Below are 72,089 nucleotides of genomic sequence, written 5' to 3' on the forward strand. Positions count from 1 at the left end.
GCAGCTCAAGATTTCACGTGCCCTGGTTACAACGAATGGCCCAGGGAACCAGAGCCGGACCGTTTGGAATGTAGGTTAAACGTCTTAGGAAGGGGTTGAGGTAGACCAGATGACCATGGTAGTCTCTACTCTGACCCCAAGGATGTCCCGGTAACTAGGTCACTCAAGTAGAGCCCTATGATTCTGAGCTCTGAGGGTACTGGGCCCTGTCGAAAGGCCTCATGGCTCTGCAGGTGGTAAGGGGATGGAAGAATGGATCCTTCCATGCTTTGGGTAGATTTGGCCTCAAAGATGGAGCATGGAGAAGTGACTCTGGTGAATGGTACAGGCTGGGAGCACAGGTAAGAGGGTGAGTCACACAGAATCTATGAGGGGCAGCCGGGGAAATGGTATCCCAGAAGTCCACCTGCGCTTGCACTGAGAAGTCTCACACTCTCCACACTGAAGGCTTTTGAATCAGGAGAATAACACAATCATTGCCCTGCAGAGAGTTTATATTGGTTGGAGGGCAGAGGATAAATGGAAGGAGGCAAGATTGGGTTCCGGGGTCCCTAGGGCAGGTTGTCCCAGCAGGCCAGACAGGCCATGACGATGGCTGGACCGGGGAGGGGCAGGTGCTGCATTTCAGATATTCACAAGGGAAGCTCCGCAGGATCTGGGGATAGCCTGGGGGGGTGCAGTGATTGGAGGATCCTGGTGACAGGCAGTGATATCTAATAATCCTGGCACTTCATGTGACTAATTTTGAATTAGTGTGTGACTTTTGGTGAGTCACTTAACCTCTCTGAGTTTCCTCACCTGAAGATAATATTTTCTACCCTATGGGACCTTGATGAGAATGAAATGAAATGAAAAGGTATTCCAGAGTGCTTGCCATATATAAAGCTTCAGGAAGCGCTAGTTGAATTTTATTATCTTATTAACCCTATAGGGTAATGTCCAGTGAAATATGATGTGTCTTGAAATTGATTGCTTGAGGCATATTTGTTTGTTTGTTTGATTTTTTTTTTTTTTTTTTTTTGGCACCAGGGATTGAACTCAGGAGCACTTGACCACTGAGCAACTTCCCCAACCCTGTTTTGTATTTAATTTAGAGAAAGGGTCTCACTGAGTTGCTTGGTGCCTTGCCATTGCTGAAGCTGGCTTTGAACTAGCAGTCCTCCTGCCTCAGCCTCCCGAGCCGCTGGGATTACAGGTGTGCGCCACTGCGCCTGGTGAGGAATAACATATTTCTAACAAACAAGCCAAGGGGCTATTTCTCCAGGGCAGGAGCTGAGGTACACACTTACCCATTGCCCAAGGAAATAACCGACTGCAGGTAAACCAAAAAAGCTGATGTCAGCACTGGGTATTTTAGAAGGGGGACACTTAGAGGCTGGACAATCCCCATCAGGGATTCTGATGGATACATTGCAGGTGGATCAGACTGAAGAATGGGCCAATCAGGACCATGATTTCCCAAACATGAAGGCATGGTATGCTTGATAAGGATTCCAAACCCATCCTTCCAGAACCTCACCACAGCACTTGTGCAGTGAGACTTGGGGAGGGAGGGGGCTGGGGATTCAGAACCCATTAGTGTCATGACTAAGTGTCCACAGTACCAAGGACACAGCACGTGGGCACCCAGGCCCTGGGGCCTGAACTAAAGTGCATGGCCGATCTGGATCCAGGCATTGCCCCAGCCCACTCTAGTTGGTTCTAGTAAGTGTCCATCTTACCCTGCCTCCCTCTAGCTCCTCCCATCCTCGTGCTGACCAGATCTTTAACTAGGACTCGATCCTCCCCTCCATCCTCAGTCCACATGATTCGGGTCCAAGATAAACTCCAGGATGGGGATCAGGACCCAGGTCTGGTAGGTCCAGAACCAAATAGACCTGGACACAGCAATTGGCTCAGGAATGGTCACACCATCCAGGGAGGCCCCATCACAATGGCTCTCAGCAGTTGGTGGGAGTCCTTGGTGAGATACTGCTTCACACCACAGGGAGGAATAGTCAGAAAGCCCGGCTGCAACGGGGATGTCGGGGTGTGGAGAATCTGGGGCCCACGGGCACCACCATACTTTAAAGGGGCACAGCTACTTTGGAAAACAGTGTGGCGGTTCCTCAAAAGGTTAAACTGAGGGCTACTATATAAATCGGTAATTCCACTCCCAAGTATATACTCAAGAGAAATGAAATCAAAGGTCCACACAACACACACAAATGCTCAGAGCAGTAATAGATAAGTGATAGAAACAACCCAAATGTCCATCAACTGATAAATGCCTAAACAGGATGTGGTGTATTCATACAACAGAATATTATTCAGCCCTAAAAAGGAAAGGATTTCTGGTACATGCTACAGCATGAATAAATCTTAAACATCCTGCTAAATTAAAGAAGCCATTCATAAAAGACCACATCCTGCATGATTACATTTATGGGTCAAGCCAGAATAGGCAAATCTATAGAGACAGAAAATAGATAAGTGGTTGTTTAGGGCTGGGGACATGAGACGGATGAGGGATTGACTGCTAATGGACTTGGGGTTTCTTTTCTGAGGCCATGAAAATGTTTTCAAATTGTGCTGATGGTTTCCCTACTCTGTAAATATGCTCAAACCATTGACTTTTACACATATAGATTTATGGTGTGTGCGTTACATCTCAATAAAGCTATTATCAAAAAAAAAAAAAGTCTAGTGTGCAGACCATAGAAAAGACCCAAGCTCTGTGCTGTTGGAAGTAAACTATAAGGATGTGAAGCTGGAGCTGCGGTAGCCACTTTATCACCATGAAGTGGAAAGAAACTGGATTCTCCTGGGGGCTGTTTGTACTTGGGAGACAGTTCTTCCCGACACCAGAAACACCCCTTGTTTTCCCTTTCTCAAGTAGTCCACCGTGAGCTGGGCTCTCTCCCACTTGGAACAGAAAGTTCCTGATACAAACACAGAACACAGAAAAGCATCCAGGCGGACTCCCTTACCCTGTCCTTTTTAGTTCTCTGTTCCTTCAGTTTCTGGGTTTGATGCCCCTTCTCCTGCTATCATCCTGGCCCGGGTGGTTCACAGAGGGGCCCAGACACTGTCCAGCGGAACTCCTGTCCACGGGTAAACACACAATAGCAAAGAGAAGCCACAGGACACACGAGGAGACAGGGCTGTCCGGAGCAGAGGGACCACAGGTGCCTCCCGGCAGAACTGAGTTACTGCGAGAAGCCAGAGAAGCGTCCGTGAGATTGTTAATACAAGTTGTCAGAAGGGATCACCCAGGAGCTATGGCTGCTGTTTCCAGACGGCAATTTGAGTTTTTCTGTTGAACTCCCCTTGGTCTCCAACCTCATTACCCAAGAAACTACTGTCGGAGCGAGAAAATAGACCAAGGATGGACTAGAAACTTGAATCATTTTGTTAAAGATATGATGGAGGAGAGTGGGGGTGATGGGGGGTGCAGTCCCATGCAGGTGGAGATGGAGGGGAGGGGCCCCCCAGGGGTTGCATAACTGCTTCAAACTTGTTATTTGTTTAAGCCAATCAAAGAGTAGCCAGTCGGGGGTAAATGAAGGGACTTGGAAATGGCTCCTGGATCCCCCATAGAAACAGCCCCTGTCACACCTGGACTTCACAGGGCAAAGAACAGGTGTTGCCAAGGAGCCTAGAAATGGCCGCGGTTGCTCCAGAAGGGATGGGTATCTGGACTGGGGGCTGTTACTACAGTCACAACAGAAACCTGCCTTCTCCGTCCCGTGAGGGCCTGGCCTGGAGCTCGGCCCTGGAGTGAGCCAGGGTCACGGGGGTCACCCCCAGGAAGAAGAAGTAAAGCAGCACAGGGCCACAGCCCTGCAGGTGACCTCAGATGCCGCAGAGCTGCGTGCTGTGGTGCAATACGTTGTCCCAGCTGTCCAGTTCTGCCCCTCACCGCCAGCAGAACCTCCAAAGGAAAGGAAAAACCACGGAGCCGAAAAAGCAAGCACTCCCCCTCTGTTGAGTAAACTGTTTAAGTATGTTTCTAACAGAATCTTCCTCAAGTTCAAATGGTGGGTGACAGTTTTCCCCTGCAGGTGTGTGATTTCTAAACTGGGTGTTTCCCATGAGAAATGGACGGGACCCTGCTTACCCTCCCCGTCCAGGAGGAATTCCCAGTGGGAGATGCTTGTGGGGATTTGCTGAGGCCCAGCCCAGAGCCCACTTCACAGAGCACCTGGGAACTTAGAAATAAGCTCAGGGAACAATCCCAGATGTCCATGGGGTGGGGGGTGGGGGGGACCCAAAAATGACAGTCATGAGAAAAGAGAGAAAGAAAGGAAGTGAGCCACTGAGGATCACATATCTAAGTGAGAGATCGCGAATGGGGACGACAAAGCAACGGAAGTGGAACAATTAATTCAAGATGTGATGGAAAATTCCTCCTTTAAGATTTTTTTATTGTCATAATTATGCATAATTGTGGGCTTCATTACAATGTGTTGGCACATGCACATGACATAATTCACTCCATCTCCTGCCCTAGTACCTTCCCTGAGCTAAAGAAAGAACCTCAAGACGACTACATCCTGGAGCCCGTTCACCTGCTTTTATGAATAAAGTTTTATTGGAATGCAGCCACATCTGTTTATTGACCCAGTGTCTACACGGCTTCCTTTTTCATATTATAACAATGGAATTGGGTGGTTGAGGCAGAGACTCCACAAAGGTCTGCAAAGCCCTGGGGCCTCCTAGGAAAAGATCCGTTGGCCCCTCAAAGAATTCTTGGAGAGATAAATGGCAACATTTCCAAATCTCAAGGATAAATTTGTAAGATCCCATAAATGGTTAGTCTTTTTTCTTTGCAGATATAAAGAAACAAACAAACAAAAACCACCCAAGTTACTTACAAAATAAGGAAAGGATTCCATTGGGCCACACTTGTTAGCAAATTGTAGGATAAAATGTCTTAAAATCTAAAACTGTTATGAAAGAGTGAGACTTGGGAAATAGGAATTCAGGTTATAGTCAAAGTAGAGTCAAAGTGCCATTCTTATATGTGGGTAATTCTTATTATTTTTATTTTATTTTGGGGGGACTGGGGATTTAACCCAGAGGCACTTTACCACTGAGCCACATCCCTAGCCCTTTTTATTTTATTTAAAAAAAAATTTTTTATTTGTAGGTAGACACAATACCTTTATTTTATTTATGTGGTGCTGAGGATCCACCCAGGGCCTCACACATGCAACTCAAGTGCTCTACCGCTGAGCCCCAGCCCCAGCCTTTACTTTTTATTTTGAGACAGTGTCTTGCTAGGTGGCTGAGCTTGGCTTTGAGCTTGTGATCCTCCTGCTTCAGTCTTTGGAGTTATTGGGATTACAAACCCACCATTATGCCTGGTTCATGTGCGGGTCATATTCTGTGGAAGGTCTGAGAGCATATGCCATGGCTATGACTTTCTTGAAAAATACAAAAGACCAAATATTCCAGGTGGCTGAAAAAAAATGAAACAGAATAAATAATTCAGATATGAGAAAAGGGAGTCTCAAAGAAACATGGCTGATCAGAGAACTCAAAACGTTAAAGTCTGTCAATTTCCAAGTAATTGCAGTTAACATGATTATGAAACAAAGCAAGTGTCAAAAATAATTCTGGAAAGAGATGACACAATGTAAAAATATATTAATTATAATATTCTTATTTTAAAAACCAGCGGGGCCTGGAAAAGGCATTGATGATGATAGTACTGGTAATTATAGCTTCCATTTTTAGAAGTTACTATGTATTAAGCACAAAAATAATGCTGATAGAAATATTGTTTTTCATAAATCTTGGTACACATTTCTAATATTAATTCCTTGACGTGAATTCTTAGAATGTGAGATGTGCAGTCAGAGTATTTTACAAATCTCTCGACACAATGGAATCTGAACTCTCAACGGAAAGATATGGGGGCTCTTTTGGCTGCACTTCTGCCGGGATTGGTCAGTGTCATTTTGCTAGTGAGTAGTTTCAATAATGTATGAAAGATACAGAGGTTTGAACATTTCTGTGCAAGTTAGAGCAAATTGAAGATCATTTGCTACAATTATATTTTTAGTACTAGGAATTGAACCCAGGGGTGCTTAACTGGTAAGGCAAGATTGCAATAAATCACTGAGTCCATCTTAAAGCAGGAGACGGAAACTTTATTCACCAGCCGGAGGTCCAGACCCACCAGCCGAAGGACCAAGGGGCAGGCTGCAAGTCCACACCCTTCCATCCCTTCCTGGGGTCTGAGTACACCTTTTATAGTCCAAAACCATATTAAAGCGTAAGTGGCTGTTGCTATGATTCAAAACCATAAACAAACGTCATGAGATCTAAAATCATAAGCCGAAAAGAGAGTGGGCCAAAACGACTAGTTGTGTACAAGTTAAAGAATGGTTACTAACATCTAGACCATCCATCTCTGACAGGGTACATTGTCCAAGAAATACGGACGCCAAAGAGAGAACACTTGTACATTGTATAAGAATTGCCGTTTTGTGTTGCCAAACATGCTCTGCGAAGCAACTGATGATGGGTACAGAGGTGGGGCTTTCCCTGGGAGAAGCATTTCTTACATGATGTGGGGTCTCAGGGCAAAATGGGGTCTGTTTGGTCATTGCCCATATAGCCTGGCCCACAACAGTACCACTGTGCAACAACCCCAGCCCTTTTTCTTTTTTTTTTTTATTTTTTATTTTGAGTCAGGGTCTCACTAAGTTGCTGAGGCTAGTAGCCTTGAGCTTGTGATCCTCCTACCTCAGCCTCCTTCTAGGCATGCACCACCATGCCCACCTGGGGGATTATTATGTTCTTTATTTGGAGACAACATATATGTCAAACAATCGAGGGTCATTAAATAATTTACTTCATGTCCGTATGATGGGCTCCCTTGCATGCATGAAAAAAATCATATTGGAGGCATAAGAAACTTTTCTCAATATATAATAAGTGAAAATAGTTAACATGCTATAATTATGGTGGGTGTGATGGCATGTGCCTCTCGCCCAGCTACTTGGGCAGCTGAGGCAGTAATTCAAGACCATCCTCTGATTCTTCTTCTTCTTCTTCTTCTTCCTTCTTCCTTCTTCCTTCTTCCTTCTTCCTTCCTTCCTTCCTTTCCTTCCTTCCCTCCTCCTCCTCCTCCCCCTCCTCCTCCTCCTCCCCCTCCCCCCCCCTCCCCTCCCCCTCCCCCTCCCTCCCCTCCCCTCCCCCTCCCCCTCCCCCTCCTCCTCCTCCTCCTTCTTCTTCTTCTTCATTCCAGGGATTGAACTCAGAGGCACTCGACCACTGAGTCATATCCCCAGCCCTATTTTGTATCTTATTTAGAGACAGGATCTCACTGAGTTGCTTAGTGCCTTGATTTTGCTGAGGCTGACTTTGAACTCTTGATCCTCCTGCCTCAGCCTCCTGAGCCCCTGGGATTACAGGCCTGCGCCACTGTGCTCGGCAGATTTTTCTTCTTTCTTCTTTTCTGTATTTCCTAAGTTTTCGGCCTGAACGTTTTTAATACATAGGGTAAAAAACAGTTATCTTGTAAGTCATCAGGAAATTTTATCCGTCTCACTTGTGACTAGGACAGTAGCACTTACGGTAGATGCTTTTCAGTATTTGTTAAGTGAATGAATGAACAAGTGAGTGAGGACAAGATTGTATTTTCCCTGAACACAGTCACCTGTCCTGGGGTGTCTTCGGATCTGGTTTCTGCAGGCCTGGGACCCAGCACCATCTCGCTATTTTATTCTGCTGCTAGATGTGATGTGATCTTGACCCCGGGCCACCTCCTTACCTGGATCTCTGCAGCTCCAAACGCTCAGAACGTCCAGCAGATGGCGGGAGCCTCCCCAGGTCACCTTCTCCTCTGCTATTTAGAGACAGGGTCTCCCTCACTGGGTCCCACCCTCCTGCCCTTGACTTGGCCAATTCTTCTTCCTTTTGGAATAGAAAACCCCAGTGGAGAAACCTCTTGACCAAGGGCATGACTCTTTGGGAAACAGACCAGAGAGTCAGCAAGGTCCACACCACCCAGCACCACCCTGAGCCCTGCGTCTGGGGGGATTGGTTTCCTCGCAGGGAACTTTAATTTGCGAAAATCCCCAATCGGTCTGTAGGCTGAATGGGCTCTCAGGAGCAGAGCTCACATCCACCCTACAGACACGGGGAGATGCCACCCAGGTTCCAATGCGGTTCCTCAGCAACCACGCCTCCCCAGTACTTAAAATAGTGCCATGTCACACCTGCTCTGTGGGAATCTGAGGGTCGCACCGTTTCCTCTGGCTGAAGGAGGCCGGAGCAGGTCAGCAAAATCCATTTCACCCCATCAAAAATAACGGAGATTACATAAGCACAACCTCTCCCCAGAGCAAATACGCATTGGCGAGGCAGTGAAACATACATAATTATAGATGTAAAACTCTAAAAATAGGCTCTGTGCCCCACACAGGCAGCTGAGAGCGTGGCACTTGAGTGCGACGCTGCCACGTATGGCAGCATTAATAGGGGCCGTGGCGCCATCCCAGGTGGCCAGATGAGGAGACGCAGAGCCGATCCAGACTCCGAGATTTAAAAGGCTCCTGTGCAGAGGAGGCGGCTGCTCACTGGAGCCCGTCAAAGCCTGTTCCAAGTGACTGTGGTCTCCTCTCAGGGGACAGGAAATAAGTCTCCCCACAGAACCTGGGAGGAATGAGTCCTAGCGTCCCCAGCACAAGTAGGGCCAGGAGAGGGGACAGGAATTGATTGAAAATTTCAAACCAGCTGGAAGAAAGGTTTGGCATGTTCCCAACCCAAAGAAATGGCCCATTTGAGATGCTGGTGACCCTTGTCCCTGATCATGACGGGTGGCACTGGAATATCGCATTGCACCCATGCATAGGCTTGATTGTTATGTGTCCATTACGGACAGGAAAATTTTGAAGAAGTCATCAGACAGCAATGACGTCACACTGCCACCTTGCCCCGGATTATTAAATTATCTTATGATCCAAGCACGTGCTTTAAGTGTCCAAGGCCTCATGGCTCTAGGGTCATTGGTCGCAGCCAGTCTGCACCGGGGACGGCATCTGGAAACCTGCGCTGCGCTGACCTTGGCAACAGGACTCGGGATTTCCCGTGACTCTCTAAGTGGGCTGGGAGGTCCTCTGCTTGGCTCAGGTGTGTGGTCAGCTGCTGGAAGGTCCCAAGAGGCTCACTGTCACATCCAGAGGATACACTGGGGCTCCTGGCCATCCCCTGAGCCCGACACCAGTGGCCTCTTTTCTTCCTGGAGGCTGGACCAGCCTCCTTATCTCTGGACGCAGGTCTAAGAAGACCAAAGCAGAAGAGGCATCGCCCTGCTCAGCCTGGTCTCTGGAGGTGAGCGACTTAGATTCCGCGCATTCTCTTGGTCCCTTGCCGGTCACAAGGTCAGCCCATATTCAGAGAGGGAGACACAGGTGTTATCTTTTGATAGGAGCAGCCAACTTTTGTTGCTGTCTTTGTTTTAAGACAAAGGGGCTGTGATGGATATCTGCTTACACCATCTCATTTAATTTTCAGAAGAACCTTGAAGGAAAAGGATCGTTTTGGATACTGAATACTGAAACTGAGACCAGGTACTGAAACTGAGACTCAGAGAGGTTCAACAACTCTCCCAAAGATACACAGCTAGAGAGTTGCTCTGAACTCAGGACTGACGTCAAGGCCCATTTTCTACCCTCCCTAGCAGTGTGTGTGTGTGTGTGTGTGTGTGTGTGTGTAGTTTTGATTAGTTATACATGACAGTAGAATGCACTTTGATACATCATGTATAATGGAGTTTAATCTCTCATTCTTCTGGTATACTTGATGTAGAATCCCAGTTGTATGTTTATATATGCACATAGGGTAATAATGTCTGATTCATTCTACTATCCTTCCTACCCTCGTACCCCCCTCCCCTCCCTTCACTCTCCTCTACCTAATCCAAAGTAACTCTGTTCTTCCCTAGCCACCCCCACCATTGTGAATTAGCATCCACACATCAGAGAAAACCTTCAGCTTTTGTTCTTTGGGGATTGTCTTCTTTTGCTTAGCATGATATTCTCCAGGTCTATCCATTTACTACAAATGCCATAATTTCATCTTTTTAAAGGCTGAGTAATATTCCATCATATTTTTTATTTTCTAATTTTTTAATATTTTTTTACTTGTTGATGTACCTTTATTTTTTTTCTATTTATATGTGGTGCTGAGAATCAAACTCAGTGCCTAACCCATGCCAGGAAAGTGCTCTGCCACTGAGCCACAACCCCAGCCCTCATATATTTCTATTTACTAATTTGATCACTCCCTTTGACTTCCCATCATAGATGGGAATGAGAGAAAATCATTTAGAAAATGATTTTCTTTTAGAAAATCTCTCAGCTGCTGTCGTGTTGATCATTATTTTACCATCTGATCGGATTCCAACCAGCCTATCAGATCTGTTTGGAGCAGTTCTAGAGACCCACATATTCAGGATGGGGAGAGCCTGACCTGAGGGTCAGGCAGGCCCTCTGTCAAAGGCCACATGGAAGAGGAAATTGGGCTCCTGCCCGTGTTTCCTCTGTACTGGACACCGTGCTGACTGTGTAACATCGAAATCAGCTGTCCTTGTGGGACACCACGAGGCCGCCTGGCTCCTTATCTCTGTTTTACAGACGGGGAAACTGAGGCAGGTCAGGGCATGGCCCAGTCAGGATCTCAACCCCGTGCATTTGGTGCAGAGCTGACGCTCTGGCTGCCTGGTGGCTTAGCCTCCCCAGGCAAAGAGGAGCCTCAAGCAAAGACGAGGCGGAGCCTGTGGCCAGGTCACCTCACTGTCATTCCCATCCTGTGGCTGGAGACTCGCCTCCCAGACCAGGCTCCCAGGCCCCTCAGGCCTCGACTGTGGGCCACCTTTACATGGTGCGGGAGCCTGGAGCGTGGGACAGGTCCGTGGCAGAGGAGGACCTAGACTGAGCCTGAGAAGGAATAGGAAGACAAACCCCAGGACCTCCCTGGCCCTGAGCAACCGGGCCATGTGCATGTGGCAGCGTCCTAGGGGGCAAGCAAGGGAGAGTCTTTTGAGAATCAGAACCCGTCTCCCTGAAGCTGGCTGAAGAGCACTTCCTTCCTGGGTGGACACGGGATCTGAAACGCAGTCCTAACTCGGCCATTTGGAGATCCGAGATTTCATGGCAGAGGACAGGGGAGGTGGCTGCGTCCCCCAAGCTCCCCACAGGCCCTTTCTTCTGCACCCAGACCACACGCTGCCGACACCTGCTCTGACACACAGCATCCAACCAGTCACAGGTCCTGAGGATCTGGAAACCCAATCTACAAATTAGAGGGAGATTCGCTTCTGGCTCCTGTAAGTAACGGGTTGCCCGGATGCCCATCTGCACTGGTCTCCAGAAACATCCACTGCCCATCTGCAGCAGACGGAGAGGTGCGGTGATGGAGGAGGAACCTCCCAGGAACAACCGACTGGTGCATTGGGTCGGATCCCAGCAAACCTTCTAGAACTCACCTGCAGGCAAAGCTTGGTGGGGACCTTGGGTATTTTGGTGACACACGATGAGTTCCATAGCACTTTGACACCACTCTTTTTTTCCCTCCTTTTTGGTACTAAGGATAAAACCCAGGGATGCTCTTGCGAGGTTGCCAGGTCTGGCCTTGAACTTGCAATCCTCCTGCCTGAGCCTCCCTGGTCACTGGGATTACAGGCGTGCGCCCCCACACCAGGCTGCCCCCACCCATTTCTGCACACAGCACAACTTATTCCACTTATTTATTTTTTTGAATCTGTTATTCATTAGGTCAGGCACCATGTTAAGTATGTGTGTTTTGTTAAATTTACTTTGTTTTTATGGTGGTCCAGATGTTTGTAGCCTAAAATCTCCCATTTCGACCATTTTTAAGTGCTCAGTTCAGGGCCACTCAGTCTACCCACACTGTTCTGGGCCATCACCGCCGTGCCTCTCCAGAACTGGTTCCATCTTGCAAAACCGAAACTCTGCAATGATCTGACAGTGCCTTTCCCTGCTCCCCAGCTCCTGGCCAGCTGTGGTTCCACTGCCTGTCTCTGTGGACTTGACCATTCTGGGACCTCGTGTAAGTGGTGGAATCGTGCGTTTGTGACAGCGTATTCAATTTAGCACAGCTTATTCATCTCCATTTAGCAGAGTCAAGGTCCCTCCCTTACACATGTAGCGTGGTTAGAATTTCCTTTCTTTTAATAGGGAAATACTATTTCATCATGTAGATATTCCACATTTTATTGATCCATCTATCTGTTGGTGGGCATGAGGGTTGTTTCCATCTTTTGTGACCAAAGCTCCTGCTGTGGTTTGGATGTGGTGTGTTCCCTCCAAAACACCCGTGGAACTTGGTTGTTGAAGTCGCGGTGTTGGGAGGTGAGCCCTGAGACTCATGACCTTCTCGCGAGGCTGGGTTATTCTTGAGGGATGGATCCGTTCTCCAGGGGACAAATGGTGACCAAGCACAGTTTCCCCTTTGTCTCCTGCTTTCTTCTGCTCATTCCCACTTGATCTGTTCCTTTCCACCGTAAGATGAAGCTGGCTGAGGTCTTCACTGGGAGCAGAACAGGTGCTGTTACCTTCCCAGCCTCTAGAATTATGAGACACGTTAACCTCTTTTCTCCATAACTTACCCGGTTTGGGGCGTTCTGCTATAGCAACAGAAAACAGATTAAGATGGCCACTGTGAACCCTGATGTACAGGATTATGTTTTTTGTCACTTACACTTTGAAACAAGTCTGCAAGTTCAGTCCTATTGCTGTCCCGTTTTAAGATGATGAAGCCTGAGATGGAGGAAAGATGGCACACTTGTCCAAGGTCACACTCAGTGAATGACAGAGCCAGGGTTTGAACTGACATTTTCCAACTTCGTAGTCCCCTCTGTCACCATCACCTCCCAAAGTCCCCCTGTGTATTAATATCTGGGATTCCAGAGGTGAATAATGACCTATGGAGTGTATGGAAGCATTTCAATAAATACACATAAAGCAATTTTATATTTTGTGGAAATCAATATAAATTTATGATCCAGTGAAAGACACAGGATTTTGAATATAAATAACTAATTCTTACAGCAAAGTGGTGGGTGGGTGTGGGTGGTGAAGTCACTGCAGTCTCAGGACAGACTTGAAGATGCAACCTGACAGGTGGGAGGCCCCGTAGCAGAGCCTGCCCAGGTCCCGATCGGGTCTTGTGCTTTCCCCTGAGGCAAACGCCTGCAGAAGAAGAAGGAAGGGAAACATATTGGGGTTCCAGACTGTGCTTCTATGAGGACAGAGGCCACGGATTGCTCCCCTCTGTGAACCGATCACATACCCAGGGCAAGAGTCTTAGGAACACCGCGCTGTTCAATCTCACGAGAGTTTTTTTTTTTGGCACCATCTTATAGAAGAAGAAACTGAGGTTCAGAGTGGTGAGTTGGCTGTCCTAGAGGCGGAAAGCCGGAGAGTTGCAGAGCGGGAATGCAAAACCTGGGTTGCCTCTTCCTCCCAGACCCAGAACACCCGCCTTTCTGTGGCTGCGGAGGACTGAGGAGGAGGCCCAGGTTTTCCAGCTTAGTGTGGGTCCTCGTCCCTATGCCCGCCCAGCTGTCCCTGCCAATTCCTTGTCTGCCTGTCCTGCCCCACCTCACCTGTGACCTTCCCCTCCTCTCACACAATTGTACTCGCTCTTGATGCATTTATGTAATCTTGGTTTCCCGAGGGATCCATCCATCCATCCATCCATTGATAAACTCAGCAATATCTATTGGGACCCTAACAGGTTCCAGCAATGTTCCTGATATATGCTGGGCCTCCCAAAGTGGATAACAAGGACACTGACCTTAGCCTAAGATTTCTAGCGGGGACAGACATAAACAGAATTGTAACATACTTTTCAAGTGGTAATAAATGGACTAAAGGAAAATAAAACCAGGTCAAGACTAGGAAAGGCAGGAGACAGGGTGGTCCTGGAGGGCTGCCTGGAGGAGGTGTGGGTAAAAACAGAGAAAGTCAGGGAAGGGGGGGCGGTGGGGGAGGGGTGAGGAAGCATGGCATATAAAAGCCCCTGGGGGCCGTGGGAGGGGTTTGGAGGATCTGAAGGTTGGCAGGAAGGAAGGGCAAGGGGTGGGGGAGAGCCAATAGCTTGCAGAGGTGCACAGGACACTGCCTGATGACCCTTGGTGGCCAGGACTCTAGATGTCACGATGGAGAAGGTGGGAAGCCACTGGAGGGTCTGAGTGCGGATTTGGAGTTGGGGGCAATGCCGGAGCCAGGGAGCCACCAGGGCCTGGGCCTTCTCAGCCTCGAGCCCCCCAAGGACCCCCTCCCTCACACCTGGGACCTTCCCTGTTTGCAATGTCTCTTCTTGGTCAGCTCCGAAGACGGGGCCAAAATCTAGAAAACGGAAGGGAACACCAGGTGCGCCTTGTCACTAGGACGTGGCCTCCAGGACTTGACATGTGGCTTCCTCCATGGTGCGTCCTCTTTAAAACCGCCACCCTCCCAGGCTGCGTCTCCAGCTGGTGAGCAGTGAGGAGCCTCCCAGGGGACAGAGGGACAAAGGCTGCACGGGGGATTGTTGAGAGCCACAGCCGAAGGGGCCCCAGCAAACTTTCAGACTGCCAGCTGATGATTGGCTCACAGCGGCCCCAGCAACTTCTAGCTGATTGGCTCCTCTGCGGTGATGCTCACTGGGCTGTTTCCCTGCCCTTTCAGACCACGGAGCTGCTCATTGGGGGACTTTTTTGGCTCCACCCACACGACCCAGCCAATCAGCCTCAAGAGCAGGAGGAGTGGGGGAGGTAGAGGCTTGTGGGAAGCTGGTGGTGGCAGTTGAGGCTCTGAGGGTTTTTCCTGAGGAGCTGTTTTGTTTGGCGTGTGTGATTCTAAAAATAAAGTTCGTTTCTTTTGACAAGTGGCTCCTGAGTTGTGCCCAGCCAGACTGCGGCAGGGGATGGTGGGAAAGGGGACAGGAGCTGATGCCTAGGAGCTGGCGAAACATCTGGACGTGCATTGCTCCAAGTCCATGGCTGCCTGGTCCTGCTGGACAGGCCTGGACGGGCCTCCACTTCCCTTGCTTCCAGCGCAGACCTGGGCTACCCTAGCCAAACCCTGCCGTGACATCTTCCCATGTGACTGCCCAGTGTGACATCCTTCCCAGAAGGAACCTGGCAGTTGGTGGGAGTCATCCCAACAGTCCTGGATGAGGAAACGTCCCGGACGTGGTGAAGTCGGTGGAAGGGGATGAAGACAGGGAGGCTGGGCCCCTGCACTTAACTGTGACCTTTGACAAGTGACTTAGCCTCTCTGAGCCTCACTTTCTTTCTTTTTTTTCCCTGGTACTGGGGATTGAACTCAGGGGCACTTGACCACTGAGCCCCATCCCCAGCCCTGTTTTGTGTTTATTCAGAGACAGGGTCTCACTGAGTGGCTTAGTGCCTGGCTTTTGCTGAAGCTGGCTTTGAACTCGCCACCCTCCTGCCTCAGCCTCCTGAGAGCCTCAGTTTCTTAGTCTACAAACAGGGCATGATGATTCCCTCCTGTTGGGCTCTGGGTTGTCCCGAGGTTTAACTCATGAGAACCAACCTTGAAAAGCTTTGGCGGGAATCTGGAAAATACTGTGAGTGCTGTTCTTGCCCTCAGGCCCAGGGCGGGGAAGGGGAGGAACCGAGATCCATAGCAGCTCCTGGCTCTAAATCCTCCGTCCCTTCTGCCACCTGGGTTTAGGACCACACTCTTATCAGGAAGGCGGGTCCTCTATGGTTTTTCTTACTCTCATTGGCAGCCCAGGAGCCAGGGCCTCCCAGAATCCCAGCTGGTGGGCTGACCTGGCAGCTTCTCAGAGAACAGGGTGACAACAGCCCTCCCTTGCCCTAGTCTGGCCTGGCGTGGGCCATGATGGGCAGGGAGGCAGGAGGGAGAGAGGACCGAGGTTCCTCCCCAGCAGACGGGATGGTCCTCAGGCCACACCCACTTTCTTCACGCTCTTTACGGGCGAGGCCTGATGGCTCTCCCATGGAGAGGTGGGACCTCTGTCCCTTCCCTTTGTACTGCAGAGGGTCTTTGTGATTGTCTCAATCAAGAGATGTGCAATGGTGACCCTCAGTGACTTCCTAGGTGACAGAAGGTGACACATCTGCTACCTGCTTCCTCTTGTGACACTCTTGGAACCCCCTTGCCATGCAGTGAGGAAGCCCAGGTCACATGGGTTCTGCCCAAGAGCCAGCTTCAGTCACCAGATTGAGAACCAGAGGCCTTCCGGGGACTCCAGCCCTGTCCAGCTGTAGCTGCACAGAGGACCTCTGGCAAGGCCAGCCAGCGGAGCCCACTCACCCCAGAGCAGGGAACGACAGTGCACCATCCTTGTACTGGATTGGAGATGGGTTCCTGTGTCCATAGCTGGAACTCTGAGGACAGGGCCAGGCTTGCTGCTGGCCGTGATTCTCCTCTCTGCACCCTCAGGGGCCCTGCACATGGGACAGTGGCCTGGCTTGCTCACTGTGCCATCTGCTGAGCCAAGCACGACGGGGTCTGCCACAGAGGCATAGCTGGTTTGATTCCAAAGCAAGACCCACTAATCACTTGAGTTGAGTTTTGAAGAATTAGAGGAAAGAACGGCCAGGTGCAGAGGTGCGCACCTGTGATCCCAGCAACTGGGGAGGCTGAGGCAGGAGGATCACAAGTCCAAGGCCATCCTGGGCCACTTAGGGAGACCTTGTTTTGAAATAAAAATCAAAAGGTCTGGGGATGTAGATCAGTCATCAAGCACCCTGGTGGGGTGTGGGGTGGGAGGGATGATATGTATGAGATGGGATGCGGCCCCAGCCAGAGTCTCTTTCTGCCAAGATGGGCTGTGGCTGACGGTGCTGACCCTGCTCTATGAATAGGACTCCCCTGTCTGCACTCCCAGAACCTCTCCAACAGGAATGAGCCAGGAGGGGCCTGAGGATCCAGAGAAGGGATCCTAAGTGGTGCCTGGAGAGGGGGTCCTTTGGTGGTTTCATTCATTTGTTCTTCTATTAATTAACTTATCGAATATTTATTGAACACCTGCTACGTGCCAGGCTGTCTTCTAGGCACAGTCAACCTGACAGACCAATCTCCTTCCCATTGTAGACCCCTTGTGTGAGTCCATTGTGCATTGCTGTTACAGAATAGCTGAGGCTGGGTAATTAAAAAAAAAAGTCTATTTTCCCCACGTTTCTGCAGGTTGGGGAGTCCAAGAGCGTGGAGCTGGCATCATATCGTGGTAGAGAACATGACATGGGGACATTCAGTGAATGTGCAAACTCATGTTCTCTTTTCCTCTTATAAAGCCACTAATGCCATCAGAAGGGCCCCACCCTCGTGACTTCCCAAAGGTCCCACTTCCAGATACCATCCACATGAAGTTGTGGATTAAGTTTCCAACCCGAAGACACGGTAAAACCACGGTGTCGCCTCACAGACAGACAGACGACAAACTAAGGAAGCCCCCCTACGCCCAGCCAGGCCTGGACGGTCTCCTTGGCGTAAGGCTCTTGTAGGGATGGGCGGCCCCATTTTGCCCTCCCGGGGCCCTGGGGCCCTGATGCTCTGCCTCGAGGCCTCGACTTCCTGACCAGCACAGCCTGGTGCACAGAGGGGTGTGTAACGACGCTGGACTGCAATGAGGGGACCTCGGCGGGGGTCCTTGCCCAGTCCCTGGCTTTGGCCCTTGGCTCCTGGTTTGCCCAGCTCTCCAATAGGGCTCAGCTCGCTTCCCTCCCTAGAATGCTGCGAGGTCGGACAGAGCAAGGTTGCAAGATTTCACGAGTCCCACCTTACTCTGCTGATGCAGGAAATTCGAGTTTTCATGATGAACTCCAGCCAGAAAGACCGAAGCCTTCCGGTCCAGCTTTCTAGACCTGACGGCAAACCAGAGAAGATGGATCGGGACCTATCCACCCGGGAAGCAGCCGCTGACCCCAACGTGGCTGTTACGGGTTAGATGTGAGGTGTCCCCTTGCAAAAGCTCATCTTCAGAGGTGAAATGATTCAATTATGAAAGGTGTAACCCCATCAGTGGGCTAATCCAGTTACTGTAGGCAGGTAGGTAGGGCTGCAGAAGGTCAGTCACTGGGGCCGGGCCTTCGGGGGGTTGTACTTTGTACCTGGTGAGCACTAAAACAGGGGCAAAACCAAAAACCTCACCTCGAGCCTTGTCCACAGATGTGCCCGGGGGTGCAGGGCACCCCCACCCATGAGCTCTGCCTTCTTTCCCGGTCTCACCCACCTCTGCTCCCCCAAACCCTGTCTGGGGAGGAAGCTCAAGAATCCGCCACTTGGCATCCACCCGGGAGGAAATTGGGGCCAGATTGACATGTCATTTCATCAGGGCCTCATTTTCCATTTTAGTCATTAAATAGAATTTTGCTTTAAAACGATTAATAAGTTTGAATCCATACAGCAAGTTATAGATTAACAGTCTCGGGCCCCATAGGCAAGAACAAAAGAAACTTCATGATTGCATTTCATTCATCAAACCTCTAATAAGAATGTCATTACCTATGTGCCTTTGCCTCCAATCCTGAACAATAGGCCACTTCCCAGGACTCTGTGTGACCTAACAACAATCCCCCAGATGAATATGTCCACCTGCAAGGAAAAATGTTAGCCTGAATTTACAATGGCCCACTGAACCATGCAGAAGGAAACCTCCAGGGTCCCTGTGGGTTTGCAGTGACCTGGGCTGGGCAATCCTTAGCAGGAGAGGGCAAGAGAGACACTCTGGTTTGCGTCAGGGCTCAAGAGAAATATCCAGATGATGCTCTTGAAAGTTGCATGCCTGCAGTTTCTCCAGAATCTACGCTCTGAGATGCTCGGACCCATGGGCTAGGAAAATCTTTCCCTTGGAGGGGAAAGTCGTGCGCAGCGTGCCAGCTGTGGGAGTGATTTACACTCGGGCCTCGCAGGGATTATAGGCCACCCTCACAGATGCAGGGCTGACCCATCCCTGCTCCCCTGTGTCCTGCACTCCTCCCGCCCATCAGAGGCTGGTTCTGCCTTTGGTGGCATTTTTATGCAGACATTGGGCTCTTTCACTCAGGCGTGGTGCTTTCCAATAATCTCCCCACAAATGCACCTTATATGTCTCCAAGGCTCACTCAGCTGCTTCCTCTGGGCTCGGCACATTTTTCCATCTTGCTCAGCACTTCCACCAGCCGGGTTCAGGCCAGCCAGCGGCCGCCTGACCTCCCATGAGCCCGCCCTCTGGGTGCCGTCCTTGGAAAGCCCCCCAGTTCTCCCAGTCTGTCAAGGTGCGCTCATCAGACCTGGGAGCCCCGAGTGCAGAGAGGAGCAGTGAGAAGGTAAAGGGGACCCAGGTGGCAAGGTGGGGACAGGAAATGCAGGGTTGGCACTCGCCCAGGTAGGACCTTTACTAGAATTAGGAAAAGGTATCCCCTGTGGGCAGAAATGGCCCATGGATGTGTGACTTTATGAGCAAAGGAAGGGGCTCCCCTGCCCTGGATGGACCCATCTCCACACAGCGCTGGGCACTGGGTCAGGGGAGCAGGGATGGGTCAGCCCACTCACTGGGCATCGCCTGCACCAGCCACTGCTCTCTCTGCATGGAGGTCGCAGAGGTGCTCCTGGGAAAACGGCATTTGGGGAGAGACTTGAAGAGAGGTCCTACTGCATGAATCCTGACCCCCCACCAAGCCCAGATGCTCCTGTGATGAAGCCGTGGACCTAGGACCTCCGACTGGACTGTATTTGGAGACACGGCCAGTGAAGAAGTGATCAGGGAAAAATGAGGCCTGGTGTCCTCCAAAGCGGAGGAGATTTGGACGCACAGAGAGGCTGTGCTCAGAGGAAAAACCAGGTGAGGACACAGAGAGAGGGTGGCCAGGCCATCGTGAGCCAAGGAGAGAGGCCCGGGAGGTCAGCCCCACCGACACGTGGATCCTGGACGTGTGAGAGGGTGTGATTCTGTTACTAAATCAGTCCGTGATGTTTTGGAAGAAACCATCCGAAATTCCTCACTAAAGGAACTGCAGGCAGAGGGCCCTGCGGAAGGCAAGCAGTTGGTGTGTTTAATGACCAGAAAGGTAGCCGGGCTGGGCTGGTGGGGCTGGGTCCTTGCCAACATGGGGGGCTGGCAGCGGGGAGCTGGCAGCATCTTGACGGCCCTGGGGGTGCTGTGAGCCCTGGCTGCAGCTCAAGAAGGTTGAGATCCTGGGGGTGAGGAGTCCAAGGCCATCTTCCCGTGCAGGGCCGGGGCAGGGGTACATGGCACAGTGGGGTGACTGGGACTCTGAGCCCTGGCCTGGCAGTGCCACTTGCCTGGGGAGGGAGATGGACACATAGATGTTGCTATGGCTTAGATGAGCAGCACCCAAAGGCCCATGTGCTAAAGGCTTTGTCCCCAGGGTGGCACTATTGGGAGGCGCTGCACACCTTTAAGAGGTAGAGCCTAATGGGAGGTCTTTAGATCACTGGGGATGTGCCCCAAAGGGGACTGTGAGATCTCGGTCGGACATCTCTCTCTCTATTTCCTGGCTCGAAATGTGAGCACTTGCTTTGAGGCACACTCCTGCCACAATTTGACACCCTTGTCAGATGTCCAAACCAATAGGGCTACCCCGTCTTGAACCTCCAGAACCATGAGCCAGAATATACCTCTTTATTTCATAAGCGGCCCATGTCAGGTGTTTTGTCATAGTGTCACAGAACTGACTAATGCAAGTGCCCAGACCTCACAGATCTCATTTTATAGCCTGGAAAGTGGGGCCCAGATTGGGGACCGCGAGCTCACCTGGGTATCTTTCCCCAGCAGTTTTATTTTCCCTTGTAACAGATTTAAATAAATCCCAGGAGGGAGAAACCAAGGACTTGCTCATTTTCTTCAGGCTGTTTGTTTCATCCATCTTTCAGAAGCAGTTGGACCACACTGCCCTTTTTCATTTAAACGTGACTTTTCCTAAACAGCTCCTCAGCAGAAATGAGGACCCACTTCTTCCTTGTGTATGGAAAGTAGGGAAAGGAACCAGGAGTTCAGATAAAAAGTCTCTCAGCATCAGACCAGAGGGTCACCTCCCTCCCTGAGCCCTCTGGGCAGGGGTGGCTTCTGCCTGTGAACCCCCCTGGCAATGCATCTCCAGAGTTGGAAGCTGAGAGGAGGTGTAGCTTCCCGGGCCTTCGGGCCTCTGCCCTCACCTCCTCCCAGCCTCCCTCAGCCTCACCTCTTCAGCCCTGAGAGGAGCCCCGTAAACTTGATCTGCCTGGTGGAGGTTTGACCTTCCAGACCCCGTGGGGGCGAAGGGCTGAAAATACCAGGGCAAAGATTTAGGGTCCTCAGGCCTGGGCTTGGGTGGGCTGGGTGGCCCCCCCCATGGCTGATCTTCACCTATCACCCGACTCCTCCTGAGGAGCATCCTGACGTAGCCTTCTTTGGGGTCGTTTTGAGAACTGGGTGCCGTAGGAGTGTAACCCCCAATAGGGCAACAGAAACTCTTCCCATTTTGCTAAAGAAGGGAGACTGAGGGGGGTGGGGATTATGATGGGGACAAAGGGCTCTAGGGGCACCCATAAATGACTCTGTGGGGTCTAGAGAAGTCCTGAGGCTGGAGATCTCTTCTGGGGAGGGACATTGCCTTTGAAGGACATTGCCCCTCGCTGCTCCCTCTGGGTCTCCCGACGCACCTCCATGGGGCCCAAGACGGCCGCCCTCCCTGACCAATGCCTCCCCTTCCCAGCCAGTTCTTCTCCTCAGGCCCCAGAGCCCACTGCCCAGTTTCTGCCGGGCTCTCAGCATCCCCTGATTCAAGTTCCTAGGAGAGAGACGCCCCTGGCTGGCTCAGCCCCTCAGTCAGGTGCCCAGCCTGGGAGGGCTGAGGGGCTGAGGGAGGCTGGGGCCTGGGTCAGGCACCCTCAGGGTGAGTTCTGAAGAGGAGGAGATGGCAGACAAGGCCACACAAAGGCTACTTTACATTGTTTGTTTACTTTAGTCTTTAAAAAGAACCTTTCTTGATCCTATCTTATGGACCAGGAGTTGGTCTTTCTCCCTCACTCGCACACTCCAAATTTATTTATTTTTTAAAATTTTGGTACCAGGAATTGAATCCCAGGGCGCTTAAACCAAGAGTCGCCTCCTCCGCCCTTTGTTCATTTTTTAAATTTAGAAACAGGATCTTGCTAATTGGCTTCGGGCCTCGCTTTCTTGCCGAGGCTGGCTTTGAACTCCTGATCCTCCTGCCTTAGCCTCCTGAGCTGCTGGGATTACAGGCCTGCGCCAACGTGCCTGGCATCACACTCTAAACTTCTCGAGGGGGGACTACATCTTAGGCATTGTTACCACTCAACCCCAGGGACTGTCTTCTTCAAAGTCTTTGTGACCTGGGCCCTGTGTCAGGCCTTCTTGTGTGTCTGTGGTGGCCTCTGAGGAGTGCTCAGGTGTGAGTGGCCCAGCCGCGACCTGTCTTGCTCTACCAGACTCTTCTCCTGGCTTCACGCCTCCTGAGACAGGAGCCAGGCCTCTCCCTTCTCCTTAAGGCTCAGAGTTGCTGCCGAAGCCTTCGGGCCACCTCCCCTCTGCCTCTATGCATGCCCTCCCTACCTGGGGACCTGCTGTCTGTGGCCACTTGCTGCAAACCCAGCTGTCCAGTCGTTAGAACAACCAGGTGTCCAGGTTGGCCACCACACATCTGGTCTTCTCACTGGGATTAAAACAATTCTTTCCTTATTACACACATAGACCACAATATCTCTGGTTGTATATAAAGTATGTTGACACCAATTCATGTCTTCATACATGTACTTTGGATAATGATGTCCATCACATTCCACCATCCTTGCTAAACCTCTGCCCCCTCCCTTCCCCTCCCACCCCTCTGCCTTATCTAGAGTTCATCTCTTCCTCCCATGCTCCCCCTCCCTACCCCACTATGAATCTTATATGAGAGAAAACCTTCGGCATTTGTTTTTTTAGGACTGGCTGACTTCACTTAGCATCATCTTCTCCAACGCCATCCATTTACCTGCAGATGCCATGATTTTATTCTCTTTTAATGCTGAGTAATATTCCATTGTGTATATATGCCACATTTTTTTATCCATTCATCTATTGAAGGCATCTAGGTTGGCTCCACAGTTTAGCTATTATGAATTGTGCTGCTATAAACATTGATGTGGCTGTTCCCTGTAATATGTTGTTTTTAAGTCCTTTGGGTGTTGACCGAGGAGAGGGATAGCTGGGTCAAATGGTGGTTCCATTCCCAGTTTTCCAAGGAATCTCCATACTGTTTCCCATACTGGCTGCACCGATTTGCAGTCCCACTAGCAATGTATGAATGTACCTTTTCCCCCACATCCTCGCCAACACTTATTGTTGTCTTCATAACAGCTGCCATTCTGACTGGAGTGACATGATATCTTAGAGTAGTTTTGATTTGCATTTCTCTAATTGATAGAGATGATGAGCATTTTTTCATATATTTGTGGATTGATTGTACACCATCTTCTGAGAAGTGTCTGTTCCGGTCCTTGGCCCATTTGTGGACTGGGCTATTTGTTCTTCTGGTGTTAAGGTTTCTGAGTTCTTTATATGCCCTAGAGATTAGTGCTCTGTCTGCTTGTCGTCATTGAACCCCACTTCCCCTGCCGGGGCAGCTCTGTAATGTGTTGGTGAACTACATTTCCCAGAATTCCTATAGGCTCTGGGGTAGAGTGGGTCATCAGAGAGGTGCTGGTGGGAGATTCAGAGGGCAGAGGGGAGGCAGCACTGTGTGTGGCTCTCGGGGTCCTCGTGGACCTGGTCTGCAACTCCACCCTCCCTGCTCCCCTTCCAGCCTCTTGGGCTCCCGTGAGGGTCCCTGGTTCCTGCAGAGACCTCCACATCACAGAGACGGGGGCAGCAAGAACTGACCGTACTCCAGTCCACCCTCCTGGGCTCTCGCTGGCACTGTGCCTAGCAACTCGTTGTCCCTCTCCACACTTGACAACTGCCTCCCTTCCCAACTTCCTGCTGGTGGACTTCATGTCCACACATCAGACAGGAGGAGAGGAGGGTCACAGAGGCTGCTGGACCAGCTGCCCAGGTTCAGGTCACATCCCTACAGCACACCAGATGTCCGGGAGGGTCCTGCCTCTCGGGGGAACCCTGACTGATAACACTGGCCAACATCTAGCTGCTCCCGCACTTGACCCCGGGGGGCTGCACTCTTGTACACCATGAAGCGTCCCTGTGTTCTCCCCACTGAAGAGACGTGCTTTAAATTCAGAGGAGTTTTAACTTCAGCCAAAGGCCTTCGTTGAAAGCCATTGATAAGTTCACTGCTTGAAATGATCAGTTCCATATCTCTATGGCAACGTGGAAGGGGTGGAGAGGGTTGTCCTGCTACAGGTTGACGTTGCCAGGGAACCTCTCCAGCCTGAAGACCTATTTAGAAAATTGACAATCAGGGTCTCCTTTCCTATAGCTGGCCAAGAGGACGTCGCCAGCCAGGGTGGTGTGGAACATGGGACGACGTTACCTGGGCTGTGACAGTGCCTCACAGCCCTGGGAGAGAAAGCAGGCATGGAGTAGCCTCCACGATACAAGTGGAGGAGCTTGAGGGTCAGGGACAGTTGATGATGTGGACAAGCCTCCGTAACCTGGAAGTCAGAGCTTGTGAACTTGGGGACCTGATAGCCTCATGTAGTCCCTTAGTTTTGCCTTATAGAGCATTCATAATTGTTTTTTTTTTTTCTTTTTTTTGTGGTTGGGGGTGGGGTGGGGGTAGGATTTGATTCTTTCTTATTAGATTTCAGTGTTTAAAAATCAGAAAAGTTGACCCCTCCCACCCGCTCCAAGAGAAAAGTCCAGATTTGCTGTTTGGTATTAAACACTGGAAGTGAGGAGAGGCCGCCTGTCCCCGCTGGGATTGAATCGCCCTCTTTCTGCTGTGACTGCTCCTACTGGCTCTGGTTGGCATCTGGGCCTGAGATCCTTTGCAATCCGTGGACCTGAGACTCAAAGTCCCATCCATCTGATTCCAGTTCTGCCTCTCTTTCTGGGGATGGTGACGCAGTCCTGTTCTCAGTCACTGGACACACATTTACCCAGCACCTGTCTCGTGCAGCTTGTGAGCAAAACAGGGACCCGTGCGTGTGCTCCCTGCATATTATGGCGTGGGAACACGCCCGTGGATTTGATGGGAGCGCCCCCGGGACAATAGGCGTGACCTAGCGCTGACGGCAGGCAGACTCGCCAGGCTACGGATTTCTGGAAAATGGTCTGCATTTTCCATTCACTTGTCTCTATAAAAGGACAATCCATTCCTCTTCTGGGGAAAATAACTGCTTCCACTGGAGTTTTGGTGGTCTGGATGCCTCTTTGGCATCAATGAAGCATCTAAATAAGCCCCACGGGCCTCTGCAGTGAGGAGCAGGGAGAAACTGAGGGCCAGAGGGGGGCAGAAGACTGGGAGCCGGGACCAACCGTTTGGTTCTCCCAGGACTGAAGTGGGACTTCCAGTGCTAAAATCCAAGAACATCAGAGGGAAACCCAGGTGAGTTGGTCACCCTCCCTGGAAGGCTTTTCTTGACAGATACTTTAAGGCAAGTTCAAGGTCAGTGGTTGGAGAGGGAAATGAGAAAAGTTCTGCCGTGGATCTAAAAGATTTTGGGGGGGAGGGGGTGGGGATACTGGCGATTGAACTCAGGGGCACTCAACCACTGAGCCCCATCCCAGCCCTATTTTGTATTTTATTTAGAGACAGGGTCTCACTGAGTTGCTTAGTGCCTCACTTTTGCTGAGGCTGGCTTTGAATTCCAGATCCTCCTGCCTTAGCCTCCCGAACTGCTGGGATTATAGGCATTTGCCACCTCACCCAGCTTCAAAAGATTTTTCTAAAAAACAAATTTAAATTTGTTTTAATTAGTGATACATGACAGTAGAGTGCATTGATACATCATACATAGATGGGATATCATTTCTCATTTTTTGAGTGTACATGTTGCAGAATCATATTGGTCATGTAGTCACATATATACATACAGTAATAATGTCTGTTTCATTCTACTGTCTTTCCTATCCCACATCCCCACCCCTCCCCTCCCATCACTTCCCTCTGCCTAATCTAAGGTAATGCTATTATTTCCTAGTGCCCCCCAACCTTATTGTGAATTTGCATCCACATATTAGAGAAAACATTCAGCCTTTGTTTTTGTGGGATTGGCTTATTTCTCTTAACATGATAGTCTCCAACTCCAACTACTTACTGGCAAATTCCATAATTTTACTCTTCTTTAAAGCTGAGTAATATTCCATTGAATATATATATATATATATATATATATATATATATATATATATATATACCACAATTTCTTTATCCATTCATCTATTGAGGGACACCTAGTTGGTTCCATGGTCTAACTATTGTAAATTGAGCTGCTATAATCATTGATGTGGCTGTATCATTATAGTATGATCATTTTAAGTCCTTTGGGTATAAACCAAGGAGTGGGATAGTGTGGTCAAATGATGGTTCCATTCCCAGTTTTCTGAGGAATCTCCATACTGCTTTCCATATTGGCTGCATCAATTTGCAGTCCCACCAGCAATGTATGATATGCCTTTTCCCCCACATCCTCACCAACTTTTATCGTTGCCTGTATTCTTGATGATTGCCATTCTGCCAGGAGTGAGATGAAATCTTAGAGTAGTTTTGATTTGCATTTCTCTAATTGCTAGAGATGTTGAACACTTTTTCATATACCTGTTGATCAGTTGTATTTCTTCTTCTGTGAAGTGTCTGTTCAGTTCCTTGGCCCATTTATTGATGGAGTTATTTGTTTTTGTTTTTTTTTTTTTGGTGTTAAGCTTTTTAATAGGGCAAAGGAACCAATTTTGAGCTATCCCTCATCTTACAGAACCATGAGCTGTCATAAAAAAGCCCAGTTGGTGGTCATCGAGTCCCCCACCTATTGTTAACTGCCTGGGTGGTGTGAGGTAAGCCTGTGTAAAGGGAACACTTTGGACTCAGGGACCATGTGCCCCTCCCCTGGTGATAACATCTGGGGCAAACTGGGCAGTGAAAAACTTACTTCAGGCCCAGTTTGCTTTGTTCAGTAACCACATAATCACTTGGCGACTTGGTTCAGCACTTCATACCGCAGTATTAATAGCAGTCCGTGTCCACCCCACCGGGTGCTCTGCAGGTGTCTTAAATGCATTAGCTCACTGAATGCTCACAATTCCTCATTTACAGATAAGGCAACTGAGGCTCAGAGGGGAAACCAACCTGTCTAGTCACTCAGGTGGTGAGCGATGAAGCCGGATGTGAACCCGGCAGCCAGCTGTGGTGTCCGTGCTCTTGGCTGCTGCTCCATGACTCCACCGCAGGGACATGAGTCTTGCTTCAGTGTTGGGACTGGGTAGCTCAGAGGTGGAGACACTGAGGTGGAGTGTGTTGAAGCCCCACGTAGCACTGAAGGGCCAAGCTCTGGTCAAAGACCTGGGTTCATGTGTGGCCTGCTACTTTCTACCTGGGGACCTTGGGGACATCACTGAAGTTATTAATCAAGCATTAATCTGCTCTTTGCAAAGTGAGGGTGATGATCGTAGCTGCACGTGGGGCCACTCTCACTGTAGGAACTCAGCAATGGATCCCTGCAAGACTCAAGGGTCCCCGGAGGTACACTCTGCAGGAATGCATCCAGGGGTCCCCCGAAGGGCTCATTCTGGAATGTTCATGCTCCAAAGAGGGCCAGTACTAACACCAGGCTGGAAAGCCCTGAAATGCCAATCTGCAGAAGACAGATCAAGAGCTCGTGGTCACATGGTCATGGGAAGGAAAGTGCCACAGCCAGGTACAGCCACCTGGTGAAGCTCACATGCTTCGTGGGGAGTGCATCCTCAATGAGGAGCACAGGTATCAGGCCAGAACTTCTCTGTGGTGAAAATGGAGAGTGGCCCCCTGCAGGGGGGAGCAGTAACTGGAGCGGGCAGGGTGGCTTCGCCATGGCTTCCTGAACAACCTGTTTCTTGCCCTGACGCTGGTTAGGTGGGTGTGCTCATTTTGTGAGAATTCATCAAGCTGCATCATGATGACTGTGTGCTCACTTGGATGTATGTTATGATCCAAATAGATTTGCTTAAATAAATGCCTGATCATGATGTCATTAACAGGTGACTAATAGTAAGTTCTGGAGAGAGAGGCTTGCTTTAGAGACAGGGCAGTCTTTGAAGCCAGCTTGTCCAGGACCCTGTCCTTCATTCATCTCTTCCTGTCTGTGTGATCGTGGGCATGTTGCTTAAACTCTCTGTGTTTCAGCCTTATCATCGATAAGAATACCATGTATCAGCCAGGCATGGCAGTGCACACCTATAATCCTGGCAACTTGGGAGGCTGAGGTAGGAGGATTGTAAATTGAAGGCCAGCTCCAGCAACTTAGCAAGATTGTGTCTCACAGTAAAATACAAAAAGGGCTGGGGATGTGGCTCAGTGACAAGTGCCCCTGGGCTCATTCCTCTGTACAAAACAAGCGAAAGTCTCTCATCAGTGTTCTCGGAGGACAACATTTTAAAAATGCATGCAAATCTGCACAGTATCAGAAGACAGTGTGCACTTAGTAAGATCCTGTCCTCTTCCTCTTTTCCTCACTTTTCAGAGTTCTGGATACAGGGCTGAGTACGCAGTAGGCACACAATAGTTGTTTGATAAATGACTAAGGGAGCCTTCTCAAAAGTTGAGTGGCTGCTCTCCATGTGGCTGAGTCTCCTCAATGAACACGTGAACAAACTGGCAAACAAGTAAAGCCCCTTACTTCTTCCAGGTGCGACCAGTGCTGCCTGCTGAGCACAGAAGCAGGTTCCCGGGGGCCGGGGGCCACTCCTGTGCACAGCCTGGGGTTTGCCCTAGGAATAGGGATCATCTACCAGCTTGGAGGTTCAGCTGCTCTGGTGACTAAGAGAGGGGACAGCACCTGTGGCCTGTGCCCATGCTACCTGCCCTCCTGGTCAGCAGAAGAGGGAGTGGCCCTGCCTTCCCCCGGGGTCCCCGATGTCCCTTGGTGACTGAGGCCTGGCATGCCCTTCGGCCAGGCCTTCCATCTTTACTCTGTGAGTAGAGGCCAAGCCTGCCTGGTGGGGGTGGCTGGAGGAAAGCTCCCACAGGGGGTCACAGGAGCAGTTCGGGGACACGGGGAGCCCTGGTGAGAGGGTGAACTGTCCAGGTCTGGTCCACAGGCCCTAAGGGGCACTGGCAGGCTTCCCCCGTTGCCTCCACGCCTGGCCATCTTGCATCTTCCTGACAAGGGTCAGGATGGCGAGGAGGCCTGAGGAAGCGGGTCCCGGCAGCCTCCTGGGCCTGCCCAGGGCTCTCCCACGCTGAGGCACTGGCTGGGCGGGGAGAGGAGCACCTGCCCAGTCGCTGCCTTCTGTCCTGCCACCCCTGGGCACACAGAAACTGCCTTCTGTTCCCACCCAGTTCCACGGCTTTGGCCGCCTATTGTGTATCCAGTGCCTGTCCCTGGGTCAGGTTCTGGGGATGCCCTGACCTTGTCTGGGAGCGGACAGCTCATTGGTGAATTTCATCCATAAATTGGCTTAGCTGCATGAACAGAATCTAAGGGACAACAGTTTGAACAGATTTATTTTTCCCTGACTCAGTGTCCAAGAGGTGCCTCCTGGCTGTGTTCCGTGAGCCCTGGGGAAGGGGTCCAAGTGGGCCCCCAGTGTTGTTGCCCGCATGCTCGAGGCTGACAAGAAGGGAGTGTCAGACAGGAGGTGTCCTTAAAGACTGGGCCTGGGAGTCGCCAATCCCTTCTGCTTGTACCCCATCTTACTTGGTCACATGGTCCCATGGAGCTGCCAGGAAGCTAGTCTCTAGCTCAATGGCCCTCTGCCCAGGTGAGACTTAGGAGTTTTATTACTCAAAGGGAGAAGGAAAGGATGGATTTGGGGAGCACTTTCTGCCACATGGAGAGATGATGATAAATGGTCATATGTCAGGTGGGCAGGGAAGGCCTTCAAGATAAGGTTGAGCAGAAAGTCGAAGGAATGAACAAAGCCAGTCACGTGCTGTGGAGGACAGAGGATCCCAAGCAGATGGAGGAGCGAGGTGAGCCCCAGGCGGGTGGGGAAGGAGCCTGGCACACTCCAGGGGCAGCAGAGCTGGCCTGGGGTGTGCGCCTGTAGTACCAGGGGAGTTCAGGGCCAGCCCGGTTAGCAAGATGCCAGGTCTAAAAAACACAAGCAATTAAAAATAAATTTAAGAAAGGAATATCAGCTGGAGTACAGTCATTGAGGGTCCAGTATACCACAGGAGGGTGCTGGGTTTTATTCTGAGGGTGAAGTGGAGGAAGGACAGGGGAAGGGACCAGGATAGAATTAGAAGCCACGTAGCAGCCTACACATTTGCCTTGGCCTAGGGCAGAGGTGGAGGGAGAGTGACGAGATACGCTTTTATCATGAAGAGGAATAATAGTAAATAGAGTAGAGTCAAATTTTTTGATGACCTGATACACCTTGTTGAAAACCGAATCAATTCAAACTCCCAAGATTCGACGTGGGGAGGTTCGGGACAGAGAAACGCAGGTCAGAGCTATGCTTCAGAAGAGATGCTTGTAGCCTCTGGGGCGGGGGCAGTCATTTTACCAAGGATGGACAAGGAAGGGTTCGGGGGATGTCCTGATAAGAAGGGAAAAGGTAGCCCATGCCTGTAATCCTAGTGGCTCAGGAGGCTGAGACAGGAGGATCGGGAGTTCAAAGCCAGCCTCAGCAACTTAGCAAGGCCCTGGCAACTCAGTGGGACCCTGTCTCTAAATCAAATACAAAATAGGGCTGGGGATGGGGCTCAGTGGTCGAGTGCCCCCTGAGTTCAATCCTCGTACCCAAAAAGAAATAAAAAACGAAGGCAAAGGGGAGGTGCCCACAGCTCTCAGAGCCGATGGACAGGGCAGGCCTGTTCCCAGGAAGGTGCCCAGAGTGCAAAGCCTCAGGCCAAGGGGGCTCAAGTGAGGCGAGATCTTAAAGACTCACAGCGCTCCCAGGGGGCCCCCGCGTCGCCAGATGCAGCAGCGGGAAGCCATTCTGAGAGCTTGACCAATCCATCCTCGCTGAGAATGTTTCCCAATATAATTTACAAAATTTCAGTGGGAAATGCATTAGCAGTTGAGCAGTGAGGAACTTCTACGGGGTAAATAGGAAAACCAAATTAAAACCTCAGCTTCCGACACGATCGAACGGTGCGCAGCCCCTGCAGTCCTCTCTAACCTTTTCAAGTCCAAAGAGCCCTTTTGTTTTACCCACTTTACGGTTTCGCCTCTTGTTTGATTTGGTTTCAGAAAGTTCCTATGGAATCCATTCAGACGGCGGCCTGTGCGCTGGCACGCGGGACCATCGGTTAGCCTCTCCACCCTAAAGCCATCGCAGGCGTTTTAAATCCCAACGTTAACAGCCCATCAAGAGCAGGACAGGGATGGAGAGTGTCAGAGGAAGAGGGAGAGAAAGAGAATAACACAGTGTACTTCTGCTCTCCGCGCTGCCTTTCAAAAACAGCGATTACACAGGCTGGAGGTGTAGCCCAGTGGTGAGCGCTAGCCTAGCATGCAGGAGGCCTGGGTTCCATCCCTGGCAACACACACACACACACACACACACACACACTGTCCCATCCTGTGTCAAATCACCTATGCACTGGACAGTTTTGCAAATATCTACCAGGCCATTCACCTCTGCCTCTTGGCCTTCACCTCCACCTCTTACCCTGAGACCCCTTCTCCTCTTGAGACAATGCCTGCTTATGCTCTGGTCTTCTTTCCAAATGGCTCTCTTTTCTTTTTGGAAAACCTCCATGTTTTTCTTCCAACTTCCTTTCCTAGAGCAAGTTCTACTGGACGTCATAGTGTTTAGTATGTTCCTTTGAGAATTTTTTTTTGGGGGGGCAGGATACCAAAGATTGAACTCAGGGACACTCAACACCTGAGCCACATCCCCAACCCTATTTTTTTATTTAGAGACAGGGTCTCACTGAGCTGCTTAGTGCCTTGCTGTTACTGAGGCTGGCTTTGAACTTGAGATCTTACTGCCTCAGCCTCCTGAGCTGCTAGGATTACAGGCATGCGCCACCGCACCTGGTTCCTCTGAGAATTTTAACACAAGTGAATCTCTAAATAAAGAAGCAGCTGAATCTTTGACCCTCTCTGAAGAATCAGAGGCCTCTGTTCCCAGGCACAGTGACCACACAGCCAAGAAGAAGGTCTCTGTCCATCCCCCAGTGGAAGGGCCAATACTAACTGCCCCCAACCATCCTAGAGCCCACCCTTTCACAGGAAGAATCATGCTGACCATCATTTGTAGCACCTATTGTATGTCCACCACGTGCCAGGATAGGGGATAAGGACCTGCCTTCCTTGCCAGAACATTCTAGCAGGCAGGCTCCTGTAAACACTTGGTAATGGAACAAGAAAGTCAGAGGATCGGTCTCCCAAAACCATCACAGAGATTTCCCCTGAAGCTGCTGTTTCCTTCCCAACCAGGGTGTGGTCTAGCCTTTCCCTGCCCATCCCCAGAGCCTCCTCCAACTCCCAGACACAGTTAAGGCAGGAAAGGCAGGTGCAGCACCCACCGGCCAGCCCAAAGCGGGCTGCAGGCTTCCTGCAGGGTGCGATAGGGGCTGAGGGAAAGAAGCCAACCTTCAATCTTCAGCTGTAGAGAGGAGACACTGATGGAACTTTAGCTGCACAGCGGCTGACTCTCGGTGCTTAACGCTAGGCTGAGCGATTGTGCACAGAGGAGCCGGGGAATTAACTGCAGCCAGAGTGAAGTATGGGAGGTGACTTTCACCCACGTCCGACCAGATCACAAAAGCCAGATGCCCCCACAAAACCTGGTTTACGAAACAAGAAAGAAATGCTCCCAGAGCTGAGAATTCCTACAGTCACCCACAGATAATTTCCAGAGAGACGAGATTAGCAATTAAAGCAAGAACTTCACTGTGTGTCATTTTATAGGCATGATTTATAACCACGTAAATCTATAAATATATATGTAAAGTTGTCTGTTTATGGAGGAATGTCTTGCTCCTCTTGATACAACCTTCTATCTATCACTTTTGTCTCTTTTATGGGAAAAACTAAAACCAAAGCAATAAATGAATGGAAAGAAACAGTGAGTTTTAAATCTGATCTTCTCTTTGATTGCATCAGCATCTAAACTTCTGTATGTCCAAAAGAGAGACAGTGTGTGTCCTAAACAAAGTCAGAAGTCAAGCAGCAATGTGGGAAACGGCAGCACATAATAGACAAAGGACTAATTTTTTATTATTTACAAAGAGCTCTTACAAATCAATAAGGAAAACACAAACAGCCCAGCAAATCAGGGGGCAAAGTACAAGGACAGACAGACGGCAGAGGGAAGAAGCACATTTGGCCAGGGTCAGGGAAAAAAGCCTAATTCACAATTAAGAAATGAAAATTAAATGTTGACCATCTTTTTTTTTCCCAACAGATGAACACAGTTTTAAAAAAATTCATCTGAGTTCGGAACCTCTCCAGAACTAGCCCCAAAATGCACTTCAATGCAAGCACTTGATTTGGGAGGAATCCTAGACATTCCAGAAGGATAGTGGGAGGGAGGAAGAGGGAAGGGAAGACGTGAAGTCAGTCACCTGCGTCCCCAGGTCGTCACTGAGCAAGTGGGAGGGAGAGGAGAGGCTGTGTCATCTGAGGGTATTTATACCCCACCTTCCACCAGACGCTGGTCAAAGGCTGCTGGGGGGAGGGTGGTCGATTCCCCAGCCTTTCTGGACCTAACAGAGCCTGTGTGTCCAGAAAAAGCCAAAAGTCCAAGACAAAGAAGTGCAGGTGCTACTGGTGCTGAGCTGGCAGTCGGACAGGACAGCGGGCAAAGAAATGATCAGAGTGAAAGGATGTAGGGTCAGGGCACCCCCAGCGGCTGCCAGAGAGGGTCAGGTTTATTTAGCTCTCACTGTGTGCAAGATGCTGGTTAAACATTGACGTGTATTATCATCTCATTTAATGCCTATGACAAGGTGATGTCCTGTGGATGGTACTTTTATTCTCACTTCCAAGGGAGCAGAGACACCAAGAGGTTGGTTAAAAAATGTCCCCAGAGTCCTGCAGCATTCATTTCCAACTGACTAACCCCCAAGCCGCCCCATCTCTGGAGCTTCCCAGCGATGGATGCATCTGTCTGTCTGTCTGTCTGTCTGAGAACTGTGGTGCATGATGCTGAGGTAGCTCCTCACAGATTCCTTACCCACCTTGCTTCTCAGTCATTTTGTTCTCCTTACTCTCTGACCACACTGGCCTCCCCGGGGTGGGGGGGGGGGGGCTGAACTGTGCCTGTCCCTGGGTATTGCTCCACCTGGCCTCGATCTTCCCAGGCACCATCCCTGCCTGTATGACTTCAGGTCTTTATTTATCTGTTGATGTTTGTTTTCTGACCTCTTCCAACCGGATGTAAATTCCATAAGATTTGGAGCCTCATCCCTTTTGTTCTCTACGGCACTCATAGTGCTTAGAATGCTTCTTGGAATGTAACAAATGATCAATAAACATTAATGAATGAGTTAGAACAAGAGGAATGGTTTTCCCAACCTTGAAACATCTGTACATCCTCTCTGCCTTCAGGACTGGTCGGAAGAGCTTCGGGGGAATGAGTGGCGGCCCCCGGGCCTCTGACTCAGCTTCCCTTTGCCTGAAGCCAGCCCTGGGCCGTGCGTGACGTCACCGCAGGAATGGATTTCCTCCAGCCTTGCTCTGTGGGGTTGGGAAGATGGTATCACATAAGTGCATGCTTTGGGGGTTCCTTCCTAGCATTCCTTGGGGAATCTATATATTTTTCCAACTCCTGAAAAAAAAATCAGTCAAGCTGAAGAAAAGAATTCTAATTCTCCTAGGAGAATTAAAGCTGGGTATCAATACGGCAGCCAGTGGTTATTTGAAGGAATCTGCTGTCAAGCAAGAGTAAGAGCAGGGAACAGTGACATGTAGAGTCCAAGGTTGGGGATGTTTCCAGGAACCAGGATCAGAGCACAGAGGAGAAAATTGGCCGTAATCCACTTGGTCAGTTTTGCTAGCAGTTGCGTGCTCTAATGGTGAGTAGTTCTTGCAGATAAAATAAATTATGAATATATTTATATGCATAGTATCCTTTTTGCAAGTTCCATGAGTAGCATTCCAAGAAGTAATAAGGTTGGAAGCAAAATTAGTCCTGTGGCTTATTTTCTTGACTCTGTGTGCTGCTTTCAACCTTGCTGGGAGGTCTCAATGTTACATTATACCCGATCCCACACGTCTGTAATCCCAGTGGCTAGGAGGCTGAGGCAGGAGGTTCTCAAGTTCAATGCCAGCCTCAGCAATTTAGCGAGACCCTAAGCAACTCAGCAAGACCCGGTCTCTAAATAAAATATATATATTAAAAAAGAAAAGGCTGGGAATGTGGTCAGTGGCTAAATACCTTTGGGTTCAATTTCTGATACACACACACACACACACACACATACACACACAATGTTGCTGGCAATTTCTAGTATTTGAATATTTGCTAGAGACAAACATTTTCATAAAATCTTTGTAGAGCTTTCTATTAAATTCTATTAAATGTATTATTTTTTTATTTATCCAACAGTGTTTTTAGAAAGAATTCCTAAAGAAAGTAAGTATGAGGACTAGTAGAATTATTTTAAGAAGAGCTTCATGATTTGGGGAATTGCAGTTTTTCTCATTCCCAACATTAATATCCGTTGAGGGTTTGGGAAACCTCGGGCTGGAGATGAGGGTCTATTAGAAGAGTTTTGTGGTTCAATGTGTGGATGGTGAATCTTCTGAGACAGCTCACAAGCCCCAGAAATAGCACACAAACCAGTGACCACAAATGTCCTCTATTATTTACCAGCAAGTGAGCAAGTAGTCACCAGAGGCTGGTAAGGGGGACTTTTGCTTATGGAGGCCGGCCTCAAAGGTGACAATGACGATGTTGAGGACATGGGGGGTGGGGAGGTTTCTCCAGGTGCATAGGAACATGGCTTCTCTGGGTTGTCTTTCCCACTTGTAGAGTAAATAATTTTTAAACACTATTTTCAGAGAAATCTGACCCTAGGAAAAACCCCAAGGGACAGCAATATTACTCTGTCCCTACTGTGGTCCTGGACACTATACGTACTGATGTGTCCCAGTTCAGCTGGATCCTTACTTCCATATCACAGATGGCAAAACGATGTGGCTCCAAAGGGCTTTAAGTAACCTGTCCAGGGCCAGAGATGAGCAGGCTGGTTCCTGCCTGGATTCTGGGTGAGCAGCAGGTACCCAGCTCTGTCTGGTCAGCCCTCTTCTCCTTTGTCCCCAAGTTGGTCTCAGGGTACCTTCCTGATCCCCCAAAACAGGACACAAAATACTGTGTCCTGCCCTCAGTGACCTCCAAGATCGTTTTCAGTTTAGGTCTAACTGAAAAACACTTTAACACCCATGTCCATTCTTTACAGGTTTGTTGAAACCTGTAAATCTAAGGAGCATTTATAGCAGTTTGGGTGAGTACAACAGCCCTCCAAGACAGAAAAGGCAGGGATTCTTCGCCTGGTGTTTACGATCAGGAGCAGAGATCAGCCTGAGGTCATACTTCAATTATATGGTGGAGGCAACTCTAGAAATCAGGTCCCCTGAGCACTGGTTTGTTTATTTATTTATTTTTTTCCTAAGGCACACAGAATCACTTTGTCAAGTGCGAAAGCTGTGCAAATATTCCGTATTCTCTTTTGCATCTACCTCCCCGTCTTGCACAAAGTAGGTGTTCAATGAAGATCTGTGGAATTGAATAGGTGATTGTGTCTGCCTTAGGATTATAGAAGTCAAGTCAGGAAAGAACAATGGGAAATCTCATGAATTATGACCCTGTTTACCTTCCTATTGTGGATCTTAATCATTTCTTTCAAACATGTCCCCTGCTATCTTTAGACTAACACACACAACAAAAGAGAGTAGGCATTTGCAGCTCTTTCTTCAGCTGACCATGAGGATTAGTGGCCCAGAAGCTCAAGGCATGATACAGCAACCAGACTGGGCTTCCAAGTTTCGGGTAGAGCAGCCGAGGAAGCCCTGCTCTAAGGTACCCAGGACACTGCCCTGCAGTACCACACGATGCCTCCCTGGAGCACCTGGGGCTGCTCCAGCCGCTCCTTCAAAATCTCCAGTTGCTTTGACCCAGAAATTCTGATTCTAACAAGACCCACGATCTGGTTACCAAGCTCTTTATTGCAACAGTATTTAAAAAAAAAAAAAATTAGGAACAGCCTTAAAGTCTGCAACAGGGAATTGGCTCGGTCTATTGTGTTAAATCTAGTCCACAGACTATTTCTTAGCTACTGGAATGTTCTGTGTGTAATAAATACGGTAAGGTCATGAGAGAATGCTCACAATGTATTTCTGAGAGCAGAAAAAGCAAAAAAGCAGGTAGTAGGGGCTGGAAGGGTAACTCAGTGGTAGATTGTGTGTTTAGCATGTGCAAGGCCCTGGGTTCAATTCCCACCAGCACCACCAAAAAAAAAAAGGTAAAATGATAATAAAAGCTGCAAGGGGTCAGACATATTTCACTTATCTGTATTATATAACATACATCTAATGAGGTTGGAAATATGTCTATTAAATTTTAATAGTGGTTATTTCTGAATCAATGGGATTGCAGATGGGTTCATTGTTTATCATTTTGTTTATCTCTGGTTTTATAAATAAGCCCATTTTACTTGCATAATGGAAAAACAATAAAGTTGTGCTAAACTGATGTTAGGAAAGAATACTGAATAGCTCTAAAGGATGTTTATGTTATAGTTTTAATAATGGTGCTCGATATTTATTGAGCACAGTTAAGTGCGGGCACCCAGCGAAGGCCCTGGCCCACTTGCCTGGTTCACTTCTCTAGACAGTCACAGGAGAAAGGAAACATTATCTGACCTTCCCGTAGGTAGGAAGTCCAAGGTTCTGAGGAGTTGAGGTTGGAACTACCAGATGCCCTATTTCCTCTCTCTCCTTAGGTGCAAAAGCCGGGGTGATTCACTTGCATGGGTGCATGGGTAAACACGTGTGCACCCGTACCCACACCAAAACATTCCCATAGTTGTTTTCTTCCATGCGTGGTGGGATCATGAAGCATGTTTTTTTTTTTTTTTCCTGTTACGTATCTATCTGTCATAATTCTCTAAAATGAGGCCATAGACTGGCTTTTACTTAAAAAAAAAAAAAAGCAAAAATATTTTAACAATGGAAAAGAAAGTCTGCCAGAGAATCTGGACTCTACAAGTACTTATTGGAAGCAGGAAGTTTTTCCCCAGAAATTTCTAGAAATTTTCCTCTCGAGGAGGAAAATTCAGAAGAGCTAGCATTGGACATCCTGAAAGATGTTCCCTACCACCACTGGAATCTGTCCTGCTTCCTGGAAGTGTTGGGTCAGGAGGAAAATGACCCCAGAGAGCCCCAGCTGCCCTCTGCAAGTGGGGGACCTGAGTCAGAGCCCAGCACAGCCTCTGGCACAGAGTAAGTACTGTAGAGCCTGGAGCTGTTTATATGATTGTGATTGTGATTGATTATCATCACCATGACATGATGATACATCCACGATGATTTTATTGTTCCTATTCTGATTTTCTGCACCTCCTCTCTTTCCACTTTGTGGCTCTGTAGTGGGGCTTGACCTGAGATCATCGATGCCTTAACCCCAAAGAACCTGCAGTAGTATTAGCACAGCCATGACCAGATGATCTTACAGCGTGATGAGGACCTGGATCCAGAGGGACAGGTTCCAGCGGGTAGCGGAGATCCAGCAGCCTCATCCTTGTCTCCAAGGATGAGGAGTCTTTTCAACCCTTCTCCTGAAGGCTCTAGATTTCTTGTGTCCATAAACTTGTTTCCAACACATTCAGACCGATATGTGTGCAAGTCCTTGAAGTTGCTCCCAATAATCCGTCCTCTTTATTATGTCCCTAACTTCACCAGGTACAGTGCTTTCATAGTCTGAGGATCAAAAAGGGCTATTTGGGCTGGGTGCCGTGGTGCATGCCTGTAATCCCAGAGGCTGAGACAGGAGGATCATGAGTTCAAAGCCAGCCTCAGCAAAAGTAAGGCTGTAAGCAACTCAGTGAGACCCTGACTCTAAATAAAACACAAAATAGGGCTAGGGATGTGGCTCAGTGGCCAAGTGGCCCTGAGTTCAATCCCTGGTACCAAAAATAAATAAATTAATTAATTAATTTAAAAGGCTGTTTGCTTTTTCTGAACAAACGGCTGTACAACTGAGCCAAGGCATTAGAAGTCCAAGAAGGTATTTAGGGAAGGTGTGCTGATACCACATGGACAGAAGATTATGAATTTAATGGCCTGGGAAAACAGCAGAAAATGGGCTATTCTTAGTCATTGCCGCAAACTTAAAACCAAATGCATAAATGCACTGTTACCCATCAAAATGACTAATGGGGATTTGAGAGCCAGAAGATGCTCCCTTCTCGACTTAGTGGTCTCACTGCTTGCACACGGCCCTCCGACGGCTGCATTTACGGCCCCACCCCTCCCAAGTTGCCCTTATTCCAAATAAATCAGCCCCAATCTCACTGACCCAAATCCCATTTCTTACTAAATATTTCAATCTCTGTCTCTCTCTTGAGCCTGAAATGCAAGTGCAGTTAAAAAAAAAAATTATGAGCCCTTTAGGGTACTTTTCACCAATTAAAAGTGGCATATTAAATTTTCTGAAAACCTTTGTAATCTGCAGTATAAAATCACATTTTATGGTAGCAGATAATTTAGAATCCATAAGCTAATTAAATGAAGTGAATGACAACTGTATTCTCTAGATAAATGATATATCAGTCACAGATAATGTACAAATTTAAGGGACTGGAACCTTTGGAAAAAAGACGAGGGAGAAACAATGAGAAATTTGAGTCACAAATGTTGGTCCTTTCACATAAATCTGACTAATTATATTAACTGCATAATGGAATTAATTGCTGGAAGTTTTTTTTTTTTGCCTCTAATCTCCATATAACTATAGGAATGACTTCTTTCTGATAGTAAGAGAGCCTCCACTTTGTAATACTGAGGTGTGCTGTAGACACCCCTGGATATAGAGACGGGGTACATCCCTGCCCCACAGGGAGAGGAGGAAAGTTTTCCAATCAAGATTCCCAAACTACGTCTAGTAAAGGGGTCAGTTTCTTGGCTCCGAAGTCTTAGGATCATATAATGATCCTCTGAATCTTATCGATCCTCTCCCTTGGTGTTCAGAAGGATCCAGAGGCTGTGTGTGTAGGCCTCTGCAAGAAAGAGGGTGTGATCCACCTGAAATGGTAGGAAGAATGAGGCACAGTGCCAGATCCCAACAAGTTCAAGCCTCTCAATTAAAAGAGGATGCTCAGACCCAGAGAAGGGGAGGAGAGTGCCCCAAGTCAGAAGGTCATTAGTGTTCAGACCAAGAATACAAGAACCTGATCCCAGAGGCTCAGGAGGCTAAGGCAGAAGGATCGTGAGTTCAAAGCCAGCCTCCGCCACTTAGCAAGGCTCTAAGCAACTTAGCAAGACCCTGTCTCTAAATAAAATTCAAAAAAAGGCTGGGGATGTGGCTCAGTGGCTAAGCACCTCTGGGTTCAATCTCTAGTATAAAAACAAGAACTGAGTCTTTCCCATAATACCACCCTCTGAGTTCCCTAGCAGGTCCAAAGGCAATTCTGACCATCCTAAAAGAGACAAAGAGAACAACATAGTTCATATTTGTATGACACTAGCAGAGAAAGGTGTATCCCATACTTGGACAATTCTATTAGAAGGGGTTCCCAACCCTCTCTAGGCCAAAGCTGGCCCTCTTGGGGCCAGAACTGAAGGTCCATTGACATGAAGTAATCAGAGTGATGGTAAGGGTGTTGACTGAACACCTGGACACACAGAAGGAAAATCCAATTGTGTTTGGAGAGCTAACGTCTCGAGCTGGCTCCCTCATTATGTTAGAAAAAGATCTGAAGGTCAGAGTGAACAGAAAGCTAAAAGGAAAATTTTCATAGATGGGCTAAGTGGGAAGCAAGGCTTCACTTGGTTGCTGAGTCCTTGGTTTTCCAACTCAAAAGGAGAACCCTTGGGAGAAGAGATGGAGTCTTACTCTTTTTATATGTCAGGCCCCAATGTAATACCAAGCACAGAATAGGTGGCGTTTAGACAGGTGTAGTATTGAGTGGATATTCTGCTTAGGCTCAGGCAGCCAATCCCTTTGGGGAATCTGTGCGGCAAACGAGTCAGTGAGAGCTATCCAAATCATGCCACAAACTCAAGGCAGACTACCTTTATAAAAGGGGTGATATGTGGTTTGCTAAACTAAAATGTCAAGGTTAAGTAAAATCTCAGGCATGGTTGGATCCAGGAGATCAAAACTTGGTTCTTGGATCTGTGATTTCTCCTCCACGTTTTGATTCTTCTTTCCTCTTATTGGCTCCATTTTCTGGCAGATCCCCAATGTGGGCCACAACCTGGCCACCATGGGTTCACATCCTCCCAACCTCAAGTCTGTCAAGGAGAGAGGGAGGGGGGGGACCCAGATCTGAGTCTCGTGGGGCTGGTGTCACATGCCCACTCCAGGAGCACTCACCTGGCCAGGGACAATGAAGCTCTTGATCAGCCATGCTGGGTCCCGCCCCCGTCACCGCACACCCTTATTAAGAGTTTCTAGGTCACTGGTGTGTTTAAGTAGGCTAGACTGTTGAAGGCACAACGTTGGGAATGGGGGTGAGTCGATCCCATTCATCCTACATGGACAGAGTCGGGGAGATGGTTCCCCCAAAGAAGACCCCTACTCATGGGGCTGGGGCTGGGGCTGGGGCTCAGTGGTAGCGCACTTGCCTGGCCTGTGTGCGGCACTGGGTTCTGTTCTCAGCACTGCATAAAAATAAAGGGCTATCAACAACTAAAAAAAAAATAAAATAAAATAAAGGGCTATCAACAACTAAAAAAAAAACATAAAATAAAGGGCTATCAACAACTAAAAAATAAATAAAATAAAATAAAGGGCTATCAACAACTTAAAAAAAAACATAAAATAAAGGGCTATCAACAACTAAAAAAAAAACATAAAATAAAGGGCTATCAACAACTAAAAAAAAAACATAAAATAAAGGGCTATCAACAACTAAAAAAATATTAAAAAACAAACAAAAAGAACACCCCCACTCTGCTCCCCCAAACCTCACGTGTTGGTGCCGGTGAGGGAGAGTTTGGGGCCCTTCTTGAGCAGCTCCTTAGCAGGGGTTAAGAAACTGACAACCGGGCTTGGGAGGAAGGGGTGTACAGGGAGGGGCCCAAGAAGCCCAGCCCAGGTCAGTGACCAGTGAGTGTTTGAAGAGAGAGCTGGTGCTACGCAGGCTGGAGTCTCCTGATGAGCAGAGGGAAGGGGGACAAGAGGAAAGCCCCTAGAGCTGTCAGGGCCTCCTCTCTGGGACCTTGAGTGAGATCCTGTGTGATCTGCAGATGTGATTAAATTATGGTCTGGAGATAGGGAGAGAGGCCTGCGTTATCAGAGTGAGCCCTATCTGCAGTCACCAGGGTCATAAGAGAGAGACAGAGGGAGGGAGGTTGGGCACAGAGAGGAGAAGGCCATGTGACTATGGAGGTAGAGACTGGCGTGATGTGGCCAAAAGCCAAAAAATGCCAGCGGCCACCAGGAGCTGGTAGAGGCAAGAGCTAGATCCCCGCTCAGAGCTTCCAGAGGGAGTGTGGTCCTGCCAGTATTTTACTTCAAGGTCAATGAGACTGATTTCAGACTCTGGCCTCCAGAACTGTGGGAGACAAAATTTTGGGTCCCCACATTTTTTTGGTGATTTGTTACAGCAGCTACCAGTAACGCATACTGACGGTTTGAAAGAAGTGTACCCTATGCAAAAGGCCCCAGTCAGGCCAGAGGAGAAAGTGGAACCTCACTGGGGAAGGAGTTGGAAGCTTGAGAGACCTGTGGGTGCAAAGTACGTGATCACACTGTCGGGGGGGAAAAAGAGTTTTACCCACATGTAAGGAAGTAACACATCGGAGTAAGTCAACTTTCTTCCCCAGTTGGGGGTCAGAGCCCAGGTCTTCCTTGATAATGGGCACCGTATGACAGAAACCGCATGTCACACGGCCAGTTCACTCACACGGAATGAGACTCTCGATCTCTGTGAAGGGAGGCTGTGCCGAGCAGACAAAACACCATCCTCTGTTTCCTCACGGCTGCTGAAGTGGGGGCTCCCCTCTAGCTGGGCACAGGACTTGCCCTCTCTCTGGCTACCACGCCCAGAGGGCCTCAGGACTCAGATGTCTCAGCCCGACAAGGATGCTGTGGCCAGCAGGTCCGGCTCATCCTGTCCCCAGGGAAAGGAATATGTTTAATCCTTCTGATGGGTTTAATCCTGCTAATGGGTCACCTTCCTTCATCACTGTGAGTGGACAGAGATTTCACTACCCAGGATGATGGTGTGGATACAGGCCGCTGAGCTGGGGGTGCAGCGGGGTGGCAGAGCCTTGCCTAGTGTGCATGAGGCTCTGGGTTCATCCCGGGCACTGCAAATGCCCAACTAAACAGAGGCCAGTGAGCCTGAGCACGTGGGGCGAGTAAGCACGCAGGGGAGAGCCACACGCTGGTCATGAGCCAGCGAGGCAGGGTAGCCTGGTGGTCAGCACCCTGCGGGCCCCTCTGGCTCCTTCCCTTCTCCCTCCTGGGAACCGTCACCCCAAGTTCATCCCCAGATTGCTTTTTGCTGGCTTCTCATTCTTCCCGCTGCTACTCTTTAGCCGTGTTACTGATGAGAAAACAGCTTAGTAAAATCAATGGTTTTAAATTATACCTTTATGTACCGAGGATACAAAACAAGCTACAAAACAGAAATACTTTCCCGTGACAAAAAAATCAATCTTGCTGATGCTACTGTTCCTTGGGCCTCCCCCACACACACACCCCCACCACCGTTCCCCACCCCCACCCCCTCTCTTACTTGAGAGTTTCTCGTCTCTTCCATCTACCGGCTTTGTGTAGACTTTCTTCAGGTTTCTTGTTCGGGAGACTCGTTTTATCTAAAAGGTCAATTCTTTCATCGGGGCACCCAGCAGAATTGAATATAATTATCCCAATCTCTAGCGTGTAGAATTCATGCTTGAATTCATTCAAAAAATAGCATGCAGTATAATTAACTCAGAGTCCAACCAAATCTATTGAGAAAGCCTCAGGTATCATACAGTTTCACTTACAATAGAACATTTTCATTTAAGGACATTGTACGTATTAACCCAAGTCAGCATTCAATTACTCTGAATAAGTGAATTCTCTGTTCCAAGAATGTAATTTGAAAATGTTGTCATGCAATCCGAGGCAAAAGGTCCTTTTTCATTAATCTAACTCTCATTAAAGTGGAAGCCTGCAGGTTATTTCAAATCCATTAGTTTTAAATACAGGTGATTACAATTCTATTGCACATAAGACAACAGAAATGTCTATCAAGAAATATTGGGGATGCTTTGAGGGATGGGACTGGCCGGTGGTTTGGCTGTCACAGCTCAGGATGAGATTCACCAGCTGGTGGGAGAAGAGGGGCCCTTTCTCTAAAACCCCCAGGGCATCAGTAGTCAAGGGGGGACCTGCTTGCTGGAGAGAGCCTGTGTCTGCCCCACTCTCCCGGAACCCCCTCTTGTGTGTGTGGATTTTCAACCCACTTAGCTTTGGGAGCCTGGTGAAATTAAGGCTCATCAATTTCAACCTGAAAGCTGCTGACGTCTCTGGACACAAAGCTCTGTAGATTCCCGTTCCCTGCCTCTGCCTCTGTTTACCTATCCTTCAGGCCTCTGGCCAAGGCCTCCTCTCCCAGGCAGTCTTCCCTACTGGCCAGCTGAAGGTGACTGGCTTCTGCCTTGTACCCTTTCAGCCTGAGCCCCTGACGATGCGGATATTTGGCCCCTGGGCCCTTAGCGGTTGAAATGTTGAAATATATATTTGCCTTGATTTAACAAGCACTTCTAGGGCCTGGGGGTGTAGCTCAGTGGTAGAGTGCTCGCCTAGCAGATGCAAGGACCCGGGTTCCATCCCCAGCACCAAAAAAAAAAAGAAGAGAAAGAGAGAGAAAAGCACGTCTTGAGCATCTAACAAATGCCAGTCATTGACTAGGTGCTGGAGAGTGTACGATGAGTCCCAGACTGTGCCCTCAAAATATTCATGTTCTCGTGGGGTGGGCATGGGGAGGGCAAATAAAAGACCAGACAGGCACCCCAAGTGTCCCTTGAGTTCTATGTCAGGAGCAAATGGAAGCCCAAGACAGAAAGGCCCAACCTGACCTGCACCCCAGGTCTTCACCGGAGACCCTCCAACGGCTTCCCACTTAGATACAGAAAGAACCCCATCCCTCAAGAGGCCTCCACAGTTCCCTGTGGGCCCGGCTCCGCCTCCCCCTCTCAGCTTCTGTCCCCATGCTGTTCTCCCCCCACCCCCAGAGCCACGCTGGCTTCTTAACCATTCTAAATGCTTTGCTGCCTCAGTGCCTTTGCACCTCTGTTCTGTAGGCTCCTGTTTCCTGAGCCCTTCCACTCCCTCTTTCCTCCTTATCCATTAGCTCTCGGCTCAAATGCCACTGCCTTGTGGATATCTCCTCAACCACGCTTCCTGACGCAGACTCCAAATCTGAGCTCCTCCCAGGTGATTTCTTTCAAAACACTCAGTCATCTGAAATATTAGGTTTTGTCTCTGTCGCTCTGTAGAACACCTGTGCTGCGGAATGAAGAATTTGCTCATCTGTTTTTCCCACAGAATCGACTGCACCTCACCTAGAGCCTGGCATCTAGTAGACACTCAATAAGTCATTGTTGAATAATGGAAAAAGGAAGGAATAAAAATGGCTTAAAGGTTTTTTGTTTGTTTTTATTTTTGTTTTGGAACCGGGAATTGAACCCAGGGGTGCTTCGCCACTGAGCTGCACCCCCACTCCATTTTATTTTTAGACAGGGTCTCACTAAGTTGCTTAGGGCCTTGCTAAATTGCTGAGGCTGGCCTCGAACTTGCAATCCTCCTACCTCAGCCTCCCAAGTCACTGGGATTGTAGGCACAGGCCACAGTGCCTAACTTGAGGGTCCGTGAAGCTGAGACGCGTGTCGGAATTACCAGGCAAATGACATAGAGGAGAAAGAAGGTTGTGTTATTTTCAAATAAGATGATAGTGTTCAACGCTCTTCATCATGTGTGACTCCCCAAGATCAGCCTTTCTAGATGAATTATAATCAGCATATTTCTGTTGTCATTCCTCAGTAACCAGGTGAATCCAAGGGACGAGAAGAAATGTTGGTATCTGGTGGCACTGAATCTAATAGAAGGGGCCCTAGGGCTTGCTTCTTGTTTCATTCAGCTATGCACCAAGAGGGCAGACAAGAACATTGCAGAGGAGGAACCTTATTTTGGCTCACACTGCAGAGGTCGAGTCTGTGGTTGGCACATTCTGTTGTTTGGGGCTTGAGGTGAGATGAGACCTCATGACAGAGGGGTGGGGGGGCACAGGAAAGCAGCTCAGGACACGGCCACCAGGAAGCGGAGAGAGGTTCATTCCCCAGGGTCAAAACATCAACCCCAAAGGCCACCCCCAGTGACTACTTCCTCCAGCCACACCCTTCCTGCCTAGAGTTACTGCCTGGTTAATCCACATCGGTGGATTAATCCACTGATCAGGTTACACCTCTCATAATCTAATCATTTTACCTCTGAACATTCTTCCAGGGTCTCCCACATGAGCTTTAGGGAGACACCTTACATGGAAACACTTGTCTCTTACCTGGCTGAACGCAATGTCACACCTGAGTGCAAGACAGATCCCTGCTCCCTCGCCCTCTTAACCTCTCCACTGGGAGCAACCCATCTCCAGGCCACTGGAAAGACCTTCCTTTTACAGAAGATATATTCACTCTGTTTACCCATGTTTAAAGGATCTGGGTGACTGTTGGGTACAAAGCCCGGAGCTGGGTGTCAATCACTCTCTCCCCCCTCTGCAGAGAGCTGCCCTCCCATTGAGGAAGTAGATCTTGCATAGAGCAGCGAAGCCTTTTCAGGTTTTTAAAGTTTCTTTTTTCTTTAAGAGTTAAGCAGCCAACTCTTCATATTCCACGGAAAACCTTCCAAAGTCAAAACACATTGACAGAGGAATCCAACAGACTTCAGACAAGCGACTGACTTGCTGAAAGGTAGATATTTTAGAAGAGATAAAATTCAAACTTGAACCTGGATCTTTGATGGCCCTGAGGCAAGGCCACCAACCAGCCTTAGTGTAACCACAGTCTAAGTCAGGAAATCGCCCTCTTGGAAACTTTCCCAGAGTCCCCTGCAACAAGCAAGGCCAGGTAGGGACGGGTCTCTGTGTAGGGCAGACCCTCCTGGAGGTGGCTCAAGGACCCTCTGACCATTGCCCTTGGGGAAAGTCATTCAGCAGCAATAATTTTCCATCACTTTAAACTTTCCATTGTAACCAGTTTCCATTTTGGAGCAACCTCGAAGACCACCCCTTTCCCCAAGTTTCTCCTCAATATTCTAGCTCTTATTCCTTTCTACGGCAGCAGTACACAATACTGCGGTTAATCAGATACCATCTTGTAAGTTCTCTAATTGTCTTCCAGGTTGTCTTACGCCCCCGACCACAATGAACGCAACCTGGGCAGAAACAATGCCCGTCCTGCTAATCACGAGGTAATTAATGCCTTGTGTGGGCTCATACTTTCAAGTTCACCAAGCGCATTAAAATCCTCACCACAGCCCAGCGATGTTGGCGGGCTGTGTCCGATGAGGAAACTGAGGCAAGAGGAGATTAAACCACCTGCCTGAGATGGCACAAGTCACCCAGAGGCATGCACCAAACGAGGACTTGAAGTCGGTTTCTCTAAATTGCTAGATTGTCTTGGGCACTTGAGAGCACTTTTCCCATCCAGTGGTGGTCCAAACCAGGCTTTGATCTTTCCCTTTGTTGGGCCCAAATCTTTAGGGCTACCAACTTCCCCTTTCTTCTTCTTAATGGCCCTTTGACCTTCGAATCCTGAACACTGGGCCCTGTGCTCTCAACCCACACTGGAGGATGGGCATTGAGGAGGAATGGGCTTGGGTTGCTGGGGTACCCCAAAGCAAGCGGACTCGCGAGGAAGGAAAGACCCCCACTCTGATCCTTCCCACCTCATCCTCCTTCAGCAAAGAGAGGTCACTCACTCCAAAACTGTCTGTCTTCCTTGGCTGAGGGAAGCTAGTCTGGAATGCTCTGAGCTGAGCGCCATATTGGAAAAGGAACTCGAGGAGAAAAAGCCACCAGAGACGTGTTGCTGTGGTTCAAATGTCCTCTCCAAACGCATGTTGAAATGTAGTTGCCATTGTGACAATGGGCAGAGGGGGTGGCCTTAAGAGGTGATTAGGTCACAGGGGGCACCCCCTCCCTCATTAATGGATCAAGGCTGGTATTGAGGGAGTGGGTGAGTTATCTCAAGAGCAGAGATTTTATACATTAGGCCCTCCCCTGTGCCCACCCCACACCTCCACCTCACTGGCCCTTCTTTTCTGTTATCACGTAGCAAAGGCAAGATGCCAGGACCCTGCTCTGGGACTTCCCAGCCTGGGGAACCAATGTACTGGGGATTGAACCCAGGTGCACTTAATCACTGAGCCACATCCCCAGCCCTTTTTATCTTGTATTTAGAGTCAGGATCTTGCTAGGTTGCTTAGGGCCTTGCTAAGTTGCTGAGGCTGGCTTTGAACTTGTGATCCTCCTGCCTCAGCCTCCCGAGCCACTGGGAATACAGACATGGGCCACCACACCTGACCCCATTGTCTGTAAACCACCCGGTGTGTGACATTGTTGAAATAACAGAAAACAGAGATCCGTGCCCCAACAGTCTTGCACTATTGATACCCAGGAGACACGGGGGGCCGACCTCCTGCTTTAAACACGCACAGCAAACAGCACCCATGAACTCTTGGTGATTTCCCATGAGTGACATATGACCTTGGGCACGGTTGACTTTCCCCTGCCAGGCCGGTCACCAACTTGCTCCACACCCACTCCAGGAAGTGCCTGCAGCATGGTAAGCAGCAGAGACTCAGCTCCCCTGCGGGACCCCTTTGCAGGCAATAGTCTCTGAACCATTAAAGGTTTTTAAAAACTCATTTTCTCACGCTTTCAACCAATAGCCACATAACATAATGACATAGTGCCATTAGATCCTGCGCCACCAGCCCTTTTATCCACCCAGGTTCTCCCTACTCCCGGCCACTGCCCAAATTTCCCTCTCACTTTACACACATCCAGGGTAAAAAAGCTCCTCCCAAAAAAACCCCATCAATCTACACTCTGTAAAACCACACACACACACACACACACACACACACACACACGGACGCACATGTACCCAGACAATGACGGTGGCCACAGTGATGTGCCACATTTCTTTTTTCCACTCAGGTCCTGAGTTCTATTCTTTAATATTATCTATTCTTCTGATGTGAAAATCTGCTCTGCCACAGTCACAGCCCTTCACGTCACACGATATGGAAACTAAAACACTGGGACCAACCAAGAGTATATTTACTGCTTTACAAATTCTTGGGACAACACTCTGAACCCCCTCGCAGAGCACCAAGGTCTTGCGCCCCTTTGTTCTTTGGAACGAATCCAGAGACTCTTCTTGTCGCAGGGACATCTGAATTTCTTTTCAAAGGATACGCTCAAACTTCATTTACTGTGGCTCCCTTTATTTTCAAAATGTATGCTTGAATGTCTTTTTTTAAATGTAATAGCCTCTTGAGGTTTGTTTACCCGTGAATACAAGATTTTTCTTTCCCTATGGACTCTAAAGAATTTTCTGGAAGGTGGGGGGTAGGGTGCGGGTGGAGGGTATCATATTTATGTATGGCATTTACGTCTAAAATTACTTGTATTTGTGTATAAATACATGTATTATGGCTTAAGTATTATGTGCCGGGTATTATGTGTAAATGCTTGTATTTATGTATATAAAAAAAAAAGAACCGGTAAGATTTCTACCTTAAGAACGCGGTTGGGAAGGCCCACAGCTCAATCTGGGGGCCCTTCTTTCTTTCGCATGCAGTTTCCTGGTACATGTTAAAAGCAGTTCTTCAAGTCCCATCCTTTCTCCACCATATCTCATGACATTTCTGGAGAAATGTGCTGTGATTCTCCTTGTTTACAAGCTGGATTCGGAAGAGCTGGGGGTTTAGCTCAGGGGTAGAGTCCTTGCCGACCTGTGAGAAGCTCTGGCCTCCACCCCCAGCACCACTGAATAAGTAAGTAAAGTCGCATCAAACTGGGATTCAGAGAGATTAAAAAATGCATTCAGTGCCACTAAGGTAGCAAAGGAAGAAGGCAGGACTCGTACCCAAGTGGGACTCTTCCAAAATTCGCCATGAAATGTTGGTTTTTGTGTGTTTGGTTTGGTTTGGTTGAGGGTCCACAGTGAGTTGGGTTCCTGTGTTGGGCTCCCTCACAGTTTAGGAACCGTTGCTGTCCTCTGCTCCACTCCAATCTGCTGTGGATGGCAGGAGGAGGCCCACAGACTCCCAGGTCAGATGGCTTCCAGTTGGATTCAGTCAGTGGAACGCTCTGGTGGCAGACCTGGGGGGCAGCAGAGATAAAAGAAGCTAGAGTCTTTCTACTTCTGTGCTTCTGCCTTAGGAGGTGGCCTGGGTCCTGGGCTGGTTCTCCTCCCCAGCTCCAGATCCTGCTGACAGGTTGCTGTGGGTCTAGCTTCTACCTGGGATGCTAGCAACCAACCCCCTCCAGCTGGCCCCCCCACCTACAGGTGGTAGTGGCTTCCTGCAGTTTCTAATCTCTGGTTGTCCCCTGTCCCATGATTGGCGTCTCCCTCTTTGATCACCTGGGCTGCTAATCCCCTATATTAAATTCCTTCCTTGGGATCAAAGACTCAGGTAGAAACCCTACATCTACTAGAAGAAAAGGTGGGCCCAACTCTCCATCATGTCGGCTCAGGAAGGGACTCCCTCAACAAGACCTCTAAAGGGCAAGAAGTAAAGTCAAGAATCAATAAGTGGGATGGTATCCAACTAAAAAGCTTCTTCACAGCAAAGAAAACAACCAACAGCGTGAAGAGGGAGCCTACAGAATGGGAGAAAATCTTTACCACTGGCACATCAGATAGAGCCTTGATCTCAAGGATCACTAAAGAACTCAAAAAAATTTAACACCAAGAAAACAAATAACCCAAACAATAAATGCGCCAAGGAACCGAACAGACACTTCACAGAAGAAATGCAATTGGTCAACAAATATATGAAAAAGTGTTCAGCTTCTCTAGCAATTAGAGAATTGCAAATCAAACCACACTGAGATTTCATCTCACTCCAGTCAGAATGGCAAATATCCAAGAATACAAGTAATGATAAGTGTTGGAGAAGATGTGGGGAAAAAAGTACACTCATCCATTGCTGCTGGAACTGTAAATTGGTGCAACCACTCTGGAAAGCAGTATGGAGAGTCCTCAGAAAACTTGGAATGGAACCACCATTTGGCCCAGTTATCCCACTCCTCAACTTATACCCAAAAACAGCTTAGAAACTGCATACTACAATGGTGCAGTCATATCATTGTTCAGAGCAGCTCAATTCACAGTAGCTAAGCTATGGAACCAACTTAGATGCCCTTCAACAGATGAATTGATAAAGAAAATGTGGTATGTATGCACAGTGGAATATTACTCAGCCATAAAAATGAATGACTTCATGATATTTGCTGGAAATGGATGGATCTGGAAACTATTATGCTAAGTGACATAAGCCCATCCCAAAAACGAAAGGTCAAATGTTCTCTCTGATATGTGGATGCTAACACACAACAAGAGGGGAAGGAAAAGAATATAAGTTCTGTAGATTAGACGAAGGGGAATGAAGGGAAGGGTGGGGGGGTGGGAATAGGAAAGATAATGGAAGGAATCTGACCTAACTTTCCTGTGTTTGTATATGAATACACCACAGTAAATGTACACACCACCTACAACACACGGCAGAGATCCTAATTAGAATGAGATGTACTCCATGTTCATAACAATGGGTCAAAATACACTCTACTGACATGCATCACTAAAAAGAATAAATTCATTTTTAAAAAAAATAACGAATTCCTTCCTGTGGACTACTTAGACTGGATTCTGCTTCCCTGGCTTGAGATGAACACACCCGAGAGGAGCAGAGTTCTGGGGGTGTGGAGCAGATCACGGCGATGACATTTCCCACGATGCAAAGCAGAACTTACCACTTATGAATAGAGAGAGGGAGAAAGTACTATCCATGTGGACGGACGGACGTGGAGAGGAACCATCTTCTGTGTATCTCAGCCTTCCTCAGAGTGGAAGTAGGAACCCAGGGGCCTCCACCCACTCCCTGGTGCTTCTTCCCTCGCCCTCAGATGACAGCGAGACTTGGACAGATCTGTGGACGGCTGTTGGACAAACGGAGTGACCGTAAGTCTGAACCCCAGGGGACCATTGATTCCTGGCCCTTGCTCTGCCTTGTCCACATAGCCGGTCCTGTTTAGACTGGCAAGTGGCAGGAACGGGGAGAATTTACGAGACAGTAGCAGGAGGCAGAGGTTCCCCAGGAACCCCAAAGAACACTTCTTCCTTTCTTACCAAGAAAGCCCCTGGCGACATCGGAGTCTGACTATGGCCGGGGAGTTAGAATACCAAGTATTAACTGGAGACATTAGATCCAACTTGGTTTCCCAGTTGCCCATATTTAGTGAAAACCTTGATCCGGGCCATAGTGGGTATATTAGGGTTTTCCAGGAAAACAGAATTAAGAAGACATATTTACATATATAGCCTATTAGTGTATAGAGAGGGGAGGGGAGTTTGGAAACAGCTGATATTTTAATTTGAAATATTCAAGGACAGTTAGCCTTTTGTTCTGTTCAGGCCCATCCACATTAGGGAGAGCAGTCTGCTGCACTCTGTCTACTGTTCATATGCTAATCTTATCCCAAAACTCCCTCCCAGAAACACAAGGGATAAGGTATAGTCAAACATGTGGGCACCTCTTAGCTCAATCACATTAACACATGAATCATCACCACATTAATGTAAGAGGGTTTACCGAACATAAAGTTTAAACCACAAGCATTATTCCCCTCACATGAGGCACCTATAGTAGCAAAATCATAGAGATGGGCAGTAGAAGCTGGGCATGGGAGCACAAGCTTGTAATCCCTGTGACTTGGGAGGCTGAGGCAGGAGGGTCTCGAATTCAGAAGCCAGCAATTTAGCAAAACCCTAGGCAATGTAGTGAGACTCTGTCTCAAAATTTTAAAAATAGAAAAAAATAAAAAGGGCTAGGGATGTAGCTCAATAGCTAAGCCCCTGTAGGTTCAATCCCTGGTTCCAAAAAAAAAAAAAAAAAAAAAAAAAATGGAGCCCCTGGGCTGGGGACAGGAGATGGGCAGTTAGTGTGATGGGTAATTTGAAAATATTCTGGAGATGCATGATTTTGAGGCCTGCACAACAGTGTGAATGTACTTATTATTACCACTGAACTGTGGACACAAAAATAGTTAACAAAGAAAACTTTACTATGTATATTTTACCAAAACCAACTTTTTTAAAAGAAAAAAAAAAGTACTATGTATGCAATGGAGTTGTCTTAAAATAAATCAAGCAATATTTTGATGATTTCTCAGCTGAACAAACAAAAACACGGATTGCTTGGCTCTCCATTATCACTTAACAGACCACGCCCACACCTCAGGGCTCGGGGCAGCGGCCACGCCAGGATCCTGTCTGCTCTTTTCGCCCAAGGAGTGTCCTACAGGTGATCCTTCCAGGGTGGCTTTCCTCCTTTGCTGGGCACCTGGGCAGAGGCGGCTGACTGGCTGGGACTTCTTGGTGTCTCCAAGTGGTCTCTCCATGGGGCCATGTTGGTTGGATCCCAAGAGTGAGCGCTTCAAGTGATCCCAAGGAGAAGCCACCAGTCCTCCTCCGTCAAGGCTGGAACCTGGCTTCTGACATTTCTGTCATAGTCTAGGGTTCAGCAGTCAGAGGCAGCCCTCAAAGGGTAATAAAATAAGGGAAAATAAATCACCTCTCCAAAGGAAGAGAAACAAGAATCTGCCATCACCTGGAATCCACCCCAAAGTGACCTAGCAATGGCCTAAAGCAGGAATCCTACCCTGATTTTCATTCTGAGACTCTGTCTCAAAATTTTAAAAATAGAACAAATAAAAAAAGGGGCTGGGAGGATGTAGCTCAGTGGTTAAGCCCCTCTGGGTTCAATCTCTGGTTAAAAAAAAAGAAGGAGCCCCCGGGCTCCAAGTGGGATGAGCTTTTAGTCTAGTCAAATCTGGACTGAATAGAGTTTAAAGAACAAAATCCTAGGTCACTGGCCAGAGCTTGATTATGTAACATCCATTGAATGTTAAGACGCTACAGATATTCCTTTCAACTTTCTTAGATGACTCAGAAGCTTGATCCTCCTGGGGGGTCCTGGGGGTGACCACCAGTAGCATCCATTACCATTTCCTGGGTCCCTGCACCCCAGGGCTGGTTGACAGAATGCCAAAGAGATAAACCGCTTTTACTGTAATTCGCCCTCTGAAAAAAAGGGATTTACTAAGCAAATTAAGAGGGTGAAGAAACTTGCAGGGGGTGACATTTAGCCTACTGAAGACACCAAACTTTTCAAGCACTTTAGAAGCACGATTTGCATACAATTACAGGAAGGCCTCATCTATCCAGCCCTGTCAGAAGGAGAGCCATTTCATGGAAGTGACTTCTGCAGATAATGGCTGCTCCCCCCCAGAGGCTCCTAGCCATTTCAACCACAGGGGCCAGAATCCTTCCCAAGTGGATGCTCAGCATCCCGAGTCTCCACCAGGACACAGGCACGGGGCTCCACCTTTCTCTGATGAGCCCAAGCCTCCATGACCCTTTGTCATTGTGCAGGTTCTGGAGATGACAGTGGCCCTGAAGTCACTCACTCCCAGGACATTCACTGACTGTGTACTTTCTGCCTGGTGCCGATTTCTCTGATTGGCTTTTTTATTTTTGTCCCAAGTTCAAGTGCAGCATTGAGAGTACCTACTAAGAAGGGGTCACTATTTTAATCAAGTCTGTTTTATGTTTTCCCCTTACCCATCCATCACCTCCCCTTGGGCAGCAGGTCACATGTTGGATGTAAACTCTTCCTACGTGTGGGCTGGTAAAGCTGGTAAAATGCAGGGCGCTTTCTGTGTCTCGGTTCCATTCCTGTAGATGAATATAAAGGACCCTGTGTCGAGAACTTCCTGGTTCCTGTGTTTTTTCGCTAAACTCCGCGTCCTGAAGACGGACCTACCCAGCTTCTAATGGCTGCCTTGCATTTCCTGTGTATCCACGGCATTTTGTCTTTGGAGGGACAACCAGGTCACCTCTGGTCCCTGAATCAGAAATGATGCTGCAATGAGCATCCTCGTACATTCAGAAAGTCACTCTGGGGACCAGGCCAGGGCTCCGAGGTCAAGATTTCAGGGTCTAGGTACACTCCATCCACACATGCTGCCCCCTGACACTCCTGAGTGGCTGTGTCAGTTTCACATGCTGCCAGTCCACCAGAAGTCCCAAAGTAAGTCCCCATCATTGCCAACAAGAGACATTTTTCATCTTTTCAACTTTTTTGTTTTTTTAACCTGTTGGGTGTCAAATGGTGGCTCCTTGTTTCATTGTCCATGTGGCTGATCCTTAGGAAGTTGAACACCTCTCAGGGACGCGTTGGCCACTGTGGGTTGTGAGTCGATTTTTCTCCCAGGTGACCTGTTGCTGAACATCTACATGGACCTTCAGCAAACCCAAATGCCTCATGTTGATGTCGTAAATGCATTTATCACCTTTCCTCTCCCCTGCTACCCTCACCTGTCACTTTGAACCCCCTCCCCATGCTGTTTTTTACCCCGATTTCCCATCAACATCCACACCCCTGAGAGTTGTTCAACCTCTCTTGGCAGCCCTTTACCTGCGCCCCTTGTGCCAAATTCTAACAAGCCCTAAATCCCCTAAAACCCTAAAGAAAACTGATCTTTTACTCCAAGATGGCATGTCACCGGGCTGGAGTTTCTATGTTCCATCCTTTCCTGATTGAGTCACTGCCACCCAGGTTCCCCCAGAAGACGGAGGCCCTCGAAGGCAAGGTTTGGGCTCTTCCCAGTTTTCCATTCCTGGGGTAAGCAGCCTGTGCCATCAGGTAGCAAGTAATCAATAGGTGGCTATCCAACAAATTAAATTGATTAAATATAGTTTACAGCCTGAAAAGTGAGCTTGTCTCTCGTCAGCATTCACACAGTCTATGGAAATATGCTGACACCAAAGAAAACTCCAATGTCAAGGTCAGTGAGACTTTTAGAGCAAGTGAAAGCACAGAAGGAATCGACTGAGCAAGCCCAAGGCTCTGGACTCGAGTGGTCTTTATGGGACAAATCTTAGATGTGATAGGAGAAAGCAGAGAATAGGGACATTACCAGATCTTTCCTCCAAGGAGCGAAGATGCCTGATGATACCACTGCACCATCACAAAGCTGCTCGGATTCTGGTAATTCACCACTGGAACAGACCCCCACCAAACAGTGCTTGAACAAAGACGATGATTTATCAGTATTGCCTCTTACACACCTGGGAGTGGAATGGACTCAGCTGAGCAGATCTTGCATGGGACGTGGGTGGGTCCATGTCAGATTGGAGCTGGGATCATCTTGGGGGGCCTCTGCTCACTTACCTGGTGCCTGGACTCAACCAGAGAGGGGCTGGGAAAGCTGGGGTTCCTGGAACAGCCCTCTCGGTGGTCTCGGCAGCATGGTGGCTTAAGGGTCACTGGCCTTGTGCAGCAGCTCGGGGCTGTCAAGGCACCTGTGCTAAGCCAGAGAGCAAGTGAGCCAGGAAAAGCCATAGAACGTTTTCAGACCAGGCAGTCAAAAGTCCTACCCAGGTTCAAGGGCAGGGAGGAGATAAACTCCCTATTGGATGGTGAGTGGCAAAATTTGGAAAGAGCAGGTGGGAGCCGAGATATTACTTTGGCCATTTTTGGAAAATATAAGCGGCCATACTTTTCTCCTTCTAAGCCTAAAATCAGAAAGTCTGACAATATTCCTCTCTCAGCCCCTCAGTCACAGACTGCGTATATAGGGAATAAGTTGGGTCAAGCCAGCAGGTTTCAAATATATTTAGAGTCACTTTCTAACAACATCTTCTTTTCTGAAACTTAAACCTTATGTAAAAGTAAAGTGATTATCTTGAAATGAAGACAAGAAGAATCTCCCAGCCACTTTGCCTTCCTTTTCTACCCCAAAACTCTTGAGTTCCCTTCCAGCTGGAACCCTCTCTGTTTTGACAATTGCAAACCCTCAAGGTGGAACCCATCTTCCAGGATTAGAATTTCTCCCTGGCTCTCCAGCTTGGGCCGAGGAATCAAGAAACCATTTTCTCTCTCCACTCCTGCTGCCCAGTGAGCTGACTGATTTAACCTAACAGAGACAAATAGATGGGTGACATCGCCCTCCTAGTGGATGCTCAAGAGCAATGGCACCCGGGAGGGACAGGTAAGCAGAAAGGGAACAAACCCAGGCAATTTTAAGACATCTCCACTGTCCATTACTTTGTTCACTTAAATAAACAAATTACCCCCAGGCAATCCGCAGCCAGGACCTTGGCAGCTGCAGGAATGATTTCCTTTCATTAGATGCAAAGACTGATCAATGCTCCTTAATCACACCACCATGTCCCACCCGGAGCCAGCAACACCCCAGCCAGCTCTCCACTCTCAGGCATCTCCTCCACACAGGGTGGAGGTGAAAGACCCCAGTTCTACCCCACTGAAGTACCAAAGGGCATCACCTGCCTACCCTCTGTGGCTTGAGTTCTCTGCCAGAAGCAGCAGCAGATGCAACCCAGTGGGTCTGAGATGGAGGTGAAAATAAAGCGAGAAGTGGTTCTGGGAAGCATGTGCCTTGGCCGGATTCCTGGAGCCATCAGGGTAATACAGGAAGAAGTACTAGGTTCACTCAGAAACGGAACCGCTACAGTCCACTCTGACCGTCCGTCGAATGTGTCCAGAGAAAGCCGAACAAGGAGGACATACCCCTCCTTTCCCCATAGAGTGACCACATTGGAACAGGAGCCTTGCTGACTATCCGGCCAGGGGACCAGGGAGTCATCCATCAAAAGTAGCCAGAACCCACTTCTCTCCTCACTTTAACTTCCTTCCCCAACAGCATATCCCAGAAAAAGTGTTGGGGAAAATGTTAGGACCCACATCCCCAGACCTACCCCAACCTTGACTCAGGGGACACTGCTGCCCTCTGTGATCATGAATTCAGTGAGTATCACAGCATCACAGTCAGGGTCCATTCCAGGGACTTCCAAGGATAAAGCCTCAGGCTGGGGCTGGGGCTGGGGCTCAGTGGTAGCGCACTTGCCTGGCATGTGTGAGGCACTGGGTTCGAGTCTCAGCACACATAGAAATAAATAAAATAAAGGTCCATCAACAAAACCAAAAAATGAAAAATAAAAAAATAAACTAGAGGGGCTGGGGATGTGGCTCAAGCGGTAGCGCACTCGCCTGGCATGCGTGCAGCCCGGGTTCGATCCTCAGTACCACATACAAACAAAGATGTTGTGTCCGCCGCAAACTACAAAATAAATATTAAAAAAAAATTCTCTCTCTCTCTCTCTCTCTCTCTCTCTCTCTCTTAAAAAAAAAAACTAGACTTAAAAAAAAAAAGAATAAAGACTCACAGATAATTCTGTCTTATCTGCCTTGGCAAGAGAATATGATGTTCTGATTCAGTAAGTCTCAAATTCCTGCAATTTCCTTAGTAACATCATAGTTTTGGCCATGTTCTGCATTTTATTTAGTTGATATTTTTTCATTGAATTGGCTCATGTTTGTAAGAGAAAGGGAATATGTGTTTTAAAGAAATTTTTTTAAATCACTTTCCAAGCTGGAAAGCCAATATTGCACGCCATGAGTAGGCTAGGATCATACAAGTAAGCACAATGAGAGTTCAGGTGGCTTTAACCCACAGGGTGCACTCTGTTCATTTCTGAAATCTTCATCAAATGACCATTAAGGAATAAAATAACCCCCAAAGACATAAACCCACAGGACCAAAGAGATTAGAAGAGGCACAGATAGCAAATGACAGATGTCAACAAAATTTTGGAGGCTAGTGATCAGAAAAAGTGGGTTAAGATCCATTGACATCTAGGCGTGGGAAAAAAGACGCAGCACAGAGATGAGATGCGCTGAGCAGGGTTACCTTGGAAGAGCACCTGGAGAGATGGAAAATCAGGTCGGGCTAACCCAGGAGGACGGTCGGGAAGTGTAAATCAGAATCTGCCCAACTCTTAACTTGAAGATGGGATATTTATTCATTGGGGAAATCAACCTCCTGTCATCAGCAGCATTTTGTGATACCTATTATAAAAGCTGCAAATACAATTAACAGTAGTCACAAATTTTTAGTTCTTACTGCCTGTATATCACAGAGTCCTTAGGTGACAGAAAGTTGGACTGTATGCAGGAAAATGATATGGTCCAATGACACTGATGGGCACAGCAGCTTCTACTATACTTAGGAAAAGATATTACATTCCTGCAATAGAAACACAGACGAGAAAAGGGAACACTCAGAGAGCAAGAGAAAGGTCCAAAAAAGAGAGGGGGGGGTGGGGAGGAGGAGGAAATCAGTAAAGAAATAATACAAGAAAATTTTACCGATACTGAAGACTTTGGTGTTCTGAATGGAAGGAATCACTGACTGTGTAATGGAGTCAATGAATAGCCACACCAAGTCCTATCATCATGAAACGTCACAGCACCCAGAGTAGAGAGAAAGCTCCAAGATCTTCCAGAGAGAAAACAAAACACAGCAACAGCAAAAACAAAGTCCAGATTACATATGTAAAGAACTGGGAATGAGTAAGAGCAATTGACCTTTTCCTTGGCAACACCGAAAGCCAGTGAAATAACAGCCAATTTTTAAAAATTTGCAGCAAGATGACTTTGACTCTTGAATTTTATACACAGCCAAACTATCAATCCAACGTCATGGAATCATGGACACCTTTTTCTTAGGTGTGTAAGTTGTTAACATTTTTTCTCCTAAACACCCTTCACCAGGAACATACCAGAGAATATGCTCCACCAAAACAAGAGAAAATGAAGAAAGATGAAGACCTGAGATCCTGGGCACAGCTCGGAGCTCCTGCATGGGACAGCAGAGGAAAGTCCCCATTGACAGCTGGGCTGTGGGCCTGGGAAGCATCTGAGATCAGACGGGGCAGGAGGATTGACGGCTCCAAGAGGGATGTCTCTGAGAAAAAATGGAACTGACAGATTAAATGACAGGTGTGGCCGGGTGTAAAATTGGATTGAAGGCCTTTGTACAGAGCTACTGGAGGGTGTGAGAAAGAGTCACCCAGACGGTCAAAGAAAGCCAAGCCAACAGAGGCAGGGATCAGCCTAGAATGACATCGTCAGATGCCACTTGTCGAAGCTGTGAATAATATTTATCCATTCATAATAAGGACACGCGGAATCTGGATTTAACAGTGAAAAATGGACAACACACCCGTGGTAGGAAGTTGGAGAGAGGAGACGTGAGTGTGAAGAAGACCCAGCCACTCATTCGTATTCAGAAATTAATAATATCTGCCTGTTGTGTGTGAAACAGAAATGTAAGTGTGTCATTTAAAATTATGGGGGTGGGGGGGACAGAACCGCAAGAAACCAGCTGTTAAAATTGACAGGAGTTGCCTCAGGAAAGTGGCATTCTGGGTTTGGGAGTGAGCAGGGAGCCAGCTTACCATGGTGCCCGTGATAAGCCTTGATCATCGTGAGTCCTGTACTCTTAGCCGCGTATTAAACAATGATCATGCATTATTTTGATACGATTTTACCAATAAATCAAAATTCATACAACTAACCCAAAATAGCATGATTCCATATTTGCTAGATATTGTTGCCTATTCAAAGTGCTGAGCCCCAGGCCGGTGCTCTGTGGAAGACTAGGAGAGCAAGAGGAGGCAAAGACCAGCCAAGCACCTGTGGGAGTCCTCCCGGGCAGGTGAGGAGAAGGAGAGAGAGAGAGGCCAAAAGCCGGCTCCCCAAATACGAGCCATACAAACAGTGGCCATGACAAAGCTCAGACAGTGGTTTACCAGGGCAAGGGTGAGCGCCACCTTGACAGTTTGGGGGTTTTATTCAGCCATGGAAAAGAATGAAATTATGTCCTTTGCAGGAAAACGGATGAAACTTGAGAACATTGTGCCAAGGAAAAGAAGCCCAACTCAGAAAGTCAAGGGTTCTATGTTTTCTCTCAGATGTGGAAACTAGAGAGGAAAAAGAAAAAGAAAGGTTGGAGGTAGGATTCACATGAAAATCAAAGGGCGGTCAGTGGACCAGAGGAGAAAGACCCGGGGGAGGAAGGAGGTGAGGCAAGGGATATACTGGGGAATAATATCGGCCAAATTCTGCTGCTGTGTTGTGTGCCTGTGTGACTATATAACAACAGATCCCACCATTTGTACAACTATAATGCACCAATAAAAAATATGGAAGAAAGAAAAAAAGAATTAATGGTTATTTGGGGAAGTTTCTGGAATGAGCAGGCAAACCAGTGGATTGAAAAAGTCACATCAGGCTAATGGGGACAGGGAGACAGAAAGAAGTGTATATGTAGGACAGGGATGGGTACTAATTGATGTCACTTCCGTATATTATCTAAACCCAAGGTGCTCACATTTGGTATAAAATGAGCATTAGACAAAAAAAAAAAAAAAAAAAAAAACAGCATTATCATTGGGAAATGCCAATTATACTCTGATCATTATTAGATTTCAAAACTTGAGGACCTGGGCCTTGGTGACCTTAGTCATTTTTCGGTGATGTGGAAACAGCGCAGCAGGAGAGATGAAGCCTCAGGACCACGGGGCTCCTCGGACTTGGAGGTGGGGAGGAGCCATGCCCTTGAGGTCCATTCCATCCCCTCTAGATCGGCCACAGCAAATGTGCAGGACGCTTGCTCCATCCCCGTTCCCAGATCCCAGAGTCCTAGGAACTGGTGGCATTTCATCTGCCTTCTCTAGGCAGATGGTCCCTGACTCAGGGATTTTCAAATTCATGAAAGTACAACAGTTCAACCGTGTGAGATCTTTGCTTTCCACGTAGTATTTGACAAATTACAATCAAGTGCAACGTTTTTGATAATTTATATCACAAGTGCACATTTTAGCTCATTTTGCCAACTGTGGGCTAATGTCAGAGCTTGGAGCAGGTGTGGGGTAGGTGAGGCTAAGCCATAGGTCAGGCCTAAGAAATGCACTTTCAATTTTTTTATTCAGCCATAGAAAAGAATAAAATTATGTCCTTTGTCTGAAAACAGATGAAACTTGAGAACATCTGTCCACAGTTTTTAATCCACTAAAAGATTTTGAACACACACACAGTGGATGGCAACAGCTGCATTCTCTGCCTGCCCTTGGAATATTCTAGAATGTTTCTCCTACCTTACCTGGCCTACCCCAGGAAGGAGGAACAGGGACAGCAGACCCACCAGACCTCCACTGAATCACCCAGCATGGGGTCTGTGTCCACATGTCCCTGGTTAATCAAGTGCTGCCTGAACCCTTTTGAGGCCTCTGGGTTCCTGGAGAGGGTCCCTGGGTGATAGTCTCTGTCCCCTACAAAAAGTTTGTTTTCTGATGAAAACAGAACCTGGCCATTTCTTTTGGAAAACCAATCTGGAGCAAAAATCTTCTACTAGTCTGTTGAAGCCAAAGTACCCTCCTCTCCAGCACTGGGGAGCCAGTGGCCAAGACCCCCACCTGCCAAGACCCCCATCTGCCAAGATCCGCACCCTCCAGCCATCTCTGCCTTCACTTTCCATATCACAGGAATCTTGATAAAGGCATGAACCCGGGAGAGGGCTGCACCCACCCTAAAAATCAGAGAGGCAGAAGGTTTTCTCAAAAAGTTCCACTGAGTTAGCATCACAACCACCATCTTCTCAATTTTTCTCCAAAAAGGGAGCGGCACCAGGCTCTCTTGTGTTGGAGTCTGTGTCAGATTCCAGCTCGAGAAGCTAATGGAAGATGCTCTTAAAGTTAAATCCACTCACAAAGGCCCACGGGAAGAGGGTCTGGGGCTGCTCTCTGATGTCATCAGCCATTGCTGAGAGAAGTAAAATGATTAAAAAAAAAAAAAAAGACAACAGCAACAGCAACGACAAACCCAAAAGGCAAACAAAAACGAACAGAAATCTCACTTTTATTGATTTTATGAAAGGGTCGATTTCCAAAGTCCGGGTTTGGTTTTGAAAGCTGGACTCCGGGGAAAAAAAAAAAAACCCAAACCAATGGCGAGCTTTGAACGGTGCTTCGGGAGCCCAGGAAGGCCCCGCAGGGCGGTGGTGACCGCTCACCTCCCCTGCCCCGCCCCTCCCGCCCATTCCAGAGAAAGACAGGAGATTTGTTACCGCTGATGTGTGGCCCTGTCCGAAAGAAGGGGGCTTTTCATTAACAAAGTAGCGGGCGGTGTCATCTTCCCCTGAGTGGGAATCATTCACTATTAGCACAATGTGTTATTATTGTATTTTTAATTGAAATGTAAATTCTGGGAACACTCTGACCCAATTTACTCCCAGGGAAAGAAGGGCAAAATTCTCATTTTCAGGGCTCTAGAAATGCAAGTCAGTGTTATTAATGATTAAGCTCCTTTTCCTTCCCCCCTGCTGCGTGGTGGGGGCCGGAACAGGACCTTCTTATCCAGGAACAATGGTAACCTTACCCGGTCTTCAGAGCGCATGTGACCAGGGAGTAGATCACTGCAAGGGGAGCTCCCAGGTTCCCCCCACCCCCTGCCCCCAAACGTTCTGGGGTTCACACCTGGACTGGGAGGTGGCCAGAGTGTATGGAGGCAGTTTCAGGTTTTAAATGACAGCGATGATTGATGTGTGATTAAATGATTGATTTGGAAAGGAGATTTTTTTTTATCCCCTCTATTTCAAAGAAGCTGTCTTTGAAAAAACAGAACCTGATGAACACAGGATGCTTCTTGAGTTGACTCAGACTGTCCACACACGTTACCCACTCACACCCCACTGGCGGATGCTTCTAGAACTTACACTTGAGTTCAAAGGGCATCGGGTATTCACAGCAGCGATTCTCCTTGAACACAGAGGAGACATCATTCATTCTACCAACACAGATTTACTGAGCACCTACTAAGTGCCAGGCACTTGGAGATAAAACAAAAGTAAAGATGGATAGTTAATAAGTTCTTCCGCCTTCCAACCTAAGTTCTAGGGACAGCTCAAATGTCACCTTCTAAGGGAACTGTGCCTTGCCCCTTCCTAGTCCCTCTCAGCCTTTTAAACTTTTTCTTCATGGGCTGATTATGACTGGAGATTATCTTGCTGATTGATTGATTCGTTAAATATCCCCTCTCACCACCCTCTATCCAGTAGAATGCAAGGAAGTCCATAAGGTCCCTGCCCTTGGCTGCTATGTTCTTCAGTGTGTCCTCAGAACAGAGGCACCTGGCACCTCCCAGTGATCAACAAATATTTATTAATAAATAAAATAAATATTTATAAACATTAATAAAATATTTATTAATCAGAGGGCAAAGATGGCAGAAGATGTACAAACATTCATCTGGTGCCACAGTCTGGCTGGGCACAAATCACTGAGCCGCCACAAAGCACTCGTATGTTCAAACAGGAAACTTTATTGCCCGAACTCCACCAGCACAACACGCACACTCCCCGGGAGCTCTCTCAGCTCTCCCCGGGGCTCCCCGCCTACCCACTCGACCGAGAGAACTCCAAAGTAGAGGCCCCCCAGGGAGCAGGAACCACCCTATTCCCCCCCAGCAGCCCTATCCCCCCCACTCAGCCACCCTACTGCCGACAGCAGGGGTCCATATACAACTGAATACACAGCTTAACATAACCATCATCATCTCAATGGCTCACTGGCGGCTCCTCCCAACCACTCCCTTCAGGCAGGATGCCATGCGCCATCCCGACTCCTCCTCCGCTGAGGCCCTCAACAATCTGGTCTCTTTATCCATATCATTAATTTCATACACCTACTATGTGCCCCAGAAATACATACATACATATATATTTATATATATTATATTTATATTTATATATGTGTGCATACATTTGATATATGTATATGATATATATGGTGTCTTGGCCCAGAGTTAATGCAAGAGCCAAAGAGGAAGGACAGCCCAGCGTGATCATATTGTACATGGTGGCTGTCATTCAGGGGTGATTCGTACCTCCCCTTCCCAAGGGGACATTTGACAGTGGCTGGAGATGTGTCTGGTTGTTAGGGCTGGGGAAAGTGGCAGCAGGCATCCAGAGGGGTGGAACCCTGCCAGGCTGCTGGACATCCTGCACAGGACAGCCCCCACTGCCTTGAATCCAGAATCACCTGGTCTGTGGATGGGCGAGGCTGAGCGGCTGCCAGGGGGAATCACCCAGAGAACCCATTCTGGAAGCGGACAGGAGTGAGAGGGGCCCCGAGCTCATGGTGTGGACGAGGGGGGCGGGGAGCCCAGGGTCACTCCCCAAGTCACCTGTAAACAAAGCCAGAAGAAAGAGGTCTCTAGAACTTGCTAAGCCTCTTGACGTGTTAGCAGTAGGTCTGTGAACTTCTGATAGAAACCACCCTAATCTAGTCGGCCCCTCAGGGCAAGGCGAGGCCCTGATGAGTGGATAGATCTTGAGATTCCCTGAAGCCCTGGGCTTAATGACAGAGGTTAAAGTCCTTGGTTAGAAAGGGACAGACAATCCAGGCTGCTGGCCACGTCTGGGCTGTCCCTTCCCACTTCTCCCGGAGGTGAAGGAACAGAGTTCCCCCAGGCTACCTGAACACAGTCACATGGTCCCCTGGAGGGACCAACCCAACAGCCCCCCTGAATCCAGAAAAGGCCGGGAGACGGGGAGGGGCAGAGAGCCCAATGGCTCCTGTTTTTCACATTCCTCTTAAACCAGTTATTTATGGCTTCCTATAAGCAAAATGAAAGGACTAGGGACACCAAACAAGAGACAGGGACTCTGGGACGTCAGGCAGGCAACATGTCCCAGCCCAACAAAGGCAAGCAGAGCACTGTTGTCTGTTTGGATGGTCCCCAGGTCCTATCTTTGGGGGTGTGTTTTTCTTTTTAAAGCAACTTGGCATTTCAATATATCTACTTATAGTCGAGATCAAATGCTCCAGGCGGGAAGGCCTGGGAGCAGAAGAGGCGAATGATGAATCCCCGGGTGGGGGTGGGGTGGGGTGGGGTGGGAGCCGTAGAGAGAGTCAGTTCCCACTCGGTTGGTCTCCTCCTTCTCTGAGCTGGGGTTCTGGGGTTCTGGACTCTGTGTTCACAAACCAGGAGTCGGGGCTGAGCTAAAAATGCCCCGGATTCCAGATGAGAGGTCCCTTTGGGTGGAGGGAGGGGCTCCGCACAGCTCCAGGCTGACGAGGCTCCCGGGAGCTCAGGCCAGACATCTCAGGGTCCCCTTCCTGGCTCACCTCCCTGAGCAGATGTCCCCTTCCACGTAGGTTGGGAGCAAGGTTCCATTTTTGGAGACCAAGCAGAAAGTACCAGCATTTTCTCTGAGGGCTAGATCCACTCATGGATAAGCCAGGTGGCAACAGACCCCACCTGTGCCAGGCTTAGGGACAGGAGAGAAAAGGCACATCTGTGTTCAACGTCTCTGCTAGGCCAGGTGACAAAATGACCACCATGAAGAAGTCACGTTGAGAGAGTGCAGGCAGCAGAGAGCGAGAGGGCTGTGGGCGGGGGAGGGGTCAGAGAGGACTCTTGGAGGAGCTGGCCATCTGCTCCCTACAGGGTCTTGGTCCAGGAAGGCTAGGATTTTCTGGACCCACCTGGGGAACAGACAGAAGAGGAGCCACCCATGCCCCTGCCTGAGCCCACTCGCCCTCCCGCTGGGAGGAGGGGTTCTCAGAGCCTGGCCCATCTCTTTAATCACCTTCGCCACAAACTCAACACCTGCCAGTTCAGACCCTCGTCCCCGCCACTCTATGGCCTTCCCCTAGTACTGTCCAGGAATGACATCCCTGCCAAGGTCACTGCCACCACCAAACCAAAGTCATCCTAGACTCCTCCGTCTTCTCCCTCATCCACTTCTCAAGGCCGACGTCCTCATCCTCTGCTCCTCAACGTTGTCACATACTGCTGATGCCTCAGGTCAGGCTCCTGTCATTCCTTGCCCTTTCAGTGTCCCAATGTATCTTCCCACTTCCCACCTGGGTTTCTTCCAACTCTCCTTCCCAGAAAGGGCTTTCTACAAGCAGCTGGGTGTTTATTTAGCTCTTACTATGTGCCTGCCTCTGGCATTAACCATGTCATCTCCCCTGGCCCTTTAGTTCTTGCAGCAACAACCGGAGACGATTATAACCTGACTGACGAGGACCTGGATGCCTAGGGACCTGACATGCAGCAGCCTGAGGCCACACAGCTCTTGGTGAGCTTGGAGGCTTCACCCCCTCATTCCTGAGGCTATGCTCTGAGCTGCATCATGTGGCCTTTGTATCACTGTCACACTCAGCCTGACCCAGGAACCCCCAGCATCTTCTGATGGAGGTCAAACTCGCTTACCTACCAGGCTCCTTTCCTAGTGCTCCCCAGCACTCCTTCTTTTTTAAATTTTATTAATTTTTATATATGACAGCAGAATGCATCACAATTCTTATTACACATATAGAGCACGATTTTTCATATCTCTGGTTGTACACAAAGTATGTTCACACCGTTCACACCAGTTCGTGTCTTCATACATGTACTTTGGATAATGATGTCCATCACATTCCCCCATCATTCCAACAACCCGCCCCCATCCCCTCTCTTCCCCTCCCACCCCTCTGCCCTATCTAGAGTTTGTTCCTCCCATGCTCCTGCTCCCTACCCCACTATGAGTCAGCCTCCATATATATATATATATATTTTTTTTTTTTTTTGGCTGGGGGGTGGTGGTGGTAGCTGGGGATATAGCTCAGTTGCCTCACATGCACAAGGCCCTGGGTTCAATCCCCAGCATCACTGAAATAAACAAAAATTTAAAAAATCATCTTCCTTATATCAGAAAAAACATTTGGCATTAGTTTTTTGGGGATTGGCTAACTTAGCATTATCTTCTCCAGCTCCATCCATTTACCTGCAAATGCCATGATTTTATTCTCTTTTATTGTTGAGTAATATACCATTGTGTATATATGCCACATTTTTTTTATCCATTCATCTATTGAAGAGTGTCCAGTTTGGTTCCAGTTTAGCTATTGTGAATTGAGCTGCTATAAACATTGATATGGCTGTGTCCCTGTAGTATGCTGTTTTTAAGTCCTTTGGGTATAGACCGAGGAGAGGGATAGTTGGGTCAAATGGTGGCTCCATTCCCAGATTTCCAAGGAATCTCCATACTGCTTTCCATATTGGCTGCACCAATTTGCAGTCCCACCAGCAATGTATGAGTGTGCCTTTTCCCCCACATTCTCGCCAACACTTATTGTTGTTTGTCTTCATAATGGCTGCCATTCTGCCTGGAGTGAGATGAAATCTTAGAGTGGTTTTGATTTGCATTTCTCTAATTGCTAGAGATGATGAACATTTTTTCATATATTTGTTGATTGATTGTATATCCTCTTCTGAGAAGTGTCTGTTCAGGTCCTTGGCCCATTTATTGATTGGGTTATTTGTTTTTTGGGGGTTAAGGTTTTTGAGTTCTTTATATATCCTAGAGTGCTCTATCTGATGTGTGAGGGGTAAAAATTTGCTCCCAGGATATAGGCTCTCCATTTACCTCACAGTTGTTTCTTTTGCTGAGAAGAAACTTTTTAGTTTGAATCCACCCTCATTTATTGATTCTTGATTTTAATTATTGCACTCTAGGAGTCTTCTTTGCTTTCTTTCTTTAGGATTCTGTAGTTTTCACTGTATAGATCTTTCACCTCTTTCATTGATTCCCAAGTATTTTATTTTATTGAGGCTATTGTAAAAGGGGTAGTTTTCCTCATTTCCCTTTCAGAGGATTTGTCACTGATATACAGAAATGCCTTTGATTCATGGATGTTGATTTTATATCCTGATACTTTGCTGAATTTGTTTACTAGAAGTTTTCTGGAGGAGGTTTTTTTTTTGGGGGGGGGGTGTTCTAGGTATAGAATCATATAGTCATCAAGTACGGCTAATTTAAGTTCTTCTTTTCCTATGCATATCCCTTTATTTCTTTCATCTGTCTAATTGCTCTGGCCAGTGTTTAAAGAACTATGTTAAATAAAAGTGGTGAAAGAGGGCATCCCTGTCTTGTTCCAGTTTTTAGAAGGAATGCCTTCAAGTTTTCTCCATTTAGAATGACATTGCCCTGGGCTTAGCTTAGAGAGCCTTTACAATGTTGAGATATGTTCCTCTTATCCCTAGTTTTTCTAGTGTTTTGAACATGAAAGGGTGCTGTATTTTGTCAAGTGCTTTTTCTGCATCTATTGAGATGCCCATATGATTCTTTTTTAAAAAAACATGTATTTATGTATCTTTAGTTTTAGGTGGATACATTAGTTTGTTTTTATGTGGTGCGGAGGATTGAACCCAGTGCCTCATGCATGCTAGGTGAGCACTCTACTCTAGGTGAGCCACCATCCCAGCCCAACCCCCATATGACTCTTATTTTAAGTCTATTGATGTGATGAATTACATCTATTGATTTCCGTATGTTGATCCCACCTTGCATCCCTGGGATGAGTCCCACTTGATCATGGTGAATATCTTTTTGATATGTTGTCCCACCCTTCCATCCTCACTCACCCTCCCACCGTGTCTTACCATCATGCACCACCAATCTAAATTCTGAAAGCCACCAAATGTGCTTGCAAAGAAACCGGTCAGCCTTGTCCAGGTGTGGTGGTGCCCACCTGTAACCTCAGGGGCTCAGGAGGCTGAGGCAGGAGGATGGCGAGTTCAAAGCCAGCCTCAGCAACTTAGTGAGACCCTCTCTCAAAACAAAAAATCAAAAGGGCTAGGGATGTGGCTCAGTGGTAAGTGCCTGGTAAGAAAAGTGAGGAGGAGGGGGGAGAGAGAAAGAGAAGGAGAAGAAGAAGAAGAAGGAAGAGGTGGAGGAGGAGAAGAAGGAGGGGAGGGAGGGGAGGGGAGGGGTCATCTTTGAACACCATCTTTCCTCCAGTTAACTCCTTATTGCCGCTGCTCTTCAAGGCTAAGTAAAAACACCACTACCTCCAAGAAGACTTCTCCACAGGGCTCTGGCTAAGCGTGCTGCCTCGGTGTCACCAGGTCCCTGGGCCTCTGTCCCTGGATTTATACTCTATTGCTATTGATTGATGCATTTGCCTAAACTAGTTTCCTAGGTGTAGGAACTGAGTGTTTTCCTTTCCTTGCATAGTTTGGTAAATAATAGAGGCTTAGTAAACATTTGTTGAGTCACTCTATGAGCAGTTCTTTAAAACATCAAGAGCTAGAATGTGTGTTAAATTGAAGTCCCAGACTCTCAGCTGCTGAGAGAGAGAGAAAGAAAGAAGCAGAAAGGGGAGGGAGGGAAAAGGTGGAAACACACGTGGTGGAATAAGTGCTGGCTAGAAGCTGAATGTTTGTGTTTCTCCCCATCCCACCCCCAGCCATCTTGAAAGTCCAGGCTCCAAGGTGACAGCACAGGAGGCAGGACTAAGTCAGTCAGGAGAATGGAGTCCTTGAGTGGAATTAGAGTCCTTAGAGTCCTTATAAAAGCGGCCCGGAGAGCTCCCTTACCCCTTCTGCCATGTGTGGACACAGGAAGGAGGCAACATCTGTGAACAAGGAAGCAGCCAGCCTGCCCCAGACACTGAACTCGGTCTCTGACTCCTGGACTTGCCAGCCTCTGGAAGCGTGGGAAATAAATTTCCATTGTGAAGCCACAGCGTTGTGGGCATTGTTGTGATCACGTCAACAGTCTCAAACAGTGTTCCTACAATATTACTAGTGGAGACATCCCCTGGAATCCATGCTGTCTTGGGAACTTATGTGGCTACAACAAGACAGTGGAACCCCAGGGATGCAGGAGACTGGAGCTGCTGTGGTTTGAAGCCTGACACCTCAAGTCTCATCCCAGGGTCTGTGGCATCCCACAGGGCACTCACTACCGCATGTGAATTTTACTGTCATCATATGAGGGTGGGTCACTTAGTATGTGCAGTCTTTCTGCCCCCGTTGGCATCCCGGCTCTGCCATGGGCTACCTGCATGCCCTCTGGAATGTTCCTTAGCATCCTCACCTCCAAACAAAAATATCAACTTTGGGTGGGGGATGGGGGCGTTCTGTGACTATTAAATCAAAGCCTGTGAAAGAAAAACTTCAAGGACGGTAGCAAATATTATCATTGCACACTGAATAGCTTTGCAAATGGTGTGAAATCTAGAGGATTTGGGGGGGGGGGGTCTAAGAATTTCGTAGCACCTCTTCTGATTAGCAGAGACCTCCCCAGACATTTCAGAGGTAGACTGGGAAGCCCAGACGGGTTACACGTGCAAGAAGCTGCATCTGCTGATAAATCCATAAGCCGGGAATTAAACCCAATCATTCAACAGTAAAGCAGAGCCACTGGGCATCTGGCTGCCTTACACAAGCTCGGGACTCACTGGAGACCAGCCATCTTGGGCAGAAAGCAGGTCCAACAGTAAGTAACTCGGGATGGAAAGACCATCGATAGTCTGTGACAGGCGCTTCCTGCGAAACGCATCCTGGTCCAATAGCGGCGATCATTAAATATATGGGGATGGGTCAATTGAATCTGTTCTTTTCATATGGATTGATTGGGTTAGCAGAGCCACTGAGCCAGGAGACAATTGACATTTCTGCATCATTTTCAGACCAACTAGAGAGGAGAGGGGGGCGGGAGACTTGCAAAGGGAGCCCACCCCATCCCCCCTCCATCTCATTTCCACCTGTGCCTTGTTTTAAGCCGCATAAGAGCTCAGGGGGCTGCAGGCCAGAGGGAGGGGTTGGGGGAGGGGGAAAGGCACAAGGGATGAGGCTGATGCTGAAGGAGTCCCTTTGGGCGTCCACACAATGGTCCTTATGTCACTTCCTCCCCC

The sequence above is a fragment of the Marmota monax genome, unplaced genomic scaffold (assembly GCF_021218885.2).
Source record: "Marmota monax isolate L192 unplaced genomic scaffold, Marmota_monax_Labrador192_F-V1.1 WCK01_AAM20220418_F8-fsc00024, whole genome shotgun sequence".
Taxonomy (NCBI): Eukaryota; Metazoa; Chordata; class Mammalia; order Rodentia; family Sciuridae; genus Marmota; species Marmota monax.